The sequence below is a fragment of the Vigna unguiculata genome, chromosome 8 (assembly GCF_037176805.1).
Source record: "Vigna unguiculata cultivar grain cowpea cultivar isolate G323 ecotype 2 chromosome 8, ASM3717680v1, whole genome shotgun sequence".
Taxonomy (NCBI): Eukaryota; Viridiplantae; Streptophyta; class Magnoliopsida; order Fabales; family Fabaceae; genus Vigna; species Vigna unguiculata.
The window spans coordinates 38,946,429-39,001,030 of record NC_140799.1 but is presented as its reverse complement, the minus strand read 5'-3'; the positions used below and the strand labels follow the sequence as shown (position 1 = coordinate 39,001,030).

The 54,602-nt window shown below is 29.0% G+C and overlaps 5 protein-coding genes across 12 annotated transcripts; 3 read left to right on the top strand and 2 right to left on the bottom strand.

Annotated features, from left to right (window-relative positions):
* The first annotated feature begins 15,469 nt into the window (after positions 1–15,469).
* Positions 15,470–22,160, top strand: LOC114193764 (CBL-interacting serine/threonine-protein kinase 3). Of its 5 annotated transcripts, XM_028083697.2 has the most exons (15): positions 15,470–15,749; positions 17,049–17,259; positions 17,545–17,607; positions 18,414–18,485; positions 18,773–18,880; positions 18,997–19,077; positions 19,742–19,795; positions 19,897–20,022; positions 20,105–20,194; positions 20,536–20,658; positions 20,752–20,862; positions 21,119–21,232; positions 21,322–21,378; positions 21,460–21,534; positions 21,800–22,160. In XM_028083697.2, the coding sequence occupies exons 2-15, from the start codon at positions 17,089–17,091 to the stop codon at positions 21,878–21,880; spliced, it is 1,326 nt and encodes a 441-aa protein (XP_027939498.1). In that variant the 5' UTR covers positions 15,470–15,749; positions 17,049–17,088; the 3' UTR covers positions 21,881–22,160. The 5 variants fall into 5 exon arrangements, with proteins under 5 accessions (XP_027939498.1, XP_027939494.1, XP_027939496.1 ...); XM_028083693.2 differs by having other exon boundaries at positions 21,322–21,534; XM_028083695.2 differs by having other exon boundaries at positions 15,749–15,880; positions 21,322–21,534.
* Positions 22,161–23,261: 1,101 nt separating this feature from the next.
* Positions 23,262–25,948, top strand: LOC114195579 (protein TRIGALACTOSYLDIACYLGLYCEROL 2, chloroplastic-like). 4 transcript variants are annotated; one of them, XM_028086096.2, is made up of 6 exons: positions 23,262–23,401; positions 23,894–24,451; positions 24,555–24,884; positions 25,116–25,231; positions 25,386–25,476; positions 25,560–25,948. In XM_028086096.2, exons 2-6 carry the CDS (start codon positions 23,948–23,950, stop codon positions 25,650–25,652), a joined length of 1,134 nt encoding a protein of 377 aa, XP_027941897.2. In that variant the 5' UTR covers positions 23,262–23,401; positions 23,894–23,947; the 3' UTR covers positions 25,653–25,948. The 4 variants fall into 4 exon arrangements, with proteins under 4 accessions (XP_027941897.2, XP_085521782.1, XP_027941898.2 ...); XM_085665656.1 differs by having other exon boundaries at positions 23,274–23,323; XM_028086097.2 differs by lacking the exon at positions 23,262–23,401 and adding an exon at positions 23,494–23,602.
* Positions 25,949–26,075: 127 nt separating this feature from the next.
* LOC114195580 (Polynucleotidyl transferase, ribonuclease H-like superfamily protein) lies at positions 26,076–32,453 on the bottom strand. The gene is made up of 8 exons (XM_028086099.2): positions 32,297–32,453; positions 30,858–30,992; positions 29,929–30,005; positions 29,225–29,306; positions 28,903–28,958; positions 27,470–27,562; positions 26,922–27,012; positions 26,076–26,375 (listed from the first exon to the last, which is right to left on the bottom strand). The coding sequence occupies exons 1-8, from the start codon at positions 32,367–32,369 to the stop codon at positions 26,257–26,259; spliced, it is 726 nt and encodes a 241-aa protein (XP_027941900.1). The 5' UTR covers positions 32,370–32,453; the 3' UTR covers positions 26,076–26,256.
* Positions 32,454–36,481: 4,028 nt separating this feature from the next.
* Positions 36,482–38,485, top strand: CAM6 (calmodulin 6). The gene is made up of 2 exons (XM_028084465.2): positions 36,482–36,717; positions 37,770–38,485. The coding sequence occupies exons 1-2, from the start codon at positions 36,642–36,644 to the stop codon at positions 38,141–38,143; spliced, it is 450 nt and encodes a 149-aa protein (XP_027940266.1). The 5' UTR covers positions 36,482–36,641; the 3' UTR covers positions 38,144–38,485.
* A 6,681-nt stretch (positions 38,486–45,166) lies between these two features.
* On the bottom strand, positions 45,167–50,072 carry AKINBETA1 (5'-AMP-activated protein kinase beta-2 subunit protein). Its single transcript, XM_028085784.2, has 4 exons — positions 49,613–50,072; positions 46,590–46,768; positions 46,308–46,470; positions 45,167–45,652 (listed from the first exon to the last, which is right to left on the bottom strand). The coding sequence occupies exons 1-4, from the start codon at positions 49,805–49,807 to the stop codon at positions 45,335–45,337; spliced, it is 855 nt and encodes a 284-aa protein (XP_027941585.1). The 5' UTR covers positions 49,808–50,072; the 3' UTR covers positions 45,167–45,334.
* Positions 50,073–54,602: the final 4,530 nt, after the last annotated feature.

Genomic DNA, 54,602 nt, shown 5'->3' with positions numbered 1-54,602 from the left:
TTGATTTTGTGCCAAAAGAAGAGAAAGCTACAAATATTTGAAAACTGAATTGTTTTTGTTTTCTGTAGAAAAAGGAATAGGGAATATTCTTGAGAAAAAGTATATTCTGAAAGTATATAAAATTCGTTGAAATAATAATAATATAAAAAGTGAAACAGAATTCAAAATGAAATTCCCTTTTTAAGCAGAAACAGATAATGGTCGAAGAAAAATTGTACGAACAGTGTTTATTTTGGGTTATGCATGCACATCTTAATCACCAATGGTCCCACTCAAATAATTCTGCGTGGTCCAACCAAATAAATTTTTCTTTTATACAAAACCATTAACAAAATCGAGTAAATTGATTAAGATATTATTGTATTCCAAAATTTTGGAAAACAATAATTAAACATTCGATAAATGCCTAATAAACAATTTAAATAAAAGAGGATAAGCCAAAATTAAAAGAAAGACTAACCATATATTAATCATGATAACATAACGTATTATCACAAAATAAATAAAATAATTGTTATCTAAATTTTATTATTGTAAATTGGCCTATTTTCGATAGCGGGTAATAGAATGTCCAATAAAATTATCTAGGATAGATTTTTACTTGACTTTAATGTTATGTTAAAAATGGCTCTAAACCTAATTCAACCTCACTTATATATTATTAATTGACATTATTTATAGTCGATGTAGGACTTCTAACACTTTTATTTTTTAAAGTTTTTGTGATTTATATATTGTTGTCAAGACTTGGACTTGTTTCGATACAAATACAGAGGAGAAATAATATATTGGTTAAAATCTAGTTTAAGGTAAATTTATTTTTTTTTCTTGGTTGCATGCATGAGAATAGATATTTAGATGTGGAGTTTGATGGATAAATATGAATTTATACCAATTTATAGTCATAATAATATACTTTTAGTTTGATAATCAAGTTTTTTTTTCTTGTTATGGATAAAGATTAATTTTTACAATGTAATGATATCTTTAGTTTGATAATCAAATTTTTTTTATAAGCAGGTTTGAAATTTTTATGCTAAAAACAAAAGTTGTTTGGAGTAGCTGGATATGTTTTTACGGAAGGAATACTAGTTCATTTTTTATAATTTTAAAGTACATGATCTGGACTGTAAATGGAACTTGATCACAATGTTTTTTAGTTTTGTATAGGAAATTTTTTTAGAAATTTGTGATACTTATTATATATTTGTAATACTATTATTTTTCTTGATATTTCTAACTAGTAATATATTGTATAAATCAGATATTTGAAATTAATAGAAGTGATGAATATGATGTTAAAGAGTTTTTTTTTGTGTGAAACTTTAGCGTTTGTACGAGAAATTTCAATAATTTTAAAAAATTGAAATATATATCTTGTAATTAAATTATTTATAATTGAATTTTTTTTTTTAAATAATTAATTTGGATAAAGTAATTGAATGTCTTATATTTTAATTTTATTACTTGGATAAAATAATTTAATTTTTATTTTACAGCTAACTTAATTTTATTTTTGAGTTTAATTTAATTTAGTTTGATCTCAACCGTATCGACCTAGGTCAATTCGAATTAATTCGACCTCGGCATAATTTGAATTGATTCAACCTCAATTGATTCGGCTTGAGTTGATTCGACTTAATTTTCAACTATGGTAGATTGGTTTAAACCTTATGTCTAGTTCATTTTTAGCTTGACCCGACCTGTCCTGAAGTTCGGCAAGAGCCGATTAAGCTTAAAATCATCTCATCTACACCTTCGACTTAGGGCAACTCGACTCTAACTTCAGTCTCAGCCAACTCTATTCGACATTTGGCTTGGGTTGACTCAGTTCAACTTGTGATACGGGTGACTAGGCTCAACCTTAAACTCAAATCGACTCGATTCAGAGCCATCTTGTGTCAACCTTCAGCCATGACCAACTCAGCTTGACATTTGGCCAAAACCGACCTAGCTTGGCATTCAGTTCAAGTCAACTCGGCTTAAACCCATCTCATCTCGACCTTTGATGAGGGCCGACTTGGCTCGACTTTCGACCCAGGTCGACTCAACCTTCGACCCGAACCGGCTCTGCTCAACTTTCGACTTAAGCAATAAACAATTCCACAACTTGGGAATTTCTAATTTCCTTATTTTTTAAAGTGAATTTCAAATTATACTATTTTAGTTATCTGAAATACCTTTTTAAAATTCTCAATTTAAATTTCCTTTTATTTTCCTCATTCAAATATGTCATTCTTTTAAAAAATAAATCAAATTCTTCAAATAAATGAATTACTCTCTTAAATTATCTAATACAAAGCAAACATAAATGATTTCTAATATGCCATAATATGTTGATAAAATGGTGAAATTGAGGATGATTTTCTTTATTATTCCAAACAAGAATAATGTTTGAGCCAAATACATGTCCTTAGCATGTTTCGAATTATATTTACTTTTTAAATAAAATTCAAAATGTGAATTTTGCAAGTGGGTAAAATTAGTTTAAGATGGTCATTTAGAAAAAAAAGTTATATATATATATATATATATATATATATATATATATATATATATATAATAAAAGATGAACTAGAACATTACTCCATCAATTTGGCAGAGTCTCTGTAATTCTGCATAACTGGTTTTTACATAGCAGTAGTCGTTGGACAAAATTCATTTATTTTAAAAACTAAGAGAAATACATTGTAGTCAAAATCCATCACTTTTATTTACTTGGTTATGAAATAGTTGTTTGCCAAGGAAGTCGCACGCTGAGATACTTTTTAAATATTAAATTATTTATATTTCACTAAATTATTATATTTTATCAACATATTTCAAATGTGATGAATGGTTAATTGATTTTTTTTAATATATTAAAATTGAGCTGAAGTGCATGTGAATGCGAAAATATGTTTTTATATGACATGTAAACATCAATTATTTTCAATGAGAGAATATTATGTTTACACACACAAAATAATAATAAATTTAACGATTTTATATATATATATATATATATATATATATATATATATATATATATATATATATAGAGAGAGAGAGAGAGAGAGAGAGAGAGAGCTTAAAGAAAATTGAAGAAAAGCTTAATGATAGATTAAACACTTATCTATTTAGAATAAAATATATATTTTTATTCTTTTAGAATTTAAAGTTTTGGGTTTAGTTTCTTTAAAAGTAGGCTTATTGTGTCCATGTTTTAATTTTGAAATGTACACCTTTTAGTATTTCAAGTGATATGCGAATAAATTTATGTTTATTTATAAAATATTATCTAAATCATTTTGGGAACAAAAGTGATGTATTTTAAAATTAGAAAAATAAGTTAAATAAAAAAGCATTTTTCCCTCTAAATTTTATCATTTCGAACTATCTAAATATATTAATTGAAAACTATTTAAATAGTTTTTTGTTTTTTTGCGTCATATTATTTTTCTAATTTGGTGGGTTAGAAATTAATCTCATACTTTTGTTGTTAAATCTCGTACAGTGGAAGTGACTCATTTGCTGGTCTAGATTCTTTTTGTGATTTGTTTTGTTTTATGTTTTCGATGTGAAAAATATATAAATAATATAATCCTAATCATTGAGATGAATTAATTAACATACGCGCAATTCGATGCATCTTAACTACAGTCAAATATAAGAATGATTAAGTTAAATAATTTTTTTAATCTGTCGCTATAAACTGTTCAACGTACGTGTTCCACATGCATACTAATTTTGTTGATTAATTATTTTCCTAAACTTGATCCTTAAGTAATCATCATGTAAATGACCAATTGACCCATATCATACCATCACCTAAGTATCAGGTTATTAAACATGTTTTTTTAGTTAATGTTATTTTGTCTGGTTTTACTTCCTGTATTTTAAAAATTTATTTATTAGTTTTCAGAAAAACTAAAATATTATATGAATTCTAGTCCAAAAAATTGTCACTAAATCTTAAATTTGAAAAATAAAAATATTACATATCTTACGTCATTTAGAAATCAAGTGAATTTATAATATATGTAAGTGGATGTAAAAATTTAATTTTACAAACTAGTTTGATAGACTGAATTAAACACAAAATTCAATTTTTAAAATTATATCAAAGTTAGTTAATTAGATATCAAGTAAATTTATAAAAGTGAATGTAAAAATTTCATCTTATAAATAAACTTTATATGTCTAAGTTAAACTTAAAATTAAATTCTTAAAATTATATCAAGATTATGTCAGTGACATTTTTTATTTGTTAGACTTAACGTATTACATTTTATTAAATCGTTATTACATGTTATTAAACCGTTATTACACAACTAGAGATATGTATTATTAAATCTTATATTTAGTAAAAACAAAATTTAATATATCAGTAAATGAAAACCTTATTTTATTTTATAGATATTTTGATATAGTTAAATCATATTTAAAGTTCATTTATGAAAGAAAATAAACTAATATTACGTATTACGTATTACACGAGTTTAATTCTTATATCACCTTTTGTGAGTGTAAAAATCACCACAAAAATACCAAATTTGTGTACAAGAATTAATTAAAATTACATATTTTTATAAGTTGGCAAAATGAAATCGTTTAAAAATATAAAATTAAAGAAAAAAATTGGGACATCCAATTACTGTCTCTGAAACAGAAACGTTTATGCATAATTTTTTTCTTACAGTGTCTTCACATGTTTGTAATGTTATTTTGTGAATGAAAAACGTAATTTGACTTAAAAAGAAACCCTAATATTGTAAGACAGTGATGTTTTTTCTCCTACGTGTAAGTAAAGTTAATTATTTTCGTGATGTTGTTTCTAGAATTTTGGGTAGAACATGGGTGTTGTGTTCACGTGTGTGGGGTCCATGGATTTATAGTGTGGACCATAAAAACACAACCAAACAGAGAACAGGAATTTGCCAGGTTTTTTTTTTTTTTTTTTTTTTTTTTTTCTGATATGCTAACGTGTTTTTCTTTTAAGCATATAAACTGACACCACTGCTACTTGGTGCCTACTATTTTTCCATTGCCAAAAACCTTAAAATATATTTGAATGAAAATAAATTCATATTTTAAATTGAAATTATAAAAAAAAAAATCCAAACTGAACAATCATATTGATTTAACTTTTAAAATTCATAATAGTGTGAACTACAATTTATAAAATAATATAAAAAAAATTAATTTATTTTTTTGTTTCTCAGTATTTTTTAGTTAATTTAAAATATAGGATTAAACATATTTTTATTGTTTAACTTAAAGTGAAAATTAGAATTAGTATATTTTTTAAACTTTGGTCCAATTTTGTCTTCTAATTTTATAAATGTATAGATATAATAATTTTAACTAAATTTTATTAAGTTTATTTGACATTTTAAATTCATTTTATGATATTATTTTTGAGTTGTTCACACCGACACATTTTTATTTTACGTTTTAATATCATTCGAGAAACACGTTTTATAATAATATTTAAATTATTTGTACTGCTTGTCATATTTTCACTTTAATATTAATTTAGAAATCATCATCAAACATAAAAAAAAAAAATACTTAAAAGAATTTAGTTAAAAAATTAAAAAACTAACATATTTCTAAATTTATGAGACTAAATATAATCAAATTTTAAGAAGGGAGTTACAATTTTTACCGAAAAAAAAAACATATTTAACTGTATATATTTAATTTTTGTACTTAAGTTATTTATATTGGTAAGTTTTTAACTTTTTATCGGTTACTTGAATTAGATTTTATTCTATGAAAAATGCCTGGACTATATAAAAAAATGATAATGATTGTTAGATATTTTGTGGATCAGGATTTTTTTTCTTCATTGGTTTGAAGATCTGAAAGAGGCTTAACGAGGTGTTCTTTTCACCAAGTCAGTTTCTGATATTTCGATGATAACGAAACCTTTCAACAAACACTTCATTTTCTAATTAATGCTATTATGATTTTAAAAAATAATAATGTACTAATTTATTTGTTGAAATAGAAACATTTCAACCATTTAAACTATTTATCAGACTATAACATACTTGTCTTGTCTACCACTTCCCCACTCGAAACATTCACCATTAATGAAATATGAAATATTAAAAACAGTTACATTTAACATGAAATTTTACTTGTACTTAAATTTATAACAATAATATGATATTAATCCAATTTTAATACTAGTGTAAAACAATTGATTATTGAAAATAAAAAATTAAGATAGGGAAGTAATTATTGAAAACTTTTATAATGCACGATATATATATATATATATATATATATATATATATATATATATATTTACCAACATAATGAATAATATAATATAACAATTAGTATCATGGCTTTGCCTTTGTAAAGAAAAAAAAATAGAATTTATTCAATTCTAAATGACGTTATTTTCTTAATATTAATAATAACGTCGACGAACAATAATGCATGGGATGGGACTCTTATTTAATATATTAGTGTTAAAAAAAAATTTGATCATTGTTATTTGTCCATACAAGTCTCACTCATTGAAGAGGTCAATTTAATGAGTGGTAGTGCGTAATAGTGTAGAAAGTACAAGTTAGGTTTCCATCAACAAATGTTCAACAAGCCACAATAATTTCAAAATAATAATTTTAAATACTCCTCCACATATTTTTTATTACTCTGTTTTTTGTTTTTATGAAAAATATTAAGTGTATTTTACATTTTTAAATATTGAAATTATTTTTTCATAAAATATTAAGAATAATTGTGAGTAATATATTCCCTTCAAAGGTGCATTCAATTTTAATAATGAGTGCTAATTAATCACGCCAATAAGAGCAATATAGTCAGACTTGGTTCCTAAGTAATTGGAGAGAAGAAAGAGATTAATTTAAAATATGATTGATTTGAGAATAGAACTTTCAACTAATAACTGAAGTTAGAGTTCTAATCCAACTTGATCTGGCCCGACCCATCACGGGTTAATGATTTAGTGAACCAATCTAATTTGGCTTATTTTTTAGCGTGTTAAAAAATTTGAACCCGGCCCGACTCATCGCAAGTTGACGGGTTAAACGGGGTTGACTCACGGATTCACTTAATTAAAAAAATATATAATTTTTTTATTTTATTTTAAGTCAAAACTAAATTATAATTTTAATTAAAACCTAAATGAACTTTAATACAATCTAAATACAAACTAAAATAAAAAAATACAAATTATTTATGTGTTGGTTAAAAAAAACCTAACATAACTCAAATGCAAAACTCAACTTAATAAAAAACACTTGTGTAATCCTTTTATTTGCGGGTTGGTGAGCCAGCAGGTTCAACCTGGATGAGTCAAGTTCTAAATGAACCGGGTTAAAAATCATCCCGTATTGAAATTTGTAAAAAATATTTCAACCCAATCTGATCCGAATCCGTGATAAACCAAGTTGGCTTGCGGATTTCAACCCATTTTAACAGTTCTAACTGAAATATATATATATATATATATATATATATATATATATATATATATATATATATATATATATATATATAAGTTCATAATGAGTATTTTAAATCATGTTTAAAAGTATTATCGATCATATAGTTTTACAACTTGTTATCGATCATACAGCTCACACACAGTGTAGGGGCTATTACACGTAAATTATAGTTCTGTCAAGTAAGAATTCGACACCTGAATGGTGAAAACAATTGTGCTTTTGCCTAAATTATTTGAAATTTAAACACGATTCTTAATTAATTTAAAATACGTTTTAATAAAAAAAGAAGAAGGTGTAAATCATTTTTCAAGATTAATTAATCTTGCAATAGCAGTCGTATATATGATCGCAACAATGATAGAATATTTATTTATAAGTTTTAAATTTCACATTAGTTTTAAAAATTAATTTGTATAAAATTAAATTAAAAAATAATTTGTGATAAAATTGATTAAGTTAAGAATCTTGTTTAAGTTGTTGATTAAAATATAATGTCAACTTTTTCCCGACCAATATTATCGATTGATATCACATAATTTACTCCTTCTAGTTGGAGGTACATACACAATAATTTACTATTTGATATAAATCCCTAAAAATTAAACTATCCACTATACTACAAAATCATGAAAGGGTTTGTACAAATTTATAACAATAATTAATACAACCTAAAATAAACAAAATATATATATATATATATATATATATATATATATATATATATATATATTTATATTTATACAGGGATAGTTATATTATAAATAATATATATCTATTATATTTCAAATTATCTTTCTACACTTGTACCTATATTTATTTGTTTACATCATTGTAGTTTACAAACAACATATATAAGGATAAGTTATTAAAACAAAGTTTAACTTATATTTAACGTAACTTTATTTGAAAATAAATTTTAATTTGAGCAAAATATAGATAAAAATATACATTTTAATTTAACAAGTTACAATAATTCACTTTCATTCAAAATTCAACATATAAGAACTACACAAACAACAAATGAATTTTTACATAAAAAATATTTAACAAGTAAAATATTAATTGATGTCTTCTTGAATATTTCTAAGTATGTCTTACAATATACTACCATCTTATGTAATAAAAAACTTTGATTCACAAGCAAATCAATAATCATAAGAGTAAGATAAGTTTATTACAATTCATGCCGCATATTTATATAGACTACTGTATGTAAGAGTTTCATTATTCCTTTTTCACCACCTAATGTATTAATTTATGTAAATTAGACCATCGATTAAACAAGAGATATTTGTCACAACATAAATCTCAATATTTTTAACAATAATTTATATATCATGGTCGCATATGTGAGATATGTGACAAAAAATTTACATAAATTTTACCATTCTTAATAATCATTTCCATACAACATAATTCACTAAAATAAAATCGCAAATCAATTACATAAACAAATTAATATTTATTTTACATTTATAATAATCATTCAAAATCCGTTTAAGGGACAAACAGAAGAAAAGAAAAAAAATAAAAAGTATTTATAGCTTAAGTAAAAATTTGTTGATTCCAGAGGTTGAGTTGTGACTTCTTAAGCCAAAATATGGTTGAGAGAAATGCTATTTTCATCTTTATTTTTTCTAAAATTTCAAAAAATTCAGTCAAAAAAAAATCTATCAATTTTTAAAGATATTTTCAAAAGTATTTTAATAATACAACTTCTAAACAATTTAAATAATCAATCAAATTCAGATATATTTTAACACAATTATTTATCAAACCACACCAACTCAATGAAGGTCTTTTACATATATTATTTTGGACTTTTTATGTTGTTTTTAATTCTGACGTTCATGCAGGACATTTAAATTTATGTCATATCCTTAATATTGAAGATAACTTTTCGCTTCTTTAAAAAAATATAGTCAGAGGAACCATCACTAAACATCCATGACAATTCCAATAACACAATAATGATCTATAGAGATATACAACGTATATCTCGATAATGCACTTGACCTACAAAAACACCAATGCAACCCAGGGTCGTCACTGGAAAAGAGATAAATCACACATATGTTTTTAGAAAGAAAAAGTGAAGAAGAAAAGTTATACACAACATTTTAAAAGTTCATTTACATTGGATTCTTTTTGTTAGACCCATTTACATCCGACACCTAACATACATTTATGTAAGACTTTGTTAGACTTGACGTAAGTGAAACTTTTTAAATCAAACCATAAGAAATCCAACGTAAAAAAAACATTGTTCTTATCTACTAAAATGTCATCATGTTTTCTAAGATATGATTCTATATAATAAGACATAAATAATATAATATAAAAGACCTATTTCTATTTCTACCGGTGTCAAACCCAAAAACACTTAAATTTAAGCATTTAAACAAAATTTAATCCAATAACAAGCCTACATAAAACTTAATATGTTGTGACAACTTTACCTTCATATTAGATAAGGTTTTATTAAAAATATAAGTAAATTTATTTATCTAAAATACTTACTTCAAATTAATTTTCAAAATTAAGCTTGAAGAACCTAGAACAAGATATCAAATATATAAATATATAAATATATAAATATATAAATACATAAATATATAAATACATAAATATATAAATACATAAATATATAAATACATAAATATATAAATACATAAATATATAAATACATAAATATATAAATACATGAATATATAAATATATGAATATATAAATATATGAATATATAAATATATGAATATATAAATATATGAATATATAAATATATGAATATATAAATATATGAATATATATATATATATAAATATATATATATATATATATATATATATATATATATATATATATATATATATATATATATATATATATATATATATATATATATACACACACACACGACTTGACGTAAGTAAAACTTTTTATGTCAAACCATAAGGAATCCAACGTAAAAGAACATTGTTCTTATCTACAAAAATGTCATCATGTTTTTCTAATATTTGATTCTCTATAATAAGACATAAATAATATAACATAAAAGGCCTACCGGTGTCAAACCCAACAACACTTAAATTTAAGCATTTAAACAATTTTTCATCCAATAACAATCTAAAACATAACTTTACCTTCATATTAGATAAGGTTCTATTAAAAACATAAATAAATTCATTTATCTAAAATACTTACTTCAAATTAATTTTCAAAATTAAGCTTAAAAAACCTACAACATGGTATCAAATATATATATATATATATATATATATATATATATATATATATATATATATATATATATATATATATATATATATATATATATATATATATGTATATATATAGCATATGTTAAACTAAGAATATCACTTTTGTTATTTGAGCCTACAAATATAGATGACAAAATCATAAAAAGAAAACAAAATACTTTTATAACAACTAAAAAGTTGTTCTTTCAAAAAATAGGATCGAGTAAAAACATTCTCCTCCCTTTAATTAGTGCGAGGTGTAATAATATTTTAAAGAAGATAAATGTAAAATAAGGAAGAATTTTGTAAAATGAGGGCGGGCGAAAAGGAAAATAAAAAGAAAAAATGATAGTGGCAGTCCCATTTGAAATATTTTGAAAATGCTGTTTTTTTTAATCAATATTTTGAGTTTGATTTATTTTTATTGGCTTTAAATGTTTTTGTAATATCATGTTCTTTTTGTGCAATTTGGTGAGGGTACAAGTATGGCCACCGTCCAACTTCTCTAATGGTGCCACCAATACAATTGTTTCCTTTTGTTTTTACGCACTTTTTTTAATACTTTGTTCTGATATGATAAATCTCCAACTATATTTTTTAGGGTTATATATAAATTTTGGAATTAGTCTTTTTTTTTTTTTATTTTTACCAAATTTTATTAGATTTATTTGATATTTTAAGTGTATTGTATGATAATATTTGAGTTAACATTAAAGCGAAAATATGTCAAACGATAAAAACATTTCAAATACTATTATGAGATGTGCTTGAAACATCAGATAAATTTAATAAAGTTTAGTTAAATAGACTAAATTAACAATTTTTAAAGATGAAAAACTATCATTCAAAAATTAAGTTTTGAAGAGGAATTAATTTTAAATTTAACTAGATAGACTAAAAATATATTTAATCCTTATTTTTCTTTTGAGAGATCTTGAAAATTTGTTGCATTTTTGTCACTGTTGGGATTAATGATTTCTTTTGAAATTTGATACTCTATTCACAGTAGTAATGATTCGAGTTCAATTTTCGTAGTTTGTATTTTGACTTTTAAAGAAGTGTGTTGTAAGAAAAGAAAAAGAAAAAAGAAAAAATGATATAAACGTAAAAGCATATGTTAGGTTTACTTTAGGGAGGTAGATTCGAATTTGCCTTTTGCTACTCATTGGTGCGTTTATCAATCTTTTGAACAAAAAGACAAAAAACTGACTTAACTTATCACCTAATGACCCCACCCTCTTTAAAGTTAAAAACCCTGTCCCACCCATGTTACAATTTTTACAATTTCTGGATCAATTTATTTTAATTCGATATAATTATTATAGAAAATAAAAATTTATTTTTATTATATACTAATTATTTATCTGCTTAAAATAAAATAATTTGGTGTCAGATGAGAGGATAAACCACGAGTGGTCTTTGTTATGGTTAATATTTGATCTTTTCTGAAATGGTAGGATTAAAAGTGACATAAAGAAGGAGAAAAAGTATATGTTTTTTAAAGTAATAAAGTAACAATTGAATTATTATAAAAAAAGATGGTAACTTTGAAGTGAGAATGATTCCACTGTTTCAAAGTAACCTAAGTGGTCCTGTCTCCTATTATTACAACAAGGGGTTATTTTACGATGAGTCAAATTTTTACATTAAATAGAAGTTACACATTTGTCCTTCGATGGAGGTCACTCATATCATATGGAAGAGAAGAGATTTTGAGTGGAAATCGATTCTAGAACGATAAGAATCAATTCTTTTCTATATTTTCAAGTAGTCAATTCTCCTCTTCCTTATATAAAACAATAATAATTTTTTCTTCTCTGTCTATCACTTATTTAATTGCATTTTCTGTGTGTTTGTTGATACTTTACCATTGTGATTTTGTTTGAGTTGGTGCTTGTTGATGACATTCAGATGAACTGCATGGAAAATAATAATAATAATAATAATAATAATAATAATAATAGCAATAGCAATAGCAATAGTGAAATAATAATAAAAAATTAATCATAAAGGTAAAATTATAATCATATAGTTTTATTAGTTATTTTATTTTCTCTTTATACAAACAACTCATTTTCATCTCTTTTTCATTTTAAATCCATTTAAGTTCACATAAATTCAATGTCTCAAATCCATCTTAGAAACAAATAAGATTTAAAGTATTTTTATCTACGAATAGTAAACATATTCCTCATTATTTTTAGTAAGTCAATTATAAGCTAGGGTAAAAGAGGCTTTAAGTGATTATTTTACTACCCTCATTTCTTTTTTTAATTTTTTTCTTATACATTTATTTCATTATATAATTTAAATTGTCATTATTAAAATTTTTCCTTATACATTTATTTCATTATATAATTTAAATTGTGACGATTATATTGAAATATGAAATTACAAATCTAGTTGGATAATAATAAATATTAAAGTATTTTATTTAATAATTATTTATAATAGTAATATAATGTGAGTTATGATGTTTTTAAGTGTTGTTATTTTTTGTTGAATTTGTTTTTCAATAACTAAATAACGTCATCATGTCAATGTTTACCTCTTTAAAACAATTGTCACTTTACACAAATATATAAAGTGGTGGTCGTTGCGACGTTTTGTATTACAATACTATATTATATTTTGTGACTACAAGATTTATGATGTTTTTGAAAAATATCACGCACATAAATAATGACATTTGAAAACATCATGATGTGAACAAATAAATACAACAATTTATACGAGTTTTCATAGTGCATGCATATTGATTATTTTTTCTTCATAACATTTTAATTCAATGACACAATTCAAAAATAAAGACTAAAATGTTAAAAAATGTAATGCAAGAATATTGTAACTGATAATCAAGGCCAAACTCTATGAAAGGTCAATTCTTTGTCTTCAAAAATATGATAAATCTAATATATATTACAAAAAATATAACAAAATTGAAAAAAATATTAAAATAATTATATTTATTCGTCTTAAACCACCTTTCTTTACTTAAGAAAAAGAGATTGTTACAATCAAATGTGTAAAACATTTCAAACCCGTATAATTTAAAAAGAAAAATAACAACTTCTAAAAATACTCTCATCCAATATTATAAAGATTCAAATCCATATTATAATAGTTGATAAGTTCAATATATTTCCCAAATGTGTGGCCTAACTCTAATGCATTCAAAAGTAACAGAGAAATAATAACAACGTTATTGAATGGAGATATTAGATTTTTTATTTATCATATATATATATATATATATATATATAAATATAATTACATGATACCTAGGTTCGAAGAAAAGACTTTCCATATTTGATTATACCTCTATATGTACATTTTTATCTTACTAGGTTTGTTTTATTGTCTTGGACATATATAATTGTTTGACAAATAAAAAAATAAAAAAACAAAACAGAACAAGAACGTGTGTTTGAGGAGGGAAAAGTTAAGGTCCATTTATTGACTTTCCGTACACTCATATCCTTGTTTCTGGTTCACACGAACGTAACAATTTTCTGAATAAGCAAAGTGATGATAATGTGTTTCTCAAACTCTGTTTCAGAATAAAACACGGAAGGTATTTGGATAACAATTAAACAAACTTCGAGAAAAGAAAAAATATTACTACAAACACTTTCTTGTGCGTAAAATCCAAAATAAATAAATAAATAAAATTGTAGATTAGGTCAATTGTCCAATATGAATTTTGAGGAGCAACATTTTATGATGTTTTCCCTTATTTTATCTCAGAACATGAGGAGTGAAATGAAATATTTATCATTCAAATGATCTTAATATATATATGTTTGGCAACCCGAATTATAAATTCTAATCAAAATGTGTTAAATAAATTACTATGATAGAATTCTTTGAGAAAGCAAGTTATATTACTATATAAAATAATTTCACATCATTGTATAATTAAAAATATATAGTGTACATATTCAGTCCAATAAATATTTTAAGTAACGAGTCTAACAAAACCCATTTAGTCTTCACCAACCTAAATTGGTCAAGAAATATTCTGAGATATATAATAACAATAATCATAACAAATCTTAATATTTTGATTATGTTATATTTTTTATTATCATGTATTTACAGAATATATATAATATATTTTACAAAATATTATCATTAGCCTACGGTAAACTAAATTTTTATGAGCTTGTATTGAACTTTTCAAAATTTTACAATTTCTGAGTCCTTTGTCATCTTGCTGAAAGCAATTATACAGCACGAACATACGTTACGTCATGAATTCAGCAGTTATACCAATAACATGTTTTGATAAAAAAGCTTTCAAAAATGCGTTTCACGAGAATGGTTAAAATAGCAATTATATAACCAAACATTGTGCAACACCCTCAAGAGGAAGAAACTTGTCCTTTTCACAGTGGAATTATTATTATTATTATTATTATAATTCCTTAACTAACTGAGAAACCAGAATTACTGCCAATGCTGTCGTGTCCTAATCGTTTCGTTAAAAAATCATTAAATTCCTCACAAAATAAATATGAAATTTGATGAGGACAAATGAAGCTGTTCAATTCAACCCATCACTGTTATTTCTGCAAAGTTGAAATTAATGGCAGTGGAAATGTGCCAAACCAAGTGGTTCTGTGATTTATGAAATTATGACCACAACAAAAATGATGTGAGTTTGTGGTTCAGACCAATCAACCCCAGAAATATTCTCTCTCTTCTTTTTTATTTTCCACAAACATTTTATTATTATTATTATTATTACTAGACATACATTCCATGGAAACAGATAAGCATTGATGAGTAACTGTTCGAAGTTGGTGTTCCCAGAATAAATAGCAGAAAATGCAAAACTACACACTCTCTTGAGTTCTGTCCGATTGCATAACATTGGTTGGTTGTTGTCACAAAAATCTCTTGCCCTTTGGCCATAATCAAAAGCCAACACACTGTTCATCAAGCTAATCATCAACCCAACCTTGCTTGGTTCCACTGCAAAATTTCAGTTATTCTTATCTCCATACATTGGATTGAAGTATTTCTTCTCCTCTCTCTCTCTCTCTCTCTCTCTATATCTATCTATGTCTCCACTTTCCACGTTATTTTGTTATTATTTTAATTTTTTTTCCATCTCCATGTCTATCCTCTTCTCATATGAGCCTCAAGGTGTCGTATATATAGCATACCACCTTGTGCAGCTTTTGTGTTACTTGAATTTTGGAAACTTGATCTGCTTTTGCTTTGTTATTTCATTATCAGTACCCCTTTGGGTCATATACTGGTTACCCTCAACTGTCCTTTTGCTCATCTTTGAAGAACTATTTTAAAGTTCGTTTTTTTTTTGTTGTTGTTACTTCTGTCTTTTCATTCCTTTTATAAATCTCTTCATTCTTTCTTCAAAGTAAAATTCTGGGTTTGTTTGTTTGTTTTTTTTTTTTTTTTTGAATTGGGGACACAGAAATTAAAGAACTGATTGGGATTTCCATTTGTGTTGCTGGGTCTCTGATTTGAAGCTTTTTGGTGGGTGGATCCCAAAATTATGAATGCCCCCTTTTCTTCTACCAATAAGTTTTGTTGCTGAACAAATTAGCCCTTTCTGGCTAAGGTTTTTGAGTCTGTAGTGCTGGGTAATTGATCTTTGTATATTGTTTTAACTTAGGATCTTCAGTTTTACCTTTTTTATCATTGGTGGCTTTCTCACAAATCTACTCTCCAAAGTGATTTCAAAGAGGTGTGGTGTGTTAACTTTCCTGTTTGTTTCATATTCATGCTCAATTCTGGTTGTGGGTTTATCTTTTAGCCTAAGACAAACTTTGAGGTTATTTCTCATCCCAACAATTGTTCTCTCTGCAACTTAAATCCAGCATCAATCGGTTTTAAATTTCTCGAAGATCTCTCTACTTTACTTCATTACTAGAGAAAAGTGGGATCTCTGGGGTTACCTCATCTATGATTGATTATTCCTGTTAGAACAGGGACCTTTAATCTTTAATGTGTATGTGCTGAACATGAATTGAGAACTGTTTCCTAGTTTTCATCTTCGACATTGAAACTATTGCTTTGTTATAAGATTTGATTTTTATGCGCTGTCATTTTACATTTACACTTTACACTGTTAATCAATCAAAACCCCATCATAGTCTGTAATTGGATTGATTCCAATGTAAATAGTCTTTCACAATGTACACACACTATTACTGTTGATTTAATTTAATCCATAAAAAAATTGCAGCATTTCCTAAACAATAAGATTCGGATGAAGATTCTTTTTTGTTCTGTGGCTTAACTTGTGGATGAAATTTTGTTAGGAACTAAATTCTATTATGCATTCCAGGTAGATTCCTCGTTGGTGCTGTCAAGTTCATTTGTAAAGAATGAGTCAGCCTAAGATCAAGCGCAGAGTTGGTATATACGAGGTGGGGAGGACAATTGGTGAAGGTACATTTGCAAAGGTGAAATTTGCAAGGAACTCTGAGACAGGAGAACCTGTGGCTCTGAAAATTCTTGACAAGGAGAAGGTGCTCAAGCACAAGATGGCTGAGCAGGTTGAATACCTCAGGAACTTAACTTCAGATCTTACTCTGTTCTTAATTTTATTACTTCATTTAATTGGAAAACAAACAGTGTAATGACATAATGGTTCCTCTCATTTTCCAAAACCTTTTCAAAATGTTGAGAAAGTGTAGTTTTCGGTGAACTATTTTTAGGTGGCAGGTTACAGAATTCAGATGTTGCTTATCGTAGTACTGTTATTTTATTTTGGTAGATGCTTTATAGATTCTGACAAAATTAAGTCAAGTTTCTTAGATGTTTTTAATGTATTTTTGCAGATCAGGAGAGAGGTGGCTACAATGAAATTAATCAAGCATCCAAATGTTGTTCGATTGTATGAGGTCTCTCTTTCTCTCTCTGTGGACCACACATGATGCAATGATTTGCCATTCTCTTTTTTAAATGACTTTTTTCTTTATTTTATTCTTGTCTGAAGTTTTTCTGTTTTTAGTGTAGTGGTTCAGTATAGACGTTCATGTTTGTTTCACTGAGAATTCTGCCTAATGCCTACCACTCCAGAAATTATTTATGAAGTATCCTGATGAATAGTTAAAGTCATTGGATGTTTTGAAAGATTGTTTTTTTTTCTTAAAAAAAAACAAACTTTGTTCATCTAATTCTGTTATGTTTGGATAAAGAGAAAAGAAAATACAGATAACATTTTTTTTCTCTAGTTGAAGAGAAAGTGCAAAGTAATCGGAGAAAAAGTTTACTTCTAGAAATAAAATTCAAACCTTTTACTTTTATCTCTTCTCCGGGTCAAATTTTAAACTTTTATCTTCACTCTCATTTTCTTCCCACCCTGCCAAACGTAGGGAAAGTTCTAAATATTTTGAATGCTTGAATCTTTATTATGAAAAGAACTTTCTTGTATATGCAGAAAGAAAAAGTTGTGAGTTGTAACAAGTACGTGTGAAATACATTTCTCTTTCAATGTTATTTCACTCTTTAACTCACCATTCTCAGTCTGTCTGATAATTAATTTGCTGATGGTGCTGTTTTTGTATGTCTATCATCAAGATTCGTACCTAAACAGAAATGATTTTCTTGGGAAGTATACATGCAATTAGAAATCAAAATAATTCTCAACACAGTTTACTTTGTTGCATAACTCTGTCTGTTTCTAATTTAACATTTTTGTTGACAGGTGATGGGAAGCAAGACAAAAATATACATTGTTTTGGAGTTTGTGACTGGTGGGGAGCTCTTTGACAAAATTGTGAGTGTATAATATTGTTGGTTTCCTTTCATTTTCAATTTATTCTACAATTTTGGGGCAAAAAAGGATCAAAATGGTGACTCTTTAACATATATTTACAGTCAACCAATCCTATTTATCTTATGATACTGGACTAGTGTTGGATCACGAGAACATGATCCTTGTTCATTCATTCAACACATTATCATCATTCACTGTGCTGTTGTGTCTTGGATTGTCTTAGAATTAGATAGTACATTACATGGAAAAGTTGTTGTATATGTTCCAATGGACATTTTGTTGTGAAGGTAAACCATGGACGTATGAGTGAAAATGAAGCACGTAGATATTTCCAACAGCTTATAAATGCTGTTGATTATTGCCACAGCAGGGGTGTCTACCACAGAGATCTGAAGGTAAGGCTTCTTTTACTCACACACGCACATGTGCAGGTGTCACAAAAATATTTTTGAGTTTGATATAATAAGAAATAACCTCTTACAATTAATGCCTATTCACATGCTTTCTGCAGCCAGAGAATTTGCTCTTAGATACTTATGGGAACCTTAAAGTTTCCGACTTTGGATTGAGTGCCCTCTCCCAGCAAGTTAGGGTAATCATGAATTTCATTGCCTCCTGAGTTTCACTTTTGTTTCGTGTTTATCTTTGTTCAGTAAATTGATTGATCTTGCTTTTTGAAGTAAAACTATGACCCAATTATTGATGTCATAGAAGAACATAAAATAAAACAAATAGAAAGTATGAACATGTGTGTGAGAAAAGGGGAAAATGCTATCTAATTCAGGTGATTGTAAAATATATGTTCAGCAATTGCAGAAGGGAGATCTATGAAACACAGAAAGATACAACTTCCAACAACCTTTTAACCTTTTTATATTTATTTTGACCAGAGACATGATTTGATTTGTCTTGAATCAGGAGATTATGCAAGTAATTAGTTATGATTTAGGAAGAGAAAGCATAATAGCATTAAGAGTGTGGCATTATTGAAGTTGGAACAAACAAGAGCCAACAGCATCGAAAATTATATTCAATCATTCACTCATCACTCATAAATATTTAAATCCTTTTACTCACATTCATAACAGAGAAGGACACAGTTTTATACATTTTATACTCCGATCCTGTCTAAGACACTGCTCTCTCTTTCCAGCCTGTCAATTGCTATAAATTTGAACTTATTCTATAATGTTAATGAAAAGTTGACAGTTTTCTTGCATTTGAAGAGGATTTATTTATTTGTTTGTTCTTAATAGGATGATGGGCTTCTCCATACTACATGTGGGACACCAAACTATGTTGCTCCAGAGGTACAGACAAATGTCATGCTACTTAATTGAGTTGTATTGTATACCAAAGTTCATACATTTTTGAGTCACTCTTCTAACTCTTATACTCTTGTTATATATAGGTCCTTAATGATAGAGGCTATGATGGGGCAACTGCAGATTTGTGGTCATGTGGGGTGATTCTCTTTGTATTGGTTGCGGGTTACTTACCTTTTGATGACCCTAATCTTATGAACCTGTATAAGAAAGTGAGCACCATTCAAAATTTACTGTACAATTTTACTCTTCCCATTGTTTTCTCTCTGTTACATTTTATTTCTTGATCCACAGATCTCAGCTGCTGAATTTACTTGCCCCCCGTGGCTTTCTTTTAGTGCCAGGAAATTGATTACACGAATCTTGGATCCTGATCCCACAACTGTAAGGAGCAACATGTGATCATGTGCTTAATTTTTGCCATGTAAAATTGCATGTTTGTTCTGAAAGTAAAAGACAATTTTACTCTTAACCAACTTGGTAGCTTCCAATAATCTCTAAGGACCAGGTTTTTGACTTGGTATCATCTACATCAGTTTGATTTCATAATTAACAAATGAGGATAATGGTTCTTCTAGAATCACATTTAAGTAACTAGTCCCCTGCACCATAATAAAATTGATATAGAGAAGATAACTGGTCCTCAATATACAGTATCATGGCTATTTTTTCTGTAACAGTTAAATTTTGTTCTTCATTTCTGATTTACTCTGACTGTATGGCAGCGTATCACTATACCTGAGATTTTGGATGATGAATGGTTCAAGAAAGATTACAAGCCTCCAGTTTTTGAGGAGAATGGGGAAATCAACCTTGATGACGTTGAAGCTGTCTTTAAAGATTCTGAAGTAAGTTGAAGATTACTTACTAGATATGATTTTTGTATTCATTTTCTGAGTTCTGGAATCTTTTCTCATAAAGAGTTTTGCTTGCGTATTCAGGAGCACCATGTGACAGAGAAGAAAGAAGAGCAGCCAACATCCATGAATGCGTTTGAGTTAATTTCCATGTCCAAAGGGCTGAACCTTGAAAACTTGTTTGACACAGAGCAGGTTCACAGCTTCACATGATAAGATGCTTTTTAAATTATTTCATTATTGTGATGCACATGTAGAATCCAAATACAGGGAAAACATGCAAGACACTACAATTTTGGCTTAAACTACTTTATTTATAAAACCAAGTTATTTATGTTGAAACTTGAACTTAATTCGGGTGAGAACTTTGTTTTCAAGTGAAATTTGTGCATATTCTGAGATACCTTGCTAAATTTACCATATTTCTTCATTCTAATGTCATTGTCATCAGGGGTTCAAAAGGGAAACAAGATTCACATCAAAATCACCTGCAGATGAGATAATCAACAAGATTGAGGAAGCTGCAAAACCTCTTGGCTTTGATGTGCAGAAGAAAAATTACAAGGCAAGTCCTTCTTGTCCAACAACTTATGATGAGCTTCTCTACTATGTCTATAGCTTTAGTTTTTGAAATTAATAAACCATCACCTGCAGATGAGGCTTGCAAATGTGAAAGCTGGAAGAAAAGGAAACCTTAATGTTGCCACTGAGGTATATGATTGTTATTTGGTGATGTGGAACACTATTTGTCACATTATTGTACAGAAACTTAAAAGTGCTCATCATAAACAGATATTTCAAGTGGCACCTTCTCTTCACATGGTTGAGGTACGGAAGGCAAAAGGAGACACATTGGAGTTCCACAAGGTGTTCTTCTGTCTTCTTCTCTGCTTAATTGCTTTACATATTCTCTGCTTATATTTGTACCAGTAAGAATTTTTTCTGCCTAGCTTATAATCAAATATTTGTAAAAGAAAAGAAAAGAAAAACTTGAATCAAGCTTCTTATATCCTCATCATGAAGTTGTTGTTGAATTAAGAAAAGGATGTAGATCTTTTCTTGTTCTTGAATGGCAAGGTAAGGCTCTGCTGGAAAAGAATCTAATTGAAATTGTTTGGTTGATCTTCTGCAGTTCTACAAGAAGCTTTCAACAAGCCTGGATGATGTTGTTTGGAAAACAGAAGATGATATGCAAATGAGAGAAACAAATTGATATTGATATTATTATTATTATTATTATCAAGTGTAATTTTCTTCATTTCTGAAGTTCTACTATTTTCCAATTTCTTCATTCTTATTTCTTCTAAGGTTTCTTCCTGTAGGTTTGTTTGGACTTTCCATAGTACTCATAATGTATGTTGTACCATGCTATTATTTTTGGAAAGCATGCAGAGTTCATGTAAGAATTTTACTCATCAACACTTTCACTTATGTTCATGAAACAAAAATTGTAAGAAAATTTGAATATTGTATATACCTATCTATTTATCTTTCGTTTGCTGTCACTTTCTTTCTCTCATCTCTGTCCAGCAACATGGTAAGCTCATTGCAGTGACTGGAAACTCAAAACAGATGATTAAGAGAGAAAGAAGGAAAAAGGATATATATATATATATATATATATATATATATATATATATATATATATATAATCAAACTATGTTTGAAATATAATAGAGTAAATTAGATTGTAATCTTGATTTTTGGGTGATTTAAAATTTAATCATGATTGTTTTAGAGAAAAACAGATGAAATTGTAGAAAAAATATATATATCAATTAGGATTCTCGTTCAAGAATTACACTCTGTTGAGAAAACTATGAATAAAATATGAAAAACAAAGATGGTGAAATTCACTAAAAACAGAAGACTTAAGAAGAGAGATGACTAATATATTTCACTACAACATTTGTATATTTTTATGTTTGAACAGTTTTCTATTTTTATTAATACAATATTTGATCCTTCTTTATAACTGTGTAATATTTGACTTCCTTAATTTATTTAGCCAGTAATTTTATTTGTGTGAATATTTATTCAGTAATAATAATTTCAAGCAAGTTACAATGTAAAGCACAAACTACTTCCAAGCTAAAATTAAACTTACTGATTAATATCTAATAACTTAACTGTAGCAATTAAAATCTTAATATTAAAATCTCACACATCTATATCAAGAATAAAAGTATAACTGAAATATTCTTTAAGTACAATAAAATGTCAAGTGAAAAAGAGACAACTCAAAATCATTTTTTAGTTGTCTGGTTCAGTGGGCATCATCATCATGAAGCACACTCACTGAGTCATGAAAAGAACAAGAACGTGATGAATTAGGTGTGCAAACGTTAGAGAAATGATTGCTGATAAAGTAGAGTTATAAACTATTATTATTTTAAGCAAATTAAGTATAGTAATCATAATTAATTACCCAATTAAGACTTTTTAAAAAAATAAGTGTAATTTCTATGTTGGCAAACCAATTAAAAATTATCATTGATACGATTAATTAATACAAAATTAACTATATAACATATTAAACAATTATTTGGAAAAATAAGCTGCACGGGTTTTAATACAATATTTATAAAAATTTATTGAAGTGAAAACTGAGATGGCTCACTCTTCGATGATGTCCATGATTCTTGATGGTGCATAGGTTTTTGTCTCTTCTCTCTGCAATGTCTCTTGTTTTTCGATGACGACAGCAGTGTCACTGTTCTCTAAACTAAAACTGGTATTTTGCATTCCTAACATCACCCACATTTTTCAATTTTCACCAATGAGGATTTTTACTGGGTATTTAATTCACCTGAAAAATTTTCATCCTTGAACCTATTTAACTTGCTTGTTCGGTGCAAAATGGTATCTTTTGGCGCTGAATATAATTGAAAGCACTTTTCTGTGTTCCCGGGATTTCATTTTGTTTGGGATTATGGTATAACCAAGAAAAACCCAATATTATGCTACCCTTGAATGACTAACTTTCCATTTCTGCAATAATATTCTCATTATAGAATGGTAAAGTCAAAAGTTTTTGTTTTTGTGTTTGTGTTTCTATCCTACGTTTGGAATAATACAGCTATTTCTTGAGACTTTGGTCTGTTGGATTCGGTTCTGTGTACCTCTTTCTATTTTTGATCTTCTTTTCATTTTGCCACTTAATTTTTGCATTGATTGTTTATTAGATTCATATGATTTTGATTCTAGTTCAATGAGATTGTTGTAGGTGAAAACTTGTGTGTGGATGATAGAACTTCAGGGCTAAGAGGTTGTTAAGAAGATGGTTGGGAACATTGCAATCATTGTTTCATCATTGCCAACTTCTTCTTCTTCTTCATGTCTGATTACTCAACCAAGAGATTCTCCCAGTTTCAAGCTTCTTCCAATGAGACACCAAATACAAATCAACAGAACAAGAGCTACAACATCTTCTGATGCAGGTCATGGCCAAAGGTCATCTTCTGATTCAGCTTTGTTGAAGATTCCACACACTGTTTGGAGGAAAACATTGAAGCCATTAAGTGATTTTGGTTTCAGCGATAGAAGCATCTGGGAAGGTGGGGTTGGACTGTTTCTAGTGTCTGGTGCTGTTCTATTTGTTCTTAGTTTGGCATGGTTAAGGGGATTCCAAATAAGATCCAAATTCAGGAAGTACACAGTGGCGATTCTGTTTGCTCAAGCTTGTGGCATAAGCAAAGGAACACCTGTGAGAATAAGAGGAGCCACTGTTGGCAATGTCATTGGTGTTAATCCTTCTTTGAAGTGTATTGAAGCAGTTGTTGAGGTCTCTTTCAACACCATAGTATTTCTGCATCAAAATTTGATAATCTTTGATTAAAAGAAGCTTAATTGTTGAGTTAGATTAAACCAGGAGTTTGAATTTGCAGGTTGGTGATGTTAAGACAATCATACCACGGAATTCAGTGATTGAGGTAAACCAGTCAGGTCTTTTGATGGAAACAAAAATTGACATCACTCCTCGTGATCCAATTCCAGCACCTTCTGTTGGTCCTCTTGATGAAGAGTGTTCTAAGGAAGGTGTTATTGTGTGTGATCGTGAAAAGATCAATGGCCAGCAAGGAACAAGTTTGGATACATTGGTTCGGATATGCACTCGCCTTGGGCGTGCATTAGAGGAAATTGGTATCAGCAATAGCTATTCATTGGTAGAACGAGTACTTTCCATCATTGAAGAAGCAAAACCTCTTCTCAAACAGGTTTGGTGCTCTTGAACAGACAAATTGATTAGTGTTTGATGATGGTGAATGAAATTTCAGTTTCTTCCATCTCCAAAACATAAAATAAGTGTGGTGAATAAGCATCTGTTGTACTTTTATGAATTCATTTATCAGATGCAGTAGGTGTTTCTTTCTTTCTTTTTTGTTGTTCAATTGTTCTGTCATGCATTCTCATGGCCATAGTTTCATTTTGATGTAGTAATGCCTCAGATCAAAGCCATGGCTGAAGATGTTCATCCTTTGTTAGCTGAAGTCCGTGACAGTGGCCTGTTGAAGGAGCTTGTGAATTTAACCCAAAACCTTGCCCAAGCTTCTGAGGATTTGAGGTTAATTGCCTAAACTTCTACGGCTCTAGTTGATCACCAATTTGTAATAACTGCACAAAATTGGACTGATTCCAAAATTCTTTGTATTCCTAATTTAGACTCCAAACATTATCCAAATATAATGGCTCACAGAAATCGTGCTTTGTGTATGCAGAAGGGTACATTCATCCATTATGACCCCTGAGAACACAGCACTGGTTCATAAGTCCATAAACACAATTAGTTTTACCTTGAAGAACATCGAGGTAAGACACTAATGTTCAAAATCTAATTGTTATGAATAGTACTTGCCAATCTAATTATTTGATCTTTGGCTGTATCACTACAGTATATTAGCAAGGATATTGTGGGTTTTACTGGGGACGAGACTACCAAAAAGAATTTGAAATTGCTTATCAACAATCTCAGCAGGCTATTGTGAAGTCAAAACATGAAGATAGGAAGTAGAGAATTACAGGTAATAATAGTATTGCGAACATGGTTTACATCAACTGCAACTGGTTACGAGGTCATGGCACATTCAAAGTGGTTCTGGTTGATGAAGATATCTCCTGTTAATTATAGAAGAGGTTATATTTGTCGAGTTTTCTAAAGCCATTGTGACTTCCGACACTATAATTTGTTACCTTGAACTTCATATAAACGTGCAGTTTGTTGTTACCTCTGAACTCAATGTCCATACTCATTCAATCAGTAAAATATTAATTTTTATTGACCTTTTCTTTTTACATATAAAAATAATATGGTTATTTTACCAGATTATTTTAATATAAGATATATTTATTGGATTTTTAATCCGTATGTGTAAAAACGTAAAACTTATTTTACATTTCTTTGGGCATGGTAATCGGCAATCACAGTTCCATTTTGAAAGAGTTGTTGAAAACATGAGGGTTTCCGATAAAGATTTAAATGGGATTTTGCAGTAACTACCAAAAGTACAATCTATCGAAAATGTCGAGCCATTTACACTTGAACTGGAAGGTAGCCCATAACCATTCACACGGTGGTTCTCCGGAACCCGATCACTTTCTGGACTTAGGCTTAAAAATATTTGCCTTGTAGTATCTAAGTTCCTCAATGCTTTCTCTAATGTCATCCATGGCTCTGTGTCTATTTTCTTTTGAAGGTGCTCTCTTCTGATCTGCACAGATGACAAACCTTTTTATAGTTCGTAAGTCCCAGATTCTTTCTCAGCTCTCATTGATTAATAATAGTAATTACTTCACAACTCCGCTCAGAAAACATAAATGACGTAATTAGTATGATTAAAACTGTGAAACTGAAAAACATGCAAACCATTTAAGATTACAACTGGAGGCAAAGAATAGTCATAACTAAAACAAAGTAACAAGCTACGATCAAATCAAACCCAAAAGCAAAAGGGATAGCTGGTGAGATTCCAAACTTCAAAGTTAAAGCAACAAAAAAATATCTAATCTACATGCACTTGCATTAGTTACCTTGCAAAGTTTCTAAGCACCTTTACGCTATAACATAATATTTCTAAATTCACGGATTTTAACTCAGCATGGAATCTATATTTTACAATGCCTTATTTTTACGGGGGTCAAGAAACTACTGATAATTCATAACAAATACAAAAAAAAAAACAAAAAAAAAACTCAGTATGATTTAAGCACTAATATAAAATAAATTTTCATTATATATTAATTGTATCATTTCTCACCTTTGGGATACCAGCGAATGCAGAGAGCTTTAACACTACTAACATCAACAAGTACATGAGAGAATAGACTCGCCAATTTTGGCATGTATTTCTGCAAAAGTTGATCCACTTATGACAGTTAACGGAATATTTCCAAGAGGAAAAATAGAACATAAAGACATACCAAATAAAAACAGCACTATATGCTTTCAATAATATACTCAGATGATAATTTCAGGTGGCATCTAAACTCGGTCTTTTACCAGATGTGCAAGCTTCATAAGTGCTCTGATGTATTATTTTGATCAACATAATTAATTACCATGACTTGGCAAGCACCATATACTAATAATACCCAATATATTTGGGCATTGCAATATTTTGTTATTTAAAAAGTTTAAATTTGACAGTGTACTAATAGTTTACACCAGAAATTTACAAAAAAAAATAAATAAAATCCAAGGCATACAGAATACATCATAATCTTTAAAGAAAAACATGGCAATTACAATTTAGAAATTAATGATACTTCAGCTTCTATCTATAAGTTACAATGGCAGAACCAATACCTTTAGAAATTGAAAATCAACATATATTGAATTTCCTGCCAAGAGAGGCGTGTACGAATCAACTTTAATATGTCTCCTTACAAATTCAATAACCTGCAGTTTTGCAAAATATTACAAATTGTCATCACAACTTAAAAGAATGAATAAAACAAAGAAAGAAAAAGACATTCGGTCATTGCATTCCAGTAAAGACCAAAGGTAGTACTTCAATTTGTCACAGATAAAAGTGGCAATACACAGAAGAAATAAAAAAAGATGAGTTTACAGACACTTCCAACACAACAAGCAAATATCACATGGGGGATCCATCATGAATACTCCCATATGACTCGAAGTGATATCATTGCCTTGATGCAGGAGTAGGATGCCAAATGCCAACTGGTTTTGTCTCTAGCATACTTATTGTTTGCTCGGATCCAATTGCAAGGTATGGGACTTGAATCCCACCTCGGAAGTATCGGATTTGTAGGGCATTGGGCTTTTCAACTACTATAATTGTGGCGTGGTTCCACCAATGCTTTTAAAAGGGTAAGTACAGGATAGGCCATTCTGTAGAGAAAAGAATTATCGCTTGATAATTCTAACCTAAATTTGTCCTGTAATATTACATACATCACGGCATGGACAACACAACAGAAGAAACCATTTGTCCTATTTATCACCAACCTAGAAGAATGGCAACAACGGAACTCTGCTGATTACTGTATAGCATTAGAACTACTTAAATAAATCATAAATTACTTAATGACCAGATCATAGACTGCTTATAGTAAAATTAGAATGCATTTATTCAGCTATTCGTGCCAATATCAAGAATTATCTGAGGATAGATAATAGGTTTTCTGGTAGGGAAAAAAATCACAGCAGCCAAAAGTTTCCGGGCATGGACTACCTATACTTTTAATGAAATTTGTGAAGGACAATAAGAAATTTAATTTCCTTTTGCACACTAAGACTCTGATGGAACTGGGATCGAATTTGGATCCAGAAACAATGACTAGAGAAACAAGAATGTCTTTATTGATCATAAAGAACTCCTCACTCAGAAACAGTTCTCGATTGAATTAGACTCAAGTCTTTTGTGAAACCTGAACCCTCGCACACAAAAATTATACAACTTTCCTGCCAACTACTACAAACTTCCCCTGCTAATAGTCTCAGCTCAAAAAACTTACAGCTGACCCAACAAACTATTACACATAATTTTCCTTATTCTTTATATGATACTCATATTTAATAGAAGGTTGTCATGTTCTGTCACTCTAATCCTGATAGACAAGTTTAACTATTTTATCTGTCAATACGAAAGGGATAACATTATTTCAACTTCATTGAATATGTATAAAAATACAGTATCCATTTAATATGATAATTAATAGAAAGTAAGTTCCTACAAAAGAGAGAGCTTGCCACATAGTATAATTACCACAAACCTGCTTTTCAGCTTCTCCTTCACTAATGGTACTCTGTAGCACCTTTTTTGTTAATCCTAAATTCATTGAAAATGGTTAGTCTGCCATTTAAAATCCGATTCAACAGAAATAGAGAAAGGACCAAATAAAGTAATGAAAAAACAACCAATCAGTAACTCATGAATAATACAGTATTTGAGTCTCAGATGTCTTCATATTCCATAACATAATGAATTATTTTATCTGTTTTGAAGGATATCTTAGACTCCCCACGGACATCTTTCCAATAACTTTTTTCTATGAATAAAAAGTAAAGTATCAAAATATAGCATCCACCGCTTACCACTAGATGCATGATGATTCTGACACCATTCCCCCATCCTGTCAAGGCACTCCTTAGTTTGATGGATGACCAAATCGGGACCCTAAAAATGGCAGACACTTTCTTTCATACACACACTAAAGGGATCATACAAAACATTTCACCAAATGCAATCAACATTTCATCCTTTGCCAAAAAAGAGTAGGACAAAGACAAATAATTTATTTGGCAAAGATACTTAAGAAAATGCTTAATGTGGGGTTGGAATTCCTCTGTTAATTCCTAACAAATAGATTAAATAGCATTTCCCCTCCTTTGAATAAAAGTGAAAAGGGTGAAAAGCCACCAAAGTACCCAATGAAGTAGTTGATAGAGCTAAAGGGCATATCCAAAACAACGAAAAGAAAGCACAGGAAAGCTAAGGATTATTTAATGGCATAAAATCCATTAACACTTTTGAAGGAACCATCTTTTTATTACCCACTCCTAGGGAGAGCATTCCAAGAGAAAAGTAATTATTTCCCTAGAAAACAGTTATGGCAAACATGTGAAAGTCTATGGAATAAGCAAGTTTTTCCTAACATATAAACAGAGAGGAAAAAAGTAAAAAAGACAAATGTTATTATGCAGAGAATGTAGAAACTCATTCAAAATACAGTGATGCATGGAAACAACAACAAAACAAACAGAATCGAACATGGAAATTGTTACATTGAATTAAGTACCTCCACTGTTTTGGTTAAATATCCATCTGTAATTATACAAGCAATCTCCAGTATTCTGTCCACTTCAATATTTAAACCTGCACAAAACAGTTTATATATTGCTGTTATTGCAATTATTGATAAATAAAACAATAGAAAAAAAAATCATCTGGCACTAAACAATTCTTATGTTGTCCAAGAACAGACTACACAGTTTGTGACTAAAAAATATAGTGTACTTGGTGAGCACAATTAAATACCACAAAATAATATATAATCAAATGTAAGAGGCCAGTGCATTCTACTCAATAAAATCTAAAACACAGAGAAATGATACCAAGCTGTGAAATATAATAATAAACAAATCAGGAGGGTGAAAATGAATCCGAATAACGTTCAGATCTTAGGCTGACATTCGCTCAAACAAGAAAGGACATGTTTCTAGAAGGTAAAAGGAGTCCAGTTAGTAAATCCAAAAAGAGTAAATGTTACATGGATAAACTTGAAGTATATTATAAGGTTTGTCCACACTCTATAGGCTCATTTAGAAAAGAGAGGGACTACTCTCTGGAAAGCAGGTTCTTAAAGAAAATAATCCTAGGAAAGATAGAATACTAAACAAAAATTCACCTTCGCTAAGCACATGTTTCTAGAATACAAAGCTTATCCAAATTGCTAGGAAAAAGGCTCATTTGAGTTAAGTTACTCAAATTCAACTGTAGATTTACAGCCATGAAGGGAAGCATCTTAACTAATCTATGACAAGTATTTATTAAGATTATGGGTACCATATAAAAAATGTAGAGCTTTGTGGCTGAAAGATTTGGAGGTTTGTAAACAATACAGATCAAACATAAAAAAAGCCACAACGAAAAATACTTTTTTAAATTAGTTTTGCAATTTCAATCACAAACAAGTAAAGCACCCTCCTTGTTTTTCTACAAGCGTACCAGTCATTTCCAAGTCAATCCACACCAGAGGTAACTTGTATTCACATGAAGGAAACACTGCATTTTCTTGATCTTGTTTCTTGTTCTTCACTGGTATAACGCCAATGTCAGGATTAACTCCCTTGTCACTATTACCTGCACCATGAAAGTACATAGCTGCAAGTTCACTCACAAAGTAATTAACATAACATTTCCACTAGAAAGCATCCATCCGAGAAATTTATGTAACCATGAAGTTAAGATAAAAATGGGGAGCAACAAGATGACTAACGAAGATATCAGCATTAGCTAATATCTCAGCTAGTAAAGTACCAACCTGACCTCCAAATAAAACAATAACGACAACAACCTTATCCCACTAAGAGAGCTTAGCTACATGAATAACATCACTATAAGAGAAAGGTTGACAAAATGTATAATATTGGTCCTTGAGCACTATCTAAATCAATTTTCTTCATTTCCTCTACAAAATGTTGTATAAAGCACTTGGAAGACCAAAAATGCTACATTTCCAAATTAAAGGTACCAAAAGTGGACAAAAAAATGTAGGACTAAAAACTAAACTTTAGATATTTTAGAGAGGCCAAAAACATATTTTTCTCAATTTTACAAAAAAAACTAATCAATTCTAATCTAAATGGTCTCTTCGTGCCTAATTCTACATCTTCTCCAAACAAACATGAGTGCTGCTCACAGTAACTCCCTTTTATATCACAATGCCAATTACTACAAATCTGCTGACTACAAGCCACTCGTGCTTGAAATTGTGGTTGGCAAAAAGAAAGCATGACTTGACTCCTTTTCATGGAGCCAGATCCACAACCTCTTCCTCATTCAATAGTGTGGAGTCTCTTGTTTAGATTGAAGATCCAGAAACACTTTGGATTGATGCATACAAAATTTAACGGGAAGAGCACTGGAACTACTACCAGGAAAAGAAAGAAAATTGCGAATCATAATGTCCATAATCCTCCAGGATTTGTGAAATTCAACTGATTTTGGTCATTTGAAGCTAAGCATGTATCTTCATTTGCTTCAAATGCATGAAATGGATGTTTTAAATATTTAATGTGTTTTAATGTTGTTGCAGCAGCACTCTAGTGAAGAAATGAAGACACTATAAATCAGAACTGATTCTTCGTTATTTCACTTCATATGAAAAAATCTTACTCCAGCATTGAAACAGTGCACTAAACAGCCAACATGCAAGGAAAACACTTCATCAAAAAATTGAACAAAAATAATTTCCATAAATTCATCAGCAAAAACAGTTCTCAAAGAACATTGGATTCTCTCCGAGATGCCCAGATCAATAAGAACATGTGAAACCCTAACCCAAAATTCATCAACTACGCTTCAAAATTAAAAAGTCATAATAATAATAATAATAATCTAAAAAGTGAAAATTGAATGAAAGAGAGAAAAGAGAAAAGAAATACCTGCAGTGGTGGGAACGTGACTATCGCCGGCGTCGAGTTCTAACACTGAAAACGAATTTGCGAGGTTCTCCATTTTTTTTTTTTTCTTTCCTTCTGTACTTCAAACTCTTCAACTTTGGCGCTGTCAAAAATAAATGAAGAGAGAAGAAGTTTCAGCTTCAAATTTAACTAAAAAACTTCATTAAAATTTATGATTAAACAGAAAAAAAAAATACAACGTTCATATATATATATATATATATATATATATATATATATATATATATATATATATATATATATATATATATATATATATATATATATATATATATATATATATATATATTGTACGTAATCAATAAAAAATCTAATAATAATGAATAAATAAAAATCTAGCAGTAATCAAACAAAATCTATAAACTTTTATGAAGTTTGTTTAGCAATTAAGAGTAATAGCTAAAAATAGCTTGTGATAAAAAAAATAGCTAAAAAAAGTTTACATAGAAATCATATTATTTTTTGTGAAAGTAAAATAACATTATTTTAGTGTTAAATTAAAATATATATTACCGTAATGGTTATTGCATGCTTACAAAACATCAGATACTTGGAAGTTCAATTATTTATTAATATTTCTTAAATGAAAAATATTATATTGACACTCACTTTCTATTTATACTTCGACAACTATTTTTAATAATAAAATATTATATTCAAGTCAAAATAATAATGTTATATCAAATAATAATTATGAGTTGTAATTGCTAAGATAAGACTGATGTGACAAATGTCATTCTTTCTCAAATTTTTTAACACGTGTTCTAGATATATTTTAATTATTAGTGAAACATGTGCATCTATATTGTGAGAAAGTAACTTATATTTAAAAATTATCAATTTTAATTTCTACCCTATATTTTTTATTTTTCTTTCAATTTATTGTGATTTCTAATTAGTTAATGATTTAAAAATGTATAACAATTAAATTTAAATTTTTTTCAAAACTTATAATTTAAAAACGGTATATATTTATTGATAGTACAAATAGTTTTTTACACTTTTGTGTAATAAAAAATTGATATAAATGATAAATTTATCTTGTAATAAATTATCATAAAAATCTTATCTACCGTTCAATCATAATATAAAATTTTTTCACAACATTATTAGTGTATAGAAACTAAATTGATATTATTTAACTAATTATATTGTTTAACTAAAATTGATATCATTTAACTAAAATTACTAAATAGTTACATTTTCAAAGTTTTAAGTTATATATATATATATATATATATATATATATAATCAAAATTGCATATTTTCATAATTTTTTTTCATATTATGAATAAATATTGCAAACAAATATAATTACACCAACTGACACAAACTTCTGACAGGAGTAGGTTTTTGCTTGTGGCTTCAGACTCTACAGGTTATTTTAATAAATTTTACAATGAAAAAAGTCCAAATATTAAGAGCATATTTGGAGAACTTTTTTGCCAAAAAGATTTAGAAAAAAAATTAAAAAGTGAAATTTATTTTTAGTAAATTAATATTTAAAATAAAAATTTATAAATGTTAGAAAAAAAGTAATTACATCACAGAAAAGAGACTCAAACCAACTTTGCATGGAGGAAAAAAAAAAGATTAAATCTAGCTGAACCTTCTTCCTATATTACTGCATTTCCATCTTCTGAAATCTTTCATGCATTCGTAATCTTGCAACTCATTCTTTTACATTTTTCTCTCTTTCTCCTTCAACCAAAGATATGTCTCCAAAAGGCAAAGATGATGCACCAAAGAGGTGAGGTTCATCTCTACAAAGAAGAAGACAAAAAAAACCATTTTCATGCATGAACTCTAATCTTTTTGACTCTTTCAGTTTTTTCTTGTTTTCATCCTTTATTCTTGTTTTCATCTTCTTTTCTCTTTCACCACTGAAACTACATAAGGTGATTTTTCACTGTCATTTTAGAAAAACACTGTTCTTGTTCTTGCATATGAATTCATTTTCCATATCTTGAACCTCATTGTTGATTCTTTTTCAAGTCTCCCAAAAAACCAAAAAAGATTCCAAAAGACAGTGCAGCAGAACCATCGAGGTTATGATTCTGAAATCACACACACATGGTGCAAACAAAGCCAGTTTTCTGAAGCTGTTGTACATAATTTTGACCATTCTTGTTTTTGTCTTCTTTTCTGTTTCACCACTGACACTATATATAATGTGATTCTTTAAAGTCTCTTTAGAAAAACATATACAGTTCTTGCATGAATTCATTTATCATTTTTCTCATGTTCTTCATATATATATACATTGTAATCTTCAACTTCTTCATTGTTCTTCTTTTTCGGTTTCACCAGCGAAAAGAATCCAAGTGCAGCAGAACCATGGAGGTGATGATTCTGAAATCATACACAAATGCTGCAAAATAGTTCTTCTTCACTCTATTATTCATGTCATTCTCTTTCACCCTTTTCATTACTGCATCTGAAAATGTTCTTGACTTTTATTTTTTCCATGAAGCGTCCCCGTAAAACAACCAATCATTGATCCATTTCATGATCTGCTGAATCCATCTCCGAGTCGTAATGAATATTTGGAGCATGCCATGTTTCTGAAAAAACCAAGAATTGAAGAACCGGAGATCCTTGATGTTCCTCTTCCAGAAGATCTTCTTCTTCCTCCTGAGTATGAGGAACCTCCACGTAGCTTTGGGGGTTTGGAAGAAATTGTGGAATCGGCAAAACTACTCAACAGAAGAAAAGATTAACTCTGAACATTGAATAAGCAAACACTTCTTCAACATGATATTGTTTCTAATGTTTTTGTCTTTATGATGTGTAAGTAAGCATTCTTTGAAGCAATGTTGTTTTCAGATACTGTGCTAGAGTTTAGGGTTTCATGGTTAAAATAAATAGTGTTTTATGTGTTGCTCTTAATAGAAGTTGTTAAACATGATATTATTTTATCTTAATAGAAGTTGTATATGATTTTTCAACTTTGTTAAATTTTGTGTTACTCTTGGATTTTTATGAATTTGTATGAGTGATTTTGGATTAGTTTAAACATTTATGAGGTTATTTGGATTTTGCTAGAAGTTATTTGGGTTAGGTTGAAGTTGTTAGGGTTTGCTTAGGGTTTTTTTGAGTTTTATGGATGTACTTAGTGGTGGTATTGAGGTTATTTAAGAATAAACATGATTAAGTCGATAAGTGAGAAAAAAAAATTGTATTAAAAACATGTTGTGTGTAAAAACCAACAAACTGAGAAAATGAGTCAACATTTCATGATCACCAAAATCAGTAATATTATGTGTCTTTCCATTATATCAAACATGGTTGGTCATATATATTCATATGTAAAAGGACCTAACTATACACTAATTAAATATAAAGTTTTAGAAATGAGTTATTTTAGTATAAAATCCATAAATTAATATACTATTGTTCAAATAAATTATATAATGTTTTTTTAAAGAAACAAAAGTAAAAATCTGGTCAAGGATAAGAAAGATTAAATAAATAAATACGCAGGACTGATAAAAAAATATTAAAATCTTAAGAAATGATATTCTATTTTTGTTTTTTTTAACGTAAATTACGTGTCTTGAAAATATTTGATACAGTAATAAATAAAATTTTTATTTTATTGACGTAGACTGAATTTCAATCCAATCATAATCGAACCTTAGAATCTTAAACGACCACGTATATTGAGTGGTGTTTGTCTGAAAATTGAGGAAAAAACGAAATGCAAAAAATAATTTTATTTTCAAAACGTTACATATCAATATTTCTATAAACGTGTTATCGAAATCTGTTTCAATAACGTTAGATGAATGAATGCACAAATTTACAACTATTAATACAAAATATATTTTCCTCGTTTATTTTTAACAATTTCTCATATATATTAAAATAAAACTCTCTATTTATCCAAATAAAATTTTAAATTCGAATTAGAAGACATAATAAGCTAAAACACAATTAAATGAAAAACAAAATTATCTAAAAAATTATCAGCAAAATCTTTTGAAATAAATCGTCAACTTTATTGATTTCATTTGTTTTATCTGGTAGAACATGGTAGCATTGTTAGAGAATAATGCATTAATTAGAGATAGGTTTGGTTTTTTTTTTTTTTTCTTTCTTTTTCTTGCATATAATTGAGGTTGTAGAATGATTGATTATGTTTGAATTAAGGAATTAAGTACCACAAAAAGAAAGAGAAGCCCTTATTCGTTGGCGTTTGTGAGAGCATATAAATAGCATAGTCCTCTTCTCTCCTTTTCCACATCACATAATACACAACGCTCACAGATCCATCGTATCATCATCTTCTCTTCTCTTCAATCCAATGGCCGATCAACTCACCGACGAGCAGATCTCCGAGTTCAAGGAAGCCTTCAGCCTCTTCGACAAGGACGGCGATGGTCTCTTTTCTCAGATCCCTTTTTTTTATTAATTTATTTTTTCTTTCGCTTGGATTAGATCTCATTTCAATTCCTCTGTTTTTTCATACCCTTTAGATTCTTTTTGATAAATTTGTAGTCTTTTCCTCTTTGGGTTGCTTCTCCTTTCGTTTTTCGCGTCTTGATTTATGTGGGTGTGGCAGTGAATTGGATTTGCATTTTCGTTGAAAATTTCCCCCTTTTTTTCCCGTTTTGTCCTTTGCTGATATTGCATGTGATGTGATTGGTTTTTGGGGTTGGTTGGCATGGGTGTTTTCGGTCGTGTGTGAGTTGAGATTTGGTGTCTGGGTGTTTGATTTCTCTGTCGGAATTGCTTGTGTGGATGTGACATTTGGATTTGTAAATAACACAACATAGGATGGAAAAAAGTAAACATCCATGATCCACCCCCATTTTAGGTGGATTTAGAGGACAGAGAGAAGGAAAGTGATTGATGTGATAACTGATCTAACAGGAAAAAAAAAATAGATATGTGAGAGTGTATGTTTATAATTGTTCATACAGGATTGACCCCTTTATTATTTGTTGAGTTCATTTTTGGTTCCTTTTATTTGATTTTCAAAATGTATCCGAGAGAATCAAATAGCAATTGCATAGTACGTGTATCTCTGAGAAGGATTGGAAACTGGGATTTATGATTGATCAAGTGTTGATGCTCTTCTTGATTACCATTGTTGAGTTGTGTGTGGTTATAATGAATGGAGGGAATTCTTTTACCCCTCATAGTTCTTGTTGTGTGAGTCTTGTATGGCAATAGATTATACGCAAATGATAAAATTTATACCCTCCAAGTGCACATTCTTGCCACGATTGTTGATGTGTGCTTGAAACTTTTGATCAAAACCGGGGATTGTAAATTGAGCAGAAAAGCAAAATTTTAGATCTGAGTGTTCATCATATGATACAGCATGTTAGGCTGCACATTGTTGATGTGTTTTTTCATGTTCAACCAGAAAATTCTTATAGTTTTCGTGCTTTTGGGCTAAGAAGATTTGTTTTGTTTGTGTTGAAAGGTTGTATTACGACGAAGGAACTTGGGACCGTGATGCGGTCACTGGGGCAAAACCCAACCGAGGCTGAGCTGCAGGACATGATAAATGAGGTTGATGCTGATGGGAATGGAACCATAGATTTCCCAGAATTCCTGAACCTAATGGCGAGGAAGATGAAAGACACTGATTCGGAGGAGGAGCTGAAGGAGGCGTTCCGCGTGTTCGACAAGGATCAGAACGGTTTCATCTCTGCGGCGGAGCTCCGCCACGTGATGACCAACCTCGGGGAGAAGCTGACCGACGAGGAGGTGGACGAGATGATCCGCGAGGCCGACGTGGACGGCGACGGTCAGATCAACTATGAGGAGTTTGTCAAAGTCATGATGGCCAAGTGAGGACCAACCAACCATAACAAAAAAATTTGAAAAGCACATGAACAGAAAAAGGACAGGGCAGATAAGTTTTGATGAGAATTCTATTTTCATTAGGACAAACAACTTCATTTGGGGTCATTAGTTTTTGTTGGTCGGGTTTGTTTGCTCTTATTTAATTGCTATTGCTCATTAGTGTTTCTACTTCTACTACTTCTTCTACTTGTGTGCTGTGTCCCTTGTTTTAGTAGCTTCACCATGCATTTGTACTTCACTTGTCATCTTTTTTGGGTTACTACTATGAACCTCGAACAATTGGTTGCAAAATTTGTGCTTTTACAACATGTGAGTGACTTATACTGTTAATACCATGATTGTTTGTGATGACCATCTTGCAATGCAATGCAATGCAATGCAAAGCTAGTGATGTGAAAAATATCATCTTTATCAGATGATGTTTCGCCCCTTTTTCTTTCTCATAATGGAAACGTCAAAACTAAAATGCAAACGTCAAAGAAATAGAAACACACGTTCTTTAGCAGAAAACAGTGAATCACAGTAATAATAATGATAAGAAAATGGAAGATTTTACATTATTTATGGTTAGATTAAATGGTTGTTCGTGGGACATTGATGATGATGCCGCGCAGTTCAACCTGAGGAGGAAAGATTTTCCCTTACTGATGGCAAGAGATTATTAATTTATTTCAGAATGAGGCATACTTGTAGCAGAAGAAAATCAAAATCCAAATCCAAATCCAAAGCACAAGCAAAGTCAAAATCGTTGCGCCAAATGTTAACTTCCTGTGGCGGGAACAAGTGCTGCTTTTGAAGACTACACATACACACATGCTCGAAGACTTCACCTTCCTCTTTTTAACTTCTGGAAAAAGAATGGTTTGGCTCACACACCTTGGGTAGAGAGAGATGAATATCAAACGGTTATGTGATGTGGTAACAAAAAGAAAAAAAAAAGATAGAGAGAAAATAAGTTAAGAGATATGTATATGATGGGGTGAATGAATCATTATTGGGTTACCAAAACTTATCTCACCATAAATCACTCATTCTTAGTATCTGTACTACTAATTCAGGAACATTTTTATCAGTGATGATGATGAAGATGATGATGACAACCTTAAAAACAATGTTTAGTACATAGCATTCTAGTACTTAGTTAAGCTACCATCAAACCATACATTGTGCCCTCTTCATTTTTCCGCTCTTTCGTCTTTCAATTGTCACTCACAGACTTCTGAAGTTTATTACTTGCCAAAACTTTGAACTGTGTATCTGTCATATTCTTTTATTTCTTTTTTGAGTTCTTTGACGCCATGGTTTAGCATTCGCAAGGTGCAGGAGATGGAGAAAGAGAGAGAGAGAGAGGACAAACAAACAGATTTCTAATAAGTTAAAATGAAATAAATCACCAAAATAGCTAATAAATTTTAATTAATAATGAAGATTATATTAAAAATATCATGTTAAAGATTAGATTGTTAATATTTGTTCTTTAGTTACGTTGATACTAGCTGCTGTTAATTTTTTTACTCTAAAAGGATATGAATTCAAAGGGGGTTTAATATTACAAACCTATCACAGCTAATATATGTAAGTTGAAAGTACAAAGACTAAAGGGAAATTACCTAAAATCTTTATTTGAATTGGGCTTTTCTTCATTCAGCCCATTATTACTAGATGCACCTCATATTAACAACAGAGTAAGTTCGGTCTGAAAAAATAAAATAAAAATTAAAAGAAATCTGTTAACGAAAATTCATTTTAAAACGTTTTTATGTGTTTCTGAAAGCTTAGTTAAGAAAATTCAATTTAAAACGTTAAAAGCTTATTTCAGAAAATTCGTTCTGAAAAATCCATTCTGAGATGTGTTACATATATTCTCAAATACTTATTTTAGAAATTCTAGTATGAAAAGGTAATACCGAATTACATTTTGTTTCTATTTTGAAAATTTTGTTATACAAATTTCAAAAAAAATAATTCCAAAATATTCTCAAAAATAGATAATTTAAAAATCATTTCTTAAAAAGTAAAAAAAAAAAAATCATTTAAAAAAATCACGGGGTGAAGGTAGAAATATTCTTTAAATTTTTTGTTTTCAATGCACGAAAGCCCAACTATTCATTGATTTTTTGTATTTTCTTCTCTCCCATATAAAAAAATATCTTTTTATACGATGTATCAGAATATATTAAATAATGTAATCTTAAATGAAATTATATAATCTTAAAAAATAATTTATATTATCATATTATATAGTTTAGAATAAGATTACATGATTTGAGATAAATTTTGAATTAAATATATGATGATTTCAAGGTATATTTCAAATATTTTTAAATTATTTAATTTAAAAAAATTTGAAATATATAGTTTTAAATTGATTATGAAAATACATTTTTTTTTCTTTTGTTGTTGGAGTGAGGATATCTTGAAGTTGATTTAATTAAATTGAATAAGAAAAAGAAAAACTTTATTATTTCATAAATAAATTAAAGGGCTTTGTCGTTTAAAGGTAGCTAACTATATATTAACTATATATTGTAGAACTTCTGCTTTTAATTTTATAATTTTGAAAGATGAGTTAAAGATTCTGATGGAAGTTCAAAATTTTGAACATCTAAATTTTAGATATTAGAAGTCATAAAATGTTTAAAGAATTGATGAAGGTCGTAAAAGAAGTACAAATATTATTTGATTGAAAAATTAAATAAGTTTTCATCCACAAAGTGTTATAAAAATTTGCATTTTATTATTCAATTAAATTATATATTATTTTATTTTTAAAATTTATATAAAAATATTATTTTCAACCAATAACATGGATGTTATATAATATTTCATCTTTACATTTTATGAAAACAATATAAAATATTATTATTCTTAACAAATTATACGTAGATGTTACACTATAGTTTATTTATTACCAAATACAATATTTTATAATAGTTTTTATGGATAAAAATATATTCTATTCTTTTTTATATTATTGAAAGTTTTACATTTTTATAATTTGGTTTTCAGTGTTTATCTCCAAGCTGCTTCCATGATATAATTTATTTCCCTATCATGGATATGTTTTTTTCCCTATTTGCATTGTCTTTTGTTCCTTTTCTCCTTGTAAAAGAAATTTCACTGGTACTATGGCAACCTTAGCAAACAACTCTTTAAAGATTGGTCGTTATTAGAGATGGCAAATAAACCCGTCCCCGTGGGTATTGCCCGAACCCGTCCCCGTTTTGATGAGAAATCCCCGCATTGACTGGGTATGGGTATGGGTATGGGGAATCCCCGACTTTTTCAGTTGGGTATGGGGATGGGTATGGGGATGTACATATACCCGCCATAATACCCGTCCCCGCCATATCTCCATTCTCGTTTAAAATATATATATATATATATATATATATATATATATATATATATATATATATATATATATATATATATATATATATATATATATATATATATATATATATATATATATATATATTTTCTATTTTTTTTTCTTTTAATTATTTCATTTGTCATGAAACTCATTCTCATCTCCAATATATTTTTTATCTTATCATAACCTTTATGTAATTATGTTAAAATGATGTATGTTAATTAAAAAAAAATTATGCCTCACATTTGAATATTTATATTATTTTTTAATATTTTTATTTATTATAAATTTTCCTTTCACATGAGAATGTTTATACTCTCAATTTAAGATAATATAAAAAAAATTCTTTACTTATTATTATTATTATTATTAATTTTTGTTCAATTTGAAGAACTCTTTTGTTTCATTAAAATAATTTTCGTTATTTTTCAACCATTAAGTATATATGTTGATATTTGAAAAGTTTTCTTAATTCTCTAAGATATTTTTTGTCTTATCATACCTTAGTTATACATTTGATTTCCTTTGTGTGATTTTTTTATAGTCTCTCAAATTATTTCTAAAACACACATTTGTTAGTTTTTTAATATTTTTATTTATTGTTTTTATTTTCATCATTTAGAATAATATTTCGATATATTCTATCTAATTATTTTTTATTTTATAACTCATTATTAATCATAATGTAATTTTTTCACTTTAAATTCTGTTTGAAGTGGTTAAAATTTTATATATATATATATATATATATATATATAATGATATTTAGGAATAGTATATGATAATTCACTACAAGAAAAACATGAAATGGTGACTGATTTAGTCAGTAACCCATATCAGTCACTATTTTTCGTCATTGGTGGTAGTAGTTGATTTATTGTCTGAATCAATGACTAAATTAGTGACCGATTCAATGATCGAATCGGAACTTGATTTAGTGACCAATTTAATTACTAATTTATTTGTAATTTAATGACAAATTTTTTTGTCACTAATGATATTTCTATTTAATTTTAACCACTTCAAACATAATTTAATAATTAGTTCTCTAAGGTATTTTTCATTTTATCATACCTTAATTATACATTTGATTTCCTTTATGCAATTTCTTTCGATAGTCTTTCAAATTATTTCTAAAACACACATTTGTTAGTTTTTTAATATTTTTATTTATTGTTTATTTTCATCATGTAGAATAATATTTCGATATATTCTATCTAATTATTTGTTATTTTATAACTCACTATTAATTATACTGTAATTTTTTTCACTTTAATTGTATAAATAACTTTTATTTACTACAATATAAAAATTTAATGTAATTGCTATGAATATTTTTTTGTCACTATCCAACATATATTGAAGTTCAAAAGATACAAAATCTATGTCAAAATTTTATTATTATGTTTATTATTTGTTCTTTGTGTCATTTTGATCAAGTGATGTATTATAACTTTTATTAGTGTATAAAAAAAGAGATTCATTATAATTTAAAAAATTGAAGTAAACAAACATTTAAAATATATTTTAATTTGAATATTTGTTTTCCTTTTATTATTATGTTTATTATTTGTTCTTTGTGTCATTTTGATCAAGTGATATATTATAACTTTTATTAGTGTATAAAAAAGAGATTCATTAGAATTTAAAAAATTGAAGTAAACAAACATTTAAAATATATTTTAATTTGAATATTTGTTTTCCTTTTATATTTTTTTGAAATATTTTTTAATTTTATCAACTAAGTTCATCAATGTTGTAGTTTGCAAATTTAATAAATGTTTTGGTTCACATGAAATTTTATTTGGTATTCTAATATAAAATGTAAACAATTATAATTTATTTTAAGGTATTTGGCATCGAAGAAAATCCTCCTAATATTGAATATTTCATAATATTATGGTTTCTTTACCGTAATTTTTTTTCATTTATAAAAATTAATATTGAAGTAGTTAGAACACGGGTACGGGTATGGGTACGAGATTATACCCGTTACCCGGTGGGGATGGGGATGGGAAAAAAGTTTGATACCCGTTGGGTTTGGGTATGGGGATGGGGATGAATTTTTTATGCGGGGATGGGTATGGGATAGCGAAACCCGTCCCCGCCCCGCCCCGTTGCCATCCCTAGTCGTTATTCTTAAAATCATGTCTAATAATAAGAATAATTATTCAGAAAATTTCAAATATCTTTAAAGAACTTATCAATACAATTATACTAAATCACTATTTATTCAGATATATTTTTAAATTATATAATTTATAAATATATTATAAAATATATTTTTGAATTACAGAATCCAATCCAAAAATATATTTTAGAGTAATACAAACTATTTCTATATAATTTAAAAATAAATTTCAAATTATACTATCTGAAATGTTGTCCATCTATCGATAATTTACTAATTTCGATTTTCTCTATTTTATTGAGGTGCAGAATAAAGGGATGGAAGTGTGTTAAAATATAACACGCTACATTTGACCGACCAATTGCTGTCTGTGCCAGTGACATTCAACCCCAGAGAGAGGAATGTCCAATTAAAACCCTAAACGCATCCCCAATTAAAACCTCTTAAAACCCAAAATGCATGCCCAATTAAAATCCAAAACGCGTAGCGGTATCGGAGTGGTATCAGAATTACATTCTCAGTATTTTATCTGTTCTCTCCAACACATCCTGACTTTACTCCTTAGTACTTTGATATCGTATCCTATGTTTTATTAGGGTGCACTGATAACAAAAAAAGTAGACTTTCAACCTAGAACTCAAAATTCTAAATAAACACTCGATAATTTTAAATGTTTTAAAACTCAGAAAATAAAAGTTTGAAAATAAGATGTAAAAATACAAAGAAAATAGGAAATTGAAAACCGAAACTTACGAAATATTTATGGTTTTATAGTTCTATAAACATACAAAAGTTATTAGTTTTGAAACATTTTCAATAGTGTTATAGTTCTTTTACAATTTTTTGCGTTTTCTTTTTAAAAATTAAAACATTTTCTTAATGCATTGGACCTGAAATTGAATTATTTAGACAGGACCGATATTCAATCCATCATAAATCTTATTATACTTACATTGAACCATCCCCATAAATAAATTAAAACCTTATGTTTATGGAAATCATTTTTTCTCCTTTCTGACTTTTTTCTTTAACTAAATAAGAATAGGTAAGAATGCATAATTATACACATTTTCTCTTCCAATTTTTCTTTCCTCTTACCGAAACCTTCCACTAAAATTTAAGAAAACACCAACCACAAAAGGGAAAGAAAAATGAATGGTAGAACCTTAGAAATTTTCCTGTTTTTGTTGCCTACAATGCAAACGAAAATTTATAGTAATACATTCTAAGGAATACTAACCATGCAGACAAGCTACTCATGCAACACAACAAAACATAACTCACGCTTAACCGGGCTAGTTTTACGACTTACTGTTACTTCAATAAACCACGTGCACTACACTAAAATTTCAGCTATACTTTTGCTTGTGTACAATAGTTCGGATGTCATAATGTAGAAAACATGACCAGCAATCTACCCATTTCAGCAGCTCTACTAACATCATATTTAAGGCACACCCTAGTATTATTTCAATAATTATAGAAGGAAAAGAAGCAAAAGAGATTGAAAAAAAGGTTAAATTTATAAATCCGAACAGAAGTCTCGAGCATATCTATAGACACAGGACCTTCTTATACCGCCTGTCAGGACTATTATTTAAAAATTTTATCTTTACAGACTGAGGCTACCAAAAAAACAAAAAGTTTAATATAATTGACAAGCATCATATATTTACCTCTTGAGTGGTTTGTAAAGGACAACTGTCACATATTTCGACTGGAATCTGTGAGTCAGTCCAAGGGCAACAACAGACTTTGAGGCCAAATTTTTCTCTATGAAGACGTGATTTAGCACTACATGTTGGGGCTTGGAAGAGGAACCTACGTCAGAGTTCTCCATACCTAGGACAGTAAGATGCAGTTGCGAAGGAACAGACATTGGCTCTTTTGCAAAGTCCTCGTCAGCTGGAAATGCTTGACCATAACTGGATTCGGGAGAAGGTGGTGCTTCAAACTCAGACACGCCATCAGGGTTTTCTGGCACATAATCCTGCAGCGAGACAATAACATTCAAACCAGTTTCTGGAAGAGAAATCAATTTCCCTAAATGGGATAGGTAAATATTAACAATTCTTGTAATCAGTTGAATTTTCTTTTGATATTGATAGTCAAGTCAATTTCAAAGTAATAAGAACGAAAATCAGGAAACAATTTGCAAGAGTTTATTACTCAATTTCCATTCAAAACTCCTTCTAACTCCCAACCTTACTAAAAGCACAAAATCCTATGAAAACTAGCTTTGCAAAACTTATAAGTTGTTTCCATGAACCAATAGCAGAGTACAGAAACCAGTGTTTCCCCTGTCTATGCTCGACCTTTATCTCCATATGCGGCATGAAGACATGACAAAATAATATGGTACGTGTTACTCTTTCCTTGTCCCACCCACCTTGGCTACATGTCCTGTTCACCCTCATCATCTAACATAAAATAAAGACCTAAAAGAAGAACACAAGGAAAAAGCTTTGGCATTGTTGTATGTCAAGTTCATCTTAAAACCCAATTGAAGCAATCACCTCACACAGAAGAAAAAAACTTCAATGCAGGCATACAACTAAATTATACAGGAGAATTAATTTCAAGACGAAAATACGTTCAGAAAATGATATTTTCATCAAGAGAGAATCAAGTAGGACGATACATACATTAACATCAAGAAGATTGCAAACATGTCCCATCTCGTCAGTTACATTAGGAAGGTCAGGAATAAATCTCTCTTCACCATCAACAATGAACCTGTAATGATATATTCCTGGTGGAAGGACTAATAAGATTGAGTGATCCTTGCCAGCTCGCTGCAGTGCCTTCCTGCAAATAATAAACTTAACGTTACTGATCTCATTGTAGAATATATACAGACACGATAACTATTTTATGTCAAATACAATAAATATGTTGTCACTGACAAAAGAGTGCTTAAAATTCACCTAGAGGTCCAGTTATCCCAGGATCCCTCAGCAGCCACATTGTTACCACCGTAGTTCCATGTAATCATGACAGGGATCCCTTGCTCAGGAGGTTGATTGACGATACCATGAGGCTCATTCTGCCACATTTGATTGAGAAAAGGAGGGCCATTACCTCTTTGTAATGGAGCTAGAGGAACCTGAAAAACAAAGAAAGTCAATATTTATTTTAAAGTAATGCTAATTTACCACTGGTGAAACTTACAAATTTCCTAACCCAATAAACAAATTCGTAACTCTGAAAGAAATTGAAATTTCAGCAAGGCATATAGCAATGGTGCAAGTTACTTCACGAATAATTTTAAAAAGAGTTACTCATCCTCCACTTTCATTTTCTTAAATTTTAATGGTAAGTGGGGCAACATATCTGAAACACAATAGTAAAAAAATATAAAACAAGGCATAGACCCCTCTCTAACGTGAATAGAACCAATCCCGAAGGATATCAACAGAGGCACCACAGAAGGGTGTGCCAGAGTTCCGGAGTGTGGGCTGGCCGGAAATGCAGCTGAGAGCAGTTGGTCAATCAGTGTCTAAGAGAGAAGACACCTACATCAATTAGCCTTCAGAAGAGCTGAGAGTGGGAAAATGGTCTAATGAAATAAAAAGGGGGCAAAATCCCAAGATTCCCCCAACCAAACTATGCCACTCCCCGGAACAAAAATAGAGGGGTTTTAGTCTCATGCAAAAGTGGTTATGACTGCAATGGCATCAATTCAAGCTGCTCTAGACACAACGGGGTTTCACAGACTTTCATTAGTGTTGTTAGTAAGAGCAAATAGCTATGGTGCACAAAGTGCCATCAATCACTCTGGATTTTGAGTACAAGATATTATATAAAACCAAACTGGTTTGAGAGGGTAATCACCTTGCTTCCACACACGCAAGTAGTAGTTAAAAATATGGATTGCATTAATTGACATAATTATGCAGAAGCAAATGAACTTAAATGTCATAATCTGAGCATATTGCCAGGGTTGTTTGAAAACACCGAACAACATGAAGAAAATGTTGAGGGGGCTACTACTCCTCTAAGATAAATTAACACCGTGAAAGTTACAAGGTCTTTTTTCCACATATGACAGGATCTATTTAGCGACTACGAAATGATCTTACTGCTGAAAATCTGAAAATTGCAGAGTGCAACATTTTTCACAACATTACATTCTACGTTGGGAGTGACAATCTTTAGACGCAAAAAGTAATTCAACATATATACATGAGCACACCTGGGAAACCCTGTCCATTATGAAGGTAAAAGATAGATACATATATCTGTGTAAAATTATAGATATTCAAAAGAACTAGAGGGTAACTGAAAGATGATCATTTTATTAAACAGAAGATCAGGTAAAATTAATATTAATTCGAAACATTGGAAAAGAAAACATAAAAATTACTTAATTGTGTTTTGGAAACATGTTTCCCACGGATATACACCAGCTCTCCTGTAGCAAGACAAACCTGCTTCTGCGTCCCCTTTTACTAAATTGACACAAAGCATTAACTTACACACGTCTGAACCCATACTGAACACAATATAAGCATGCAAAATATGATAACCAAAATTCATAAATAGTTAATGAACAGTAATTCATACAAAATTAAACTAAACCAACAGTCTTGTTTTTTCAACTTGGCTGGACACGTAAATATCAACTCTCACTAGATAGAGATGCCTTAGAAATAGAAGTTTTCTTCTCCAGGTTATACGCAGTTTTCCACAAATCAAAAGCCACAAAAGAAAACACTCCGAACATAGATATGTATAGAGAAGACACTGGGCAAATATTTACCAAACCCACGGATCAAAAGAACGTTGGATAGAAAGGAATAAATGCACAGAAAAATATTAATTGTATACTGTATACCACATTTAAATTACATACTGATGCATTGATAACAATATCCAAAATTATTGCATCACCATTGACAAACATTATCATTTATCTGCATTCCAATATTTCACGCGTTGTTTCTCAAATGGAGAAATGTCGAGGAAAGACCCCAGAACAGACGTCACATAAACTGATATAGTAAAAAAAAAACCTAATAACAATAAAATTGATTCTGTGAAAAGTTAAACTTGGTCGGGTTCCAAACAGCTTTCACTCAATCCAGTACACTAGAACTATTCAAGTGCATTTCCAAATGGTGTAATAATCTAGTCACAAGTCACACCCATCCACAATATGCTTGTTTAACCAGAAAACCATTAGGTGGGACACGTTAAACTTATATGGACTCATTGTGTAGCAGATGAGCGAACTGTGTCGTAAGTCCAGCAAAGTTTCAACTCTCACTGCACAGAAAAGGGACTGCAGCATTGGACAGAATCTACAAAATAGTGAGCTAACTCTCCTAAACAAACGGATGCGAGTACGTAAAAGTTCTGAAAAGAAAAAACAGCTGACAGTCGTACTCTCCAAGATCCACACTACCCGCCTCTCAACATTCAAACAGATTAAACCATAGCTAGACAATCAAAAGTAGAAATATTCAGGTAGGTCACCGTCATGTTTATTGCCTGCTTGGTACACAAGTTAGACATATATTTCTCCACCGGTCTAGAAGCTGTGACTTGCAGCTTCACTTAGTTTCCATATATGAAAACACACTGTTGTTCAATCTGAACCATGTCCATGCACGAACGAACCAGTTCATCAACAACAAAATTACCAGATCCGTTCGACAGCACTTTCTTTTTTAAACTTCTAACGTGTGAAGATAAACTCAATAAATAATCCGCGGTTTCAACAAAAGTAACCCTACCTACACTGACTCCTAATCTCCCGCTCTCTGTCTCTCACGCACCAGACATTAGTTAGCACCAAAACTCACCAACCGAACACAGAAAGCAAAATCGACGAATAACCTAGTCGACCGAACAAAACCAAAATTCTACCAAAATCAATTCAACATCAACGCATAAACCAAATGCAGAAAAATTGAAGCAGAAGTGAGAGAGGATTTGCGGGTAGAACCTGAGGACCGAAGAGGATCGGCGATCTAGACCGTCGAGGACTTTGAGGCGGGCTATTGGCCATTGAATCGGAGGAGAAGGCGCGAACAGGAGGACGAGAATCCGGCGCGTGAGCTACACCTACGACGGTTTCTGCGACTGGGGAATCGACGGTGGCGGTAATGGATCCGTCTTCTCTGCCGTTAGCGTTTCCCATGCGATATGCTATTTGCGAAAGCAAACGACGGAAAGTGAAGGGAAAACGAAACGGTGCGTGGTGGCGTCGTCGTCGTTTTGTGAGAGAGCAATGCAATGCAATGCGCGCGAGGTGAAAGATGGAACGAGGATTGAGATTGCGCGAGTGAGAGTGGAGAGAGAGAGGAAGAAGAAGAGAAGAAAATAGAAACGGTTTCGTTGTTTGTTCTTATCAACTTCTCCTGTCTGAGTCTGATCTGACGCTGTGTTCTGTTTGGACTTTGCAGAAGGAGAAATAGAGATCAAGAAAAAGAAGAAAAAAAAATGAGAGCAAAAATATAACCCTTTATTTTATCTTCACTCTCTTTTCATCGCGTTTCTTTTCACGCTCTTCTTCAAACTGTTCTTACATTATGTCACATTTTTTTAATGGGAATGTATGCATCATAAATCGGAAATATTGCCAAACCTTATAATTTTGGATATTTTATTATTATTATCCTTGAATCATTTTTAATTAAAAATGCATAATAAAAAATATTTGTAATATATAAATTTTTACTAATATTATTTTTGGTTTTTAGTAACTTCTTTTTAAATATTATAATTTGCATATTTATATATTCAAATAATTATTTCCAATTATAATAATTTTAAGAAATATTTAATTAATTGAGTTATTTTAATATATTTGCCTTGAATAGTTTAGGATTTTTTATTATTGTACTGTTTCTTTTGGTCCCTTTTATTTTTTACTTAATATAAATATTTGTAAAAGAAACTAAAAAATAATAATTAAAAGATTAAATATATTTTTTTGGCTCAATTTTGTGTTGTGTTTGGACTGAGAACCGGATATGAGAGTGATTTGTAACATTTTGTCTACAATATAATTGATAAAATTTAATCAATTTTTATTTTTAATAGATTAAATAGTAAGATTATTATTTTACTCTCCATACTAAATAAATGTAATGTAAATATAAAAAATTAATGTTAAAATAAAATTAATTTTTTTAAAATTAGAAAATAATTTATTAATAATATCGTTAATAATTTATTAATATTTTCAATAGTAACTTAAAATAATTTATAATATATACTATTTAATTTAACAAACAAAAAAATATCTCTAATTCTATTTAAATTTATTTTGTTTTATATAATTTATTTATTTAAAAGAATTTCTTAATAATAATATAATTATAATAATAATATCTTTTTTATAATAATAATCATTATTATATCATAATAATTATTAATATTAAAAAAATAATTATATATTGTATATGACTATTATAATACATATTCTCTTCATTTTTCTTCACATCTTTGCATGTGATCTTTAAGAATCGTTACTCACAAATTTGTGCTTACAAATTGCTACAAATTTAAATATAATATTAGTAAAAATTGAAATTAGTCTCTTTCCGAAATTTTTAACTAATTTTGTTCCTTATATTTTCAAATGCGTGAATTTAGTTCTTTAAACTAACATAAGTTTATTTGATGTTTCAAATGTGTTTCTCGACTAACATGAAGTGGGAATGTGTCAAAGGGTAATACTATACTATCATGAAATGTGTTTTGAAATGTCAAATAAACTTAATAAAATTTAGTTAAAAATATTAAATTCATGTTTTTTTCAAAGTTAAAAGACTAAATTAGACCAAATTTTAAAAAAGTATTAATCTTAATTTTCATTTTAATTTAAATAAAAGGGAAAAACATATTTAACTCATAATTAAAAGTAACATTATACCATAATTGCAACCATATCTAGTAAATTTAAAATATACTTTATGTGCTTAAAAGTATTTATTTATAGTAAATTGAAAATTATTATTTATTATAAATTCTAAATATATAAAAGTATTTACTTTTGTGTGCTGGAAAAATTGAAACATTTCTTTTTATTTGTAATGAAAAAATAAAAGAAAATAAAAATTTAATAATAAAAATCTTAAAATAATTTTACTTTTGAAAAAATTAATTACAAAATTTAATTTAAGTTTAATTAAGATTTAAATTCCTAATAAATATATACGTTATCAATTATATTTTCATTAAATTATTTGGGTTTGTTCTCAATTTTTGTTTTTCTTTTCTATTAAGTATCTTGTCCTTAAATTTTTATATTATCTTATTCGTTGTCTTACTTATTTGTCTTTATATTTTTTTTATCAATATTAAATGGTGTAAATATAACAAGAGATTTTTATTATTTGTTATCATTTTTCAAAATAACAATTTGTTAGGATAAGGTTAAGAGAGAAATTGTTGATGAAAGTAAAGGAAAAAGAAAACCAAAACAAAAATCTAAATAAGAATGAGATTTGAGTTTAGTGTTAAACTAGATATAAACAATGTAGTTTTTTAATGCATACCTCAAATAAATTGTGTTTATACGTCAATTAGAGGGTTTATATACTCAACTAAACTTAATCATGTACGCAAATTATCTAAGACAATTTATAAATTAAAATAAGCTTCGAGAACCTGGTTTGACAACTTTAAAAAAAAAAATGTCTTTCTCAGTTGGGATTTAAAAAACACAACTAGTGATTCCTCACTCTTCACTCTAAGATGTACAAATTATTACCTTTATGTTTATATATGTGGATGATATAATTGACATTGAAAATAACACCATATTTTTTCAATCTTTCATCAAACATTGAATTAAGGATTTTGGTGACCTACAATACTTCTTAGGTATAAAAGTTCAAAGAGAAAATTTTGTTATGTACTTACAATCAAAGTACATAAGAGACTTTATAAGGAATTTCAACATGAAAAATGTTTCACCTTGTCCAACACCAATGGTGACCGACAACCAATTTATGGTTGAAAGAGAAAAATGAAAGACTCGATCATGTTCAGGCAAGCCACTAGAGCACTATAGTACTTAATAAACATAAGACTGACATAGGATTATCAATAAATAAGCTTATCCAATTCATGAATTTTTCCATTATCGATCAAAGGCAAGGTGCTAAAAGAATACTTAGGTATCTTAAAAGTACCATTCACCATTGTTTACACATTAAACCATCCATTCACTTGGACTTAATAAGGTTGTCAAATGCAGACCGTACACAAGTGTGAATGATAGAAAGTTCATGGTCAGTCAACGTGTATTTCTTGGTGAAACATTAGTCTTTTGGTCCTCAAAGAAACAATGGTAGATCTAGCATGAAGTCATAATACAGAGTCGTGACTACTTAGCTACTAAAATAACATAGATTTGTTTACTTCTTAACAAGTTGAAATTCTCTCTATTAATAAAACCAACATTATGGTGTGATAATTTGAGTGTCAAGACTCTAGCTTTAAATATAGTTATGCATGATCGATCCAAAAAAAAACATTGAAATTGATGAGCATTACATTAGAGGTCAAGTGTCATAGAACAAAATTGTTGTAGCATATGTTTCATAAATTGATTAAGTTGATGACGGTCTCACTAAAACATTAACTCATACACGATTCAACCAATAAAGTGATAAACTTTGGGTGACTCTCTCACCCATAAGTTTGAAGGGAAATAAGAAAAAAGATCCTTAGATTTGTACATATTTGTATGTCCAATATTATCTTTTAATATTGTCGATTATTATATTTGTCAATCAATCATTATAAACACTACTCTTTATCTTATTCAACTATAGGGTCTTAATATTAGTTACAATCGTTAACATTTACTGTATATGTACAATGTTATCATCATATTACAACATTATTCGCTCAATTTCAATACATTCACTTATGTTTGAACCGAAACAATACAAATCTTCTATTATAGGTTAATCACAAAAATATATTGATTAATGTTAATATAAAATAAAATGCAAAGACAATAAATAAGATGTCATTAACAAGATAATGTCATCTATTTCAAAAAAAAAATTAAGTAAAAACTCACTTGAAAAATATATAAATTTTAAATATTTTATAAACTATTAAAACTTAATCAAAAATATATAAATTTATCATACACTTTAATTTAATTAAGCTAAAAAATTATTGGCATAAATGTGGAAAAATAAGTTTTGTAACACTAATATAATAAATTTTTTTCATTAGTTGGCCTTCATGTTTAAATTTAAACTACTAATTCTAACATAATAACAAATAAACAATTCCAATACACATAATTTTGTAGTTGTCTATAGCTGAATTTGATAGTATACGTTCTCCTTTAACTATTTCTATAATATTTTTAATTTAATAATCACCATAATCTCTTTCTTTTCTCCTGGAGAAGAAGGTCAGAAACCACCAAGAACAAAAGTCACCATCTCCAAATACTTTCATTTTATATTTCATGTTAGTGGTGTAGAAAGTTTAAATTAGCTATTATACTACCTCAGGGTCATAAATAACTAATTAAAATATTCTGATGCTATAATGAAAGAATATATTATCACACTCAAAATACTAATAAAATTATAAAAAAAAAAACGTTATGAACTTAAAATACCAAAACAAAACCTTTAAAAGACAAAAGAGCAAACAGATAACTGAAAAGGTGAAGGACATAAAAGTATTTTACCTGTTTTTGTTTATTCCAACCATTATTGATTAATTTATTATAATAAGTTGGATCTTGAAGAATGGCTGTGGTTAACTTCATTTAATAATATTATCAATTTATCAGAATCACAAGTGGGGTTTCTTTTGATCAATAATTTTATTGAAGTTGTATTTTATTATCAATTATTAAAATGGTTACTAACTGACACGATGTCAGATTTGCATGCACAATAGCTTACAAATCACAGAACCAGGATTTGTTCGAACAAAGATGCACTTTC

Coding starts and splice junctions, on each gene's coding strand:
- LOC114193764 (XM_028083693.2), top strand. CDS start 17,089: ATGAGTCAGCCTAAGATCAAGCGCAGAGTTGGTATATACGAGGTGGGG. Junction 18,881..18,996: donor TCTACCACAGAGATCTGAAG/GTAAGGCTTCTT, acceptor TGCTTTCTGCAG/CCAGAGAATTTGCTCTTAGA. Junction 19,078..19,741: donor CCCTCTCCCAGCAAGTTAGG/GTAATCATGAAT, acceptor TGTTCTTAATAG/GATGATGGGCTTCTCCATAC.
- LOC114195579 (XM_028086096.2), top strand. CDS start 23,948: ATGGTTGGGAACATTGCAATCATTGTTTCATCATTGCCAACTTCTTCT. Junction 24,452..24,554: donor GTATTGAAGCAGTTGTTGAG/GTCTCTTTCAAC, acceptor TTGAATTTGCAG/GTTGGTGATGTTAAGACAAT. Junction 25,477..25,559: donor TTACCTTGAAGAACATCGAG/GTAAGACACTAA, acceptor GTATCACTACAG/TATATTAGCAAGGATATTGT.
- LOC114195580 (XM_028086099.2), bottom strand. CDS start 32,369: ATGGAGAACCTCGCAAATTCGTTTTCAGTGTTAGAACTCGACGCCGGC. Junction 28,959..29,224: donor GAATCATCATGCATCTAGTG/GTAAGCGGTGGA, acceptor CAATGAATTTAG/GATTAACAAAAAAGGTGCTA. Junction 26,376..26,921: donor CATTCGCTGGTATCCCAAAG/GTGAGAAATGAT, acceptor TCATCTGTGCAG/ATCAGAAGAGAGCACCTTCA.
- CAM6 (XM_028084465.2), top strand. CDS start 36,642: ATGGCCGATCAACTCACCGACGAGCAGATCTCCGAGTTCAAGGAAGCC. Junction 36,718..37,769: donor CTTCGACAAGGACGGCGATG/GTCTCTTTTCTC, acceptor TTGTGTTGAAAG/GTTGTATTACGACGAAGGAA.
- AKINBETA1 (XM_028085784.2), bottom strand. CDS start 49,807: ATGGGAAACGCTAACGGCAGAGAAGACGGATCCATTACCGCCACCGTC. Junction 46,471..46,589: donor TGGGATAACTGGACCTCTAG/GTGAATTTTAAG, acceptor TATTATTTGCAG/GAAGGCACTGCAGCGAGCTG. Junction 45,653..46,307: donor GCAATCTTCTTGATGTTAAT/GTATGTATCGTC, acceptor GTCTCGCTGCAG/GATTATGTGCCAGAAAACCC.